The sequence below is a fragment of the Erythranthe guttata genome, chromosome 10, assembly GCF_056151865.1.
Source record: "Erythranthe guttata isolate IM_541 chromosome 10, IM_541, whole genome shotgun sequence".
NCBI lineage: Eukaryota > Viridiplantae > Streptophyta > Magnoliopsida > Lamiales > Phrymaceae > Erythranthe > Erythranthe guttata.
Genome location: NC_142542.1, coordinates 13,309,463 through 13,381,551, shown reverse-complemented (window position 1 = coordinate 13,381,551; position 72,089 = coordinate 13,309,463). Strand labels below are relative to the sequence as shown.

General features: G+C 34.8%; 2 long non-coding RNA genes and 4 other non-coding genes across 6 annotated transcripts; 5 read left to right on the top strand and 1 right to left on the bottom strand.

Moving 5' to 3' along the window:
* Nucleotides 1–28,595: 28,595 nt before the first annotated feature.
* Nucleotides 28,596–29,427, top strand: LOC148767580 (uncharacterized). Its single transcript, XR_016033837.1, has 2 exons — nucleotides 28,596–28,737; nucleotides 29,003–29,427. It is a non-coding gene; the product is annotated as an uncharacterized LOC148767580 (long non-coding RNA).
* Nucleotides 29,428–31,492: 2,065 nt separating this feature from the next.
* On the top strand, nucleotides 31,493–31,614 carry LOC148767579 (U5 spliceosomal RNA). Its single transcript, XR_016034146.1, has one exon. It is a non-coding gene; the product is annotated as a U5 spliceosomal RNA (small nuclear RNA).
* A 2,147-nt stretch (nucleotides 31,615–33,761) lies between these two features.
* On the top strand, nucleotides 33,762–33,920 carry LOC148767578 (U1 spliceosomal RNA). Its single transcript, XR_016034134.1, has one exon. It is a non-coding gene; the product is annotated as a U1 spliceosomal RNA (small nuclear RNA).
* A 5,781-nt stretch (nucleotides 33,921–39,701) lies between these two features.
* LOC148767577 (uncharacterized) lies at nucleotides 39,702–42,112 on the bottom strand. The gene is made up of 2 exons (XR_016034095.1): nucleotides 41,734–42,112; nucleotides 39,702–39,930 (listed from the first exon to the last, which is right to left on the bottom strand). It is a non-coding gene; the product is annotated as an uncharacterized LOC148767577 (long non-coding RNA).
* Nucleotides 42,113–62,243: 20,131 nt separating this feature from the next.
* On the top strand, nucleotides 62,244–62,364 carry LOC148767576 (U5 spliceosomal RNA). Its single transcript, XR_016034145.1, has one exon. It is a non-coding gene; the product is annotated as a U5 spliceosomal RNA (small nuclear RNA).
* A 1,514-nt stretch (nucleotides 62,365–63,878) lies between these two features.
* LOC148767575 (U1 spliceosomal RNA) lies at nucleotides 63,879–64,038 on the top strand. The gene has a single exon (XR_016034132.1). It is a non-coding gene; the product is annotated as a U1 spliceosomal RNA (small nuclear RNA).
* Nucleotides 64,039–72,089: the final 8,051 nt, after the last annotated feature.

Here is a 72,089-nt window from a genome sequence, read left to right as displayed (position 1 = left end):
ACATATTCTTACGGAATGCAATGGAGTAGACAAAGTGTGGAGAGAAACTCCGCTTTACATCCAGAACTCGGATTCAATTTCGTCTTTTTGGAGCTGGATTGCACACATTAAACGTTCGCTCAGCTCGGAAGTTTTTGCAAGCTAAGTGAAGTTGTGTTGATGTGGAAGTTATGGGACAACCGAAACCGTAAGATGCATGTAGAAGAGGTGATCCGACAATCTGATTTGGCTAATTGGTGCATGTCCTTCGGCATATCGTGCAGCCTAATCATTCACATTCTCAGAAAAAAAAATTGTAAAAAAATATGTAACTGTAAAGTCTCACATTAACTTTTGTACTGGAGGTGAAAGTAGGAACGAAATTTTCAAATTCCGTTCAATTTAATCCCATTTTTTTTGGGAACAATAGTTTTCCTTCCAAATCCGAAAATTTTGTTTCTTCGTTTTCTGATTTTTTTTTTAAATTAACTTGGAATTCGATCTGATTTTCATTTTGAAAAAAAAATGTGTCTTTTCTAAACTACACGTCTAATATCAATATCATTATGTATTCTATTACGTATAATAAGTTTTCAATCATTTTTGAAATTTGGTTTTTTATTTTTTCCATTTTTGTTTTTAAGAAATTGAAATTATTTTTTCACTTTGGAAAAGCTCTGAAATTTCACCGAAAGTTCTAATTCAAATCCGATGCATCTGATTCCAACCCTCAACCCCTACTTTGTAGTATGATTTCATCAACAAAAATATACGAGGAGGTCCAAAGAATTTTTCTATTACAGTCAAAAACCCAAATTTTGATCTTAATTTGGGAGACCCCTGAGACATAGTGATGTAACCCTTTTATCCTTAATGGGCAGTTTTTTTAGAAAAAGTCAAGATATGCTCATTTGTTTCTCTTTTCCCATCCAAACCCTAACCATTCTCTCCAACCATACCCCTTCCGCCACTCCCTTAAGAGCTTCCAACGGTACTTCCGTCAAATAGGAAGAACACATGGAAATTGCTATGGCGAACAGAGAGACAAAAACAGAGGAGGCAGAATTGAGCTAGGATGATTGCAAGAAAATGGACTTCACACAGTGTGTAAGCTTTTTAATTCCTACTAAATACATTCAAATAATTCAATAAAATATTTTTGTAAATGGCAAATTCCCAGGCCCCACTATTAATGTGACAATCGACAACCATCTTGTTGTCAATGTGGGAAACAAATTAGACGAAAACCTCCTACTCTACTGGCATATATGATTTTATTTTATTTTTATTTCAATTTTTTTTATATGGTTATAAAGATATTGGATTTGGTTTTGGAATGAATTGGGTCTGGAATAAAGCAGAGTTCGAGTTCATAGCAAGACGGGGTACGTGGAACAAATTGCCCCATCCATCCAAAATATAATATATAGTAACATATAATAACATGTAGTACCATATGCATGTGAATGTGTATTTTCGATCAAAGTTGGTTATCAGTTGATTTATAATGTAAATATTTAAACTAAACTTGATTTTTTGTTACAAGTCTTGATGTTTGAACAACTTCTATGCACTATGTTTTTGCCGAAAGGACATGGAGTTCATCAATTCAAAACAATTCTTTTGCCACCGATCAATCGGAATTGTCGTGTTGAAAAGTGGAATTTGAAGCTATAAATACAAACTACACTATATATGACTATACTCATATAGTCACATGTGGTCATACACATGTAGTCATATATAGTCACATGTGGTCATATACATATAGTCATATATAGTCACCTATAGACATATAGTCATATATAGTCACCTGTAGTAACATGTAGTAATATAGTCCAAAATCGGTTCTTGAATTTTATTTTATTTTATTTTATTTTTTATTTTTTTTAATTTTATTATTTTCACATATATCAAAAAAAAAGAAAAAATAAGAAGATAAATTTGAAGGACTTGAACTTAGGTTTAAATTCAAAATTATAAAATTTTAAATTTAAAACTAAGTTGCCTACGTATCCGGTATGGAATCAAAGTCCATGTAATTCTCTTACCTTCACTTACCTTTTTAGTCGTCGCTGCCACCAGGTGAAGTTGTATTCCCACCTTCTGTAGGAACATATTTATCATCATCATCCTCGTCTTTGTCGATGTGATCATCTTTGTGTTTGTAGTCGGTTTTCGTCCAATCTCCCAAAAGCATTTGATTTTAGAAATTGTCGGCACCGAGATCGCTTCTGGTTGGATCCAATACTCTATCGGCTACACTAAAAGCGGATTCGACCGCAACAGTGGAGACGGGGCAAGCGAGAACATTCTTGGCAGTACGTGCCAAAATTGGAAACGATGAACTTTTTGACTTCCACCACGCTAGTATGTCAAAATCTGTACTTTTTGTGGAATCAAATCTAACGGTTAAATAACTCTCATGTTCCAATCGTTGATTGGAACTTGAGGATGAGGACCTTGGGCGCTTGAAGCGCTCATGTAATAAACGTTGGGCCGCCAACATAGTAGATGTATCCGATGTTGAAGCATGATTGTTATTTTGAACATTAGATGTTCCAGATATACTAGCATATTCATCATAAAGTTCATTTAATAATGTAGTCGAAGTGCTAACAAGAGTAGGTATGTTAGGAAGTGGAGGGCAATCAATCAATGATATATTCTTAGACAAATTATCGTAATATATTTGTAGCATATCAGGTAATAGATCAAGCCTAAGTCTAGGATCTAAAATTGTAGCAACCAAATATATTCATGAATATTCATATAATATTTGCAGAATTTTTTCTTAATTTCATTCAGACAGGGAACTAAAATTTCAATATGGATAGCTTCGTTAATAACACCGGCAGTAGGATAATAAGTACCAGATAATAAATCAGAACTTTCGGAAAAAATGCTTAAAACATTACAAATTTTCAAGCATGTATCCCATTCAGATGGTAAAATATAAATTCCAGCCTCAGGACATTCCATTTGAAAAAATTGACATATTAAGTCTTTATATGCAAAAGTTTGTTTTTAAAGTCTATTTGTTGAGTTCCAACGAGTTAGAGTATCTCGGTTAAATCTAACTTGATGCATGTGGTGGGTTTGATAAAACTCCCACCATTGTCTGGTAACCGACTTGTGTCGCCATATGTATTGAATACATGCTCTAATTTTAGTAATATGCGTTGACAACATTCGTAAACAATCTTGGACACATAAATTCAAAATATGACATATGCACCTAATGTGAAATTTTTCCCCCCCACATGCTGGCTTACATGCAGCTACAAGATCAGGGATAGAAGCCGCATTGGCACTTGCATTATCGAATGAAATTGATTTTTTTTTTCAATTAATAAATATGAATCTAACACATAGCGAAGTGATTGTGCAATTTCAGATGCAATATGACCAGTATTCATAACAGGAAAACCAAATTTTTGTTTTCCAAGTTTCCATGCACGATTGATTCAATACACTCATATAGTCATTACGACCCCAATGATCACTCCAAATATCAGAACAAATAGAAACTTTGTTATTTAGCATAAGAAATTCTTGTACTAATTCAAGTTTAGTCGAAAAAACAATTTTTTTGTAGTTCGAGTAGTTGTAGTTTTTGGTTGACGAGAACAACTAGGTCCATACATGTTTTTAAAACGGTCTATAAGTCAATCATTATCAGCAAAACTAATTGAAAGTGATGCTAATGAAATAACTCTAGCCCATTCTTCTCTTTCTACAATTTTTGAAAATTTAAAAAATTGAGAATCGGTACCTTCATGTGAAGAGTTAAATCGTATTTGTGTTTGAGTTTTGTCGCGACCGAATTCCGTCGGATGCTTGCTAATCAAGTGCTTACGAAAGGTCCCATGCCCATCGCCCTTTTTCCACGCGTATGATTTAGGTGCACCCTATATATTAAATTAAAAATCTATTAATACACTTGCTAAATTAAATAGACAAATAATAAAAAAAAAAACTTGCAAAAATAAATACCTTGCAATAATTGCAAAACGCTTGAATGCTCCCGTCCGCCATAACCGCTCTAGTAAAATGGACACGAAATATTTCGGATTTTGTTCCCGTATCATTAACTTGGGATCCTCCACCGAGTGATGATTGAGACGACGTAGAAGATGGCGTTGGAGATGGCCTAGAAGCCGCCCATGATCGCCTTGGCCTAGGTGGCACTCCGGTCGGTTGGCTAGGAGGCGGTACCTCGGTCGGGTCATCATCACTACTTATACTATCATGTACATTTTGAAAATCGATAGTGTGAGATTCGAGTTTGGGAATTGATTGGTGTTGCCAATCATCGGAACAATCCCACTCCAATTCGGGAGGGATTACTCCTTTTCCCGTTCCACGATTACCACTTGAAGACATTTTTTTTAGTGTAACGAAAACAAAAACGAAAATTGAAAACCGGAAAGAGAGTAGAGAATGCTTGCAAACTTAACCGAAAATAGAAACCACTTGAGATTTGAGAATTGAGAGAGTAGAGAGAACTGTGAGTAAATTGGTGAGAAAATTGAGAGGGAGATGGGGGGTATTTATAGGTAAAAAAATGTGGAAAAGAAAAAAAAATATTTAATTCGACCGGTCGGGTTCGGTTCGGACCCGAGTTTATAGCCGTTGAAATTAAAAAAAAAAAATTGAATTTTCGGGTCGGGTCCGGTTCGGGTCCGGGTCGGGTCCGGGTGGACCCGAGTTTATAGCCGTTGAAATTAAAAAAAAAAAAAAGAAAATTTGAAATTTTCGGTTCGGGTCCGAGTGGACCCGAGTTTATAGCCGTTGTAATTAAAAAAAAAAAAACACATTTTTTAATTCTCGGACCGGGTCCGGTTCGGGCCCGGTTTATAGCCATTGAAATTTTCAAAATTTGAAAAAAAAATATTTTTTATTCGGGTGGACCCGACGGGTACTCAGGTCGGGACCTCGGGTCCTAAATATCGGGACCCGAAACCGACCCATTCATTTTCGGGTCCGGGTCCATGTGTTGGGAATCGGACACGTGTACGCAGCGGAAACAAAAATTTTATGCGATTTAAACAAATTTAAAACACATAAACACATGCCCGATAATTGAAAACAATTAATTGCGTACCTTTGCGCTCGAAATTAAAAACAACATACATGTTTAATTACTTAATCGGAATTAAATCAATTAGCATGCTTGCGTTTAAATCAAATAACATGCTCGCAGTAAATCATGAATTTCATATAAACATACAAATTCACGAAACGTACTATTAAAACGAACATGCGTAATTTTAATCTAATTAAATCATAATCAAACGAATACCGGATTCGAGAATACCTCTTGAAGCGTGAGGTAGGCGCACGAAACGAAGCAAGATTGCCACGGAAACCTATCCGTGCAATCCGAGGCAGCAACGGCGATGATCCGAGCTATGGTGGCGCGTGTGGTTCACGCGCTGTCTTCGAGCGGCGCGTGGAGGCGCGTGCGTCGTCGGCTCGGGGGCTGCTCCTCGATTCTTCGATTCTTCGATGTTTCTCCTCTCGAATTTCACCTCATATACTTCGATCTACATAAACGTGGCACTAGACACAAAGTAGTTAGAATAAAACGGAAGAAACGAAAAGAGAAAAGAACTACCAATATGAATCGGCCAAGAGATGGCCGATTCCGGCGAGATAGCGGCGGCGGTGGTGGCCGCGTGGGGAATGTGGCCGAGAGAGAGGGAGCGACTAGGGTTAGGGTTTTTGTGTGTGTTGTGTGTGTGCAAGACCTATAAATCAAGTATTTATAGTGTCTTGCATAAAAGCCCTAACGGGCTTAAGTTGGACCGGACCCAACAACTTAAGTTCGTTAGTCTTTTATTCGCTCGTTTCTCTCAATTTAATGATCGGAAAATTGTAACGATTACATTTTCTGGATCATTATAATGTCCTCATCATTACGAGTGCCAACTCTCGATTTCCAACTTTTCAAAAGTGGAAACCCTAATTCAGTGCACTTTCTAAATTTGGAAACTTCCCGATTTAGAAAGTCCACTAAGATGTTCGTCTATTCTTTTCCTTTTCTTATTCTCATTCATAATTCCAAATTACGAATGTTGGGCCCAATCATATTTACTTCCAATCATGCAAAGATAAACCATTTTTATCTCTGACCGTTTATTCAAAGATCTCATGTGCACGAGCAGTGTGACCCTCGATGGTTCAGGTGTAAGCTAGCCGTGGGCCCACAACCCTTTGTGGTCAAAACTCGTCCCTTAGAGTTACGATTAAGATGAAGCTCGTTTCACCTTAATCACCCAACGAATCAAGATTGGCGTCTAGCAACTACGCGTCATGATTCCCTAGATACAAATGAAGTGCCTGCAAGAACCTTCAGATATAGTTAACGTACAGTACGATCCCTTCGATTCATATGTCCCGATTGAACTAGAGGCATTGGTTCATCGAGACCTATTTATATGTTCAATGACGCGATCGTTCTAAGTGTTGTAATCGTTACGTGCATGACTTAGAGAATCGAATTCTCTAATCATCACTTAGTCAGCTTTGGCCAGAGACTTAGAATGATTACAAACTATCAGAACACACAGGACATCCAAGACTATTCTAGCGATCGAATCCCCGACTACAATGCACAGACCTCCCACTAGATTTCGGACTGCACGAACACTGGCCCTTGGGATGGTCCTCGGTGGAACTCAGGGACAGGTCACGATACAGCTGGTCCTCTAGTGAAGTCACGGTGATGTCTAGGTCATAAGGACTAATGGTGTACAACTATACCATAGATATCTCTACTCGATTATTGGGAACCACTAAGAGATTTCTAGGGTGAGGGAGTTCAGTGAACTCGTCAACTTACGAGCACCCACTTATGCATGCCGATATCACAATACCGTTTACTGATGAGATGCAGTACACATACACTAAGTGCTAGTCTCTTAATGGGAAAGGCCGATATCCTCATTGGTGGCGTAACCCTTTGACTAGGAACACGTTTAACAGTTATAATACTTAAGTAAATATCTCACGATCCTAGCGATCAATTACTAGTACTTGTAGTAACTGTAAGGACTATATCTATGCTTGTGACAGAGGGACAAAGATATAGAAAGCCAAGGTGTTTTATCATTAATACGAATAAAGGTTCATTTATTACAATAATAAATTCGAAAGACCACAACCACATGTTGGCTTGTTGGTCACCTACTCTAACAACAACTACGCGTCATGATTCCCTAGATACAAATGAAGTGCCTGCAAGAACCTTTTGATATAGTTAGCGTACAATACGATCCCTTCAATTCATATGTCCCGATTGAACTAGAGGCATTGGTTCATCGAGACCTCCTTAGTAGTTCATTGACCGTGCGATCGTTCTAAGTGTTGTAATTGTTACGTGCATGACTTAGAGAATCGGATTTTCTAATCGTCACTTAGTCAGCTCTGGCCAGAGACTTAGATAGATTACAAACTATAAGAGCACACATGACATCCAAGACTTTCTAGCGATCGAATCCCCGACTACAATGCACAGACCTCCTACTAGTTTTCGGACTGCACGAACACTGACCCTTGGGGTGGTCCTCGGTGGAACTCAGGGACAAGTCACGATACAGCTGGTCCTCTAGTGAAGTCACGGTGATGTCTAGGTCATAAGGACTAATGGTGTACAAGTACTATACCATAGATATCTCTACTCGATTATTGGGAACCACTTAGAGATTTCTAAGGTGAGGGAGTTCAGTGAACTCATCAACTTACGAGCACCGACTTATGCATGCCGATATCACAATACTGTTTACTAATGAGATGCAGTACACATACACTAAGTGCTAGTCTCTTAATGGGAAAGACCGATATCCTCATTGGTGGCGTAACCCTTCGACTAGGAACACGTTTAACAGTTATAATACTTAAGTAAATATCTCATGATCCTAATGATCAATTACTAGTACTTGTAATAACTGTAAGGACTATATCTATGCTTGTGACAAAAGGGACAAAGATATAGAATGCCAAGGTGTTTTATCATTAATACGAAAAAAGTTTGTTTATTACAATAATAAATGGAAAGACCACAGCCACAAGTTGACTTGTTGGTCACCTACTTTAACACCATGGTCAGCGGGGCGGGGCGGGGCGGGGCGGGTCCGGGCCGGGTCCGGGTCAAATCCGGCCCGTGGCCATGTCTAGTATACTATAGTCATACTACATTATATATACTATACTTTATATACTATAGTCATGTGTAGTCAATTTCAGTATAGTATATTTATCCAAAATTTGAAAAGAAAAAAAAAAGATAAAAATTAAAAAATAATAAAAACTTAAAAAAAATTAAAAAAATTAAAAAATTAAAAAAAATTAAAAAATTAAAAAATTAAAAAATAAAAAAATAAAAAAATAAAAAAATAAAAAAAGAAAAAAATAAAAAAATACAAAATACAAAAAGGGCATATATAAAAAATAATAATAAAATAAACATTTATAATTTTTTATTAAATAAAATCTGTAGAAATGATAAATGCATGAACAATAATGCTAAATGCAGTTGGCCATAATGCTAAATGTAGTTGGCAAAATACTGAATGCAGTTGGGTGAAAATTGCATACAAGAGGGCACGATAATTCTTTTGCCTCTTCAGGAGAGTATCTTAAAGGAAGAATTTTAGGGGTGAACTTATTCCTATATATTTTCCATATTAAAGGTGTATATCAAATGGACCCACATGTAAATTAGTTTCAACTGATAAATATACAATAGTCCATTCATTAGTAAATTCAGTTTACTCCCTGCATTATGATAAATATACAATAGTCCATTCATTAGTAAATTCAGTTTACTCCCTGCATTATTATTTATTGTGACTGATCTAAAAGTTTAAAACCATTGCCCTCTACAATTGAATTAACTTACCAAATTGACTAAGTTTAGTTAAAAAAAATAATAGTTTTCTTCTTAAAATACAATTAAAATTTATTAATAGGGAAGTAAGCTCTTCGGAGGATTTTTAATTTTGACTTTAGTTCTAAAAGTCAAGATCAAGTAAAATAAGGAATTGGTTGTATTTAAATTAGAGTGGTGCTATTTCCATCTCTAAATTATCTCAATTCAACACCAGTGATATATAAAATATCATAAATATCCCTCAAATTTATAATCCATCACCATTCCTTATATTCGCTTAATCCTCATGTGTTCTAAGTTATTTATTAATTTTTATTTTTTTTTTAAATTTTTTTGTTTTTGTTTTTTTTTTTGTTTTTCTTTGCAATGAAATATTTATTACAAAATATTTAAACTTCCATTATGTAACTTTTTTTTACAAAACGAAATTATATTAAGCCAAACTGGTCAATTCTGGAGGAAGTTGAGGATCTTGCATGCAAGCACTCTTAATTTATTTCTCCAAGAACGTGAATTTCTACTCTTATTTACCTTCGGAAATGTTTTTTCTCTGTGAAAGTATTATTCACTTAAGGCGGAGAGGGTGAGATTTTGCGGTAAAGATTCCAGTGAAAACGGTGGGTGTTTTTTTATAAATATTTTAATTAGTTTAGTGGACGGTTTATAAATTTGTAAAAAATATAGATGAAAGAAGAACAAAGGGGTAAAATGGAAAATATAGTTAATTTGGTGGTGAAATAAGATATTTTGAGGGTGGAAATAAGATGTCTCTTAAATTACGAGCTGTGATAATAAATGAAAAAAACATAGTGCATAGATAAGTATCCCACATAGAAAGAAGACTCAACTATGAACTTACAAATTAATCTTTCGCCTTTTACTAAAGAGCCTCTTTTTGGAGGGTTTTTTCCTCTTAAGGAATTAGCCCCATTAATTGTAGTTGAAATATTTTTATCAAAAACCAAATTGCTGCATATATAAAAAAAATGGATCCTCTATAGTAGAACACTATAACCGATTCACCGGAATTATCAATTGCTAAAAGTTGAGACGAAACCAAAATGCTAAAGAAAGTATGTTACAGTTGTCCCACATCGGTGAGAAGAAAGTGTTATATAAATTGAAGATATTTGAGTAAGAAACTCACTTACTTGGACGGGGTCAATAGGCGATTAATAAGTCTTATTGATATAAATTGAACAAATTTGAGTAAGAAATTCATTTACTTGGACGGGGTCAATAGGTAATTAATAAGAGATATTGCCTATGCTGGTGACCTCCATTGTATTGGAAGGGTGTCTGCGTTCGCGCATCCCTTACCCAATTATACTTTAAATTTACTTTATTGCAATATATGCATTTGCAAATACTTATTTAAATATTTTTATGATGATATTTTATTCATTATATTGCGATTCAATTTTATGGATAAAAAAGGAAAAACAAAAATGAGCTCAAGCTGGAGCAAAAAAAACAAAAAAATTCGTAGAGCTTGAGCTTGATGTCACGGACTTGAACCTCGATCAAGTATCAAGTGTTGGAAAATGCTAAGAAATGCTCTTTCAAGCTTTAGATTCTTTGATTAATGAACTGTAGGATGATTACAAAAGAATAAGGCCACCCATATTTATACAACTCCACCTCTTCAATAGATGGGGTTGATCATTTTGATCTAAAGGCTACGATTAAGTTCTACGATCTCCTACCAAATATATACAAGGGAAGATCATCTAAGGATCTCTACATTAATGGGAGCATTCTAGGATCTTTTAGAATCATCTACTCTTGGGCTTTACTGAGCCTCCTTCGTCTTGGGCTCACTTGATGGGTTAACTGTAACCCCTTGTTTCCTAGTTAAAATTGGTAGCCCCTAACATTCTTCCCCAACTAATCTGGCGACCTCCATTGTACTTTGGAGGGGTGCATGCATTCGCGCAACCCCTGCCCAATTATACTTTAAATTTAAATTATTGCAATATTTGCATTTGGAAATGCTTATTTAAAACCTTTGATGATGATATTTTATTAATTATATCGTGCTTCAATTTTATGGAAACAAAAAGAAAAATAAAAATGAGTTCAGGCTCGGGCTCGAGCTCAAGCCAAAAAAAGAAAAATATTCGAAGAACTTGAGCTCGATGTCACGGACTTGAACCTCGATCAAGTATTGGAGAATGCTAAGAAATGCTCTCTCAAACTTTAGACTCTTTGATTAATCTCTACATTAATGAGAGAATTCTAGGATCTTCTAGAATCCTCTACTCTTGGGCTTCATTGATGGGTCAACTGTAATCCCTTGGTTCCTAGGCAAAATGGGCAGCTCGTGACCTTCTCCCCACCTAATCAGACGACGTCCTTGTCATCTCAAACACCTTAATGATGTCCGCGAATTGCCACAAGTCTTCCTTGATGCACTCGGATAGGTCACCACAAATGGGGCCAATAGTCGCGAGTTTCGCCTTGCGACTAAGTGCACTGATGCGGTGGGATTTGGATGAGGGACCGAGGGAAGAGCGGTCGAAGTGCTGGAGGAGAGAGGAGGAGGCGGCGGCGGCGGTGCTGCAGGCTTCTCTGAGTTCTTCTTTGTCTTCGACTTTAATTGGATTTTAGTAAGTTTCCGTCTCAGCATCTCATCACTCTCCCTGTTTGGCAAAGTTTGCACAAAGGCAAATAAAATAAAAGGCTAAAAAAAAATGAATATTGTTGGGATTGACAATACAAGTACTGTTAACTACCGCAATATTAGTGATGTTCATATTAATATTATAATACTAGACAATAATATTATTATGTTCACCGGTCAATAAAACAAACAAAAAAAAAATCAAAAAAATAATAATAATAATATTGATGTGGTTGGTAGTTATTTTAATGTGTTTACAATAATTTTATTGCCAATCACAGTAATACTACTGTCAACAGTCAGCGACGGGTGGAAAAAATAAATTTTCTAAAAAAAAGTCAATGTTGGGAAATTAATTAGGGCTATTTTTGTTTTAAAGATGGGATTAGATGGATTATACAAACCCATTGGGATAATTCTGTTCAGATAAATGTAAATGTTGTTATTTCATATTTTGGTTTGACGGACAAATTTTCTGATCCCATAGTGATACTTTGTCGTTCTGTTGTTTGCATTCCAGGATTGAACGGACAGTTGTAGCAAAAAACCAATATTACCCTTCATTAGTTCTTTATATACTAGATTCCTCTGTACGCCTTTTCTCATATATGTCATTCTTTCATCTTCACACAATATTATTCCAACATCTTCCCCCAAATTAAACGACATTATTACTAGCAACAACTCGTCCAGTGCGAACAATCAAGGCAACCTCGGAACCATATGTATGTTTGTCATTGTGGGCATAATGTGATTGTCCAAACTTCGTGGAACGAGAAGAATCCAGGGCGTCATTTTGTGTCCTATCCTAACAGGGGCAAGCTTGCAAATTCGTTTGATGCTTCTTTGATGTTTTATGGTATTAGGAAGGTGCACGTGCACGACACGTGTATGATTAATTAACTTTTGTATGTATTTTTGCCTTTTGTATACTTGACAAAAATTCTTGACATATTATGGATAAAATTTCCCCTAGATTCTATCTTGGTCTCTATAATAGTTAATGCTCAATATTTCCCCTTCCTTCTTGCTAGGGTTAGTTGTTGTAATGCATCTAAAATAAAATAGGGGCCCAATAAAATAACATAATAAAATAGGGGCCCAATAAAATAAAATAAAATAGGGGCCCAATAGTTTTTTTTTTCTTAAGAGAACGACACCCGATGAGGGTGGGGGGTTAGGCTTGACCCCCTACCTGTTTATAAAACAAAATTTAAGAAGTACATAATGAGTTTCGCTCAAATTGCTACTATCCAACATATGGCTAATAATAGCAATTGACAAACAAAAGGCAATAGCTAACTAACAAAACGTTAAGAATACGTGCAAAACAGGTGGCCCAAATAATAAAAAGTACAGGGGTGGGAATGATCATAGAAGGTCGGGGAAGACCAAGGTAGACCGTTCGCCTCACCACAACAGCCGATGCCACTTACACCATTCGGCAAACAATTTAGTCTTGATAGACCGAGACAATCCATAATCACCCCAACCCTTCCTAACATGTAAAGTTCACGAAAATGCCTAAATTGCCAATAATATAAAAACGTGGAATGCATGGCACCTATGCGCGAGACTGTCGTCGAAAGGATGGATATCCAAGCTGGTCCATCCGAATCATCTGCTGAATAGGTTGGGGAAGCTCCGCTGTTGTGAAGGTACGAGCCAACTCAGTCTGACAGCCCAAGTTAGCTAATGCATCAGCGACTGTATTGCCCTCCCGGTAAATATGTGAAATCCTGTACTCCAAAGTAGAAAGAGAGTTCCGGATCGCCGTGAGAGAACTCTGAAGACTCCAATGACCTTTGTCCGTCATATGAAATTAAGATAACTCGTCATATGAAGCATATCTTGAACATAAACATTTAACAGTGAATAAATATGCGAGCAATTAATTAATCCAAAGTATAAGTTTATTAATTAATTACTATTTCAAAATTCCCTTGATGCAAAGTGAAATAATAAACACTTGTCAACTGGAGAGTAACATAACATAATTTATTTTACAAGGATAAAATAATACTACATATTATCGTTTTTTGAAAATTTTGATTCTTGCCATCGGAGATATATATATATATATATATATATATATATATATATATATATATATATATATATATATATATATATATATATATATATATATATATATGTGTGTGTGTGTGTGTGTGTGTGTGTGCTGGACGTTCTTGCATGCATTCAGTAATTTACGACTTCATTGGAACTTGTTAATTGTTAATTGTGTTTAGCAACATTCCCTACACTTGTGAAATTTCATCTTTCACTGTGTGTTTGTGCATTTGATATTGAAGCTATCCCTTCTAGTATATTACATATACTTCACTTATGTCCCTTCTAGTATCAACATAATTTTCAATTACCTCTTGAGTTGCATCTTTTTATTTATATAAAAAAAATTCTTCTTCAATAAAATATAAATATTCAATAAAATTCTATAGTAATTTTATTATGAAATAATAAATCTGTAATAAAAATAAGTCAATTTATAGAGCATATCATTACACGAATTGAGTACATATATCATATGATCACTTATAAAAAAACAGAGTACATATGATCAAATAATTCTCAATACATAGATTTCCATACATACAGATGGAACTTGTAGAAACCGTAATATTCAATGTGTATTAATGCTATGTTGCTACTTAAAAATACAATGTTTGAGTCAAATAACTTACTTGTTTGTCACTTCAATGTAATTCCTCCCTCACCCTAATTCTGATCAGCTTCGAAATGTTAAAAACTAAACATAATATTGTAGTTTCCTTAATGAGACCAGGATCTTGAATCCGAAGCTAAAGCTTATGCTCGTTATTATCTTGGTAAGGATGGATCTTCATTCTTAATGTAGGTAGCAATCTCCATGCATGTAATATGCTTAGACTCAAGGTAATTTTGAAGTAATGAAGATAAGCAAATTTTATGTCTAAAATAATTATGATCTATTTATCTTCTTCTTCATATGTATGTTAAAGCTGTCTTGCAGAATTAATGATATAACATATTGATTGACATATAAATGAAAATTCCTATTCTATTTTCTATAGAAATTTACTTATGATCACAAGGATTATAATACAAATACCTGTTAAGTATCACATGTGGAGCTCGAAAGTTATTGTCATATTCTACCGCAACCTCTTTCAGCAAACCTGCTTCGACCTATTTCTTTTCATAATGTTTTCCTTGTGCTTGTTAATTGTTGCACTTGAATAAACTTGGTTTTATTTTGCCTAGTATAAAAAGGAATAATTTAGAACATAATTAACTTTATGATCATAATTATTGACAAGGTGGAATGCCTTCCACCTTTTTTACCTCTCAACTGAATGATTATTTCTCTTCAATATTTCACTAAGAAATAAAAAAAAATATCATGGATTATGTTAATTATGTAATTTTTGCCAATGAAAAATCTCTTTAAAGTAAATAAACTTATGGGACTTATATATGCTTACATATAATTTGAAGAGAAACTTACATAATATGAGCTTGAAGAAGTATCTTTTCATTCAAATATATTTAGATGTACACCCAACACTTTTTTTACTCTGGGAACTCAATTTCCATCATTTTTCTTGCTGTCTCTTGTAATCTTCATCTTTCCTCCTTCCCATTTACCCTCGAATTTTTTTGAGAATGATTAGATTAATTTGTCTTATTTAGAATTATACCAAAAATCGACTTTTTGGTATACTAAAGCTAGACGACCTTAAGAGACTGTCAAATGTTAAGAGACCAGGGTATTTTAAGAGACCAACACTAAATAGATATACTCAATTATCTCAATATGGTTTAATACTTTTCAGTTTCTCTTACTTTTCTTTTATGTGTGGTCATTTCATTACGTTAGGAAAAAATACAATAATTTTTAGTGTCATTCAAAGCTTACATTAATTTTGCAGTTTCATATGCGAATTATAAAGATTATGTGATGTGTGCTTTATGAAGGGTATGGACAACAAAAAATGGAAGAAACCATCCAACCGTTCTCACTTTTATAAGAAGTATATATATATATATATATATGCGTGTTATTTGTTGTTTATTTGTCCAGCGTACGTCTTTGTTAGTTTTTCCAGTGGTGCGATGAAGAGATGTGCGTCAGAGCTAAACAAATAATTCCTAGGTTGCGTGACAAAACTGATGACCAACGCATAAAAATAAAGAATTGGAAAAATTGTTGCCGCCTGCTCATCGAGTATTCTTATCGCGGTATTATCGTTGTTATGTATGGTGTAGTCTATATAAACTATTGTTATGTTTATCGTTCATATGTAAAGTGTTCAATTTGGAAAACATTGTTATGTTTATCGTTGTTGAAGTTAACAACAATGAATGTAACTAGAGACAAATGCTTGGTACTCATATCGGTTACGCACGTCACACAGCTTGGTTAACAGATCGACTTGCATATGTTTTGCTGAAAACCAATTTTATAGATAGAAACAAACTGTACGGAAAAAAAATCATAATATACATAACTTACATCCAACCTTGAAGTAATGAAAAGCATAAACATGATTAAAATCATCTCCATTAACAAATACCTAGGTCACTCAAAAACAGTCGGAGCTGCATTCCTTATATCGATCACATTTACGCAATTGGTGTATATTTGAAATCCTTCCCTCCTTAACAATCTTTCCTTCAATGTTTCCTATTTCCAAAATATTTTAGTAGTTGTTAACCGTGCAAGAGTTAATTTTTTTTAACTACAATATTGAGATACCAATATAAAAAATCTAACCGTGTTTGCATGGGCAGTCCCACTCGCAATGTTGCTGAATTAAAAATAACCCCAGGTCGGCGAATATACTCCTTAAACGCCTGAAATATTTTCTGCAAGTCTTCCACACACCATTTCATGTGCAAAAGTGTCAAAATTTATAGGAAATATTAGCCTCATTTCAATCCAACTGTCATATAGAATGGTCTCGAAGACATTAGGATCATCCAAAGTTGTTACGAATCGAGTTCAAGTCCAATATACACATGAGATGTTCATCAAAATGGAAAAAAAGACCATTTCATCTAACTCGGGGCATCTTTTTGAACCTATTGTCAATGTGAGGAGCGTAGTAAGGTTCGTGTCTAAATTTATAAGGCCTTTCAATTCTACTATAGCTTTCAAATGTTAGGTGGAACAAGGAATTGTTGGCGTGTTACTACTGAAGAGGGAACATACTACAAGTGATTTCTTGATGCATGTATAATTATGCCAACTAGGTGCCACCTACATTGGTTAAAGTTGGAATATGGTTAGATATTGCAAGATCTTATTTGGTTTCTCTTGTACTTCAGCAAGATTTGCACTGCACATGTGATTTTCTTCACTTCAGCAAGCTTTGATTCACTTCATATGTGATTACCATTTTGTTTCGATATGTTTTTATTGGTATACGAAATATTCACCTAATATTTCCTTTCAAATGTTGTCGTGTTGGTGAGCAAGAGGTCCACATATAATAATGACAAAAAGTGTTAGTAATTTCCATTATGTATGTGGCTCAGTGAATTATCTGAACACACACCACACCACGCTATCGGAAATAAACTTTTCTTTTTCGAATGAGGATAAACAACTTTTTCAAATGGCCTAAAAACTGAAGCCAATTTTTCGTAAATAAGATTTTCTTTATGGGTTGAATTGGGATAAAAAAATGATGACACTTACATTGAGATCCTTAATCAACAAGCACATTTGGGCAACTTCATTATCAGAAAATACAATATAGATTCCCTTATGGTGGCCCATGATGTCATTTTACGATAATATGACCAATATTTCTCACACAAATATTTGTTGAAGAGATTGGGTATATTGGAAACAACGTATACAATATTTGACTGGATACTTAGTCTTTAAGGATTGGAATATAATCCAATGACCAACTTGATATTTTCCCCGAATTTAGTTTGGCAATATATATTGAAGGTACATGACGTACTTATTTTATTTGCATGCAAGTACATTTTTTATTTAGTTTATCTTGAAATGATTAAGCATTTAGTACTTATTCTATTGCAAAAATTTACAGGTAAGTACATATGCATTTGCATACAACAAACATGGCGAAAAGAAATGGGAATAATTGAAGGTCATTTTCGCTCCTCGCGTTGTTCTCCCTAGCAAAGTGCCAAACGAGAATGAGGTAATTGTTTTGTCATATGGTGAAGAAGTCGAAGGTCCATCCAAAATACATTAGAGATCAAAAGAGCAACGGGTAGTTCCCACACACACAGTTACACGAATCGCCAATGTACCCCCAACTGTTTAGATTTCACAGGATAGCCCGGACAATAGCCAATTCGACGTTTGGAATTACTTAACATATTACTGTGATTCGGAGTGCTCTTCGAGCACATAGTTGAGCACGACGAACTAAAAACATGGATATATGTTCAAATTTCGTACTTCCAATATGTTAAACTCGAACAAAAAGATGAATCATAAAGATGGCATAAGTTGTTCAGCTTCGAACTACCCATAAGCTGAGTAGTACCCACGCATGACAGTACCTTATGACGGTATAGTGGTTCTAAATTTTCTCTTCGGCTCACCGCATTGTCATTTCTAAGTGTGCTTGTTTTTTATTTGTAGTAGATAATTTCTTAAACTAAGACTATCCCGGCTGTCAGGACCGGCCCTGGTGCAGGGCGAGCTGGGCCTGCCCAAGGCCCATTATTATAGAGGGGCACCATTTTTTAATTTTTTATACTATGTAACTATGTTAGGCTTTTTTTTTTCTTCTTTTTCTTTGCAATTAATTCAACAGAATGCTGTTTTATCTTATCAATTGAACAGAACACCGTTCAATTTAACAGAACGACGATTACTTTTCATTCTCAGATTTGTAAGATTTAACGTTCCGAATTCTTCTTCAAATGCCAATAAATCAGTTGTTCTCCTCACTCTCTTTTCCTCATTCAATTTCAAAGGATAAAATATTATTGACGATATTTTTTTACCCAATTTTTCGCATTATCCCGCCGTCACTGTCTTATTTCTGGTCGAAGCTCGAAGGTTTCCATTTATTTATGCTGTCGCCGTCCTATTTCCGGTCGAAGGAGTACTCCAGCCGATAATCTACACTTCATGCTATTTTGTTGGGTACGGTTTAAGGTCTCCACTAATTTTTTGTAGCTTCTTTTTCCCTTGAGTTTTCTATTTTTCTTTGATTTGTTCGGAAAAAAAAAATATTTTCTATTTTTCTTTGTTTTTGTCTTTACTTTTAAACTTTATTCCTCCATAATCAAGCAAGATGGAGCATAACTTGCTCAGCCAAAAGTAATTAATTATTCGTCATGTAATTTGTTTCATTTTCTATATTTTTTTTCAAATCAATGATTTTAATTGCTTAGCCAAAGACAATTAATTGTAAAGAATCATTAATCATATTAATTAACTTAACATTCTTTTTTTTTTTTGAGTAATTCAAGTCCATTACAAGGGGAAGTAGGGGTGGGTGGGACTCGAACCCTAGACCGTTACCCTATTGGTAAAGGCTAGGTACCAACTCTCCTAATGAGGGTTGGTAATTAACTTAACATTCACTAATTATGAAAACCACACATGCACATACATTGAAAATTTGAAAGTGAGGGTGATACCTGGGAAGACTAATCTCCTTTGTGTGATTCCAAATACTTATTCGAATTGGATTTTGAATTTTAGAATGAAAACAATTGACATCACCAGGTGATATCGTTTCTTTTCCTTACTTGATTCTATTCTATATTTATTGAATTTTGATAGTGTTCTAGTATTGTGAAGTCTATTTTTTTCACGAAAAATTAAATATGGTTCTTAGAAAACAAGTATCTAGTTATCAAAAACACCAAATAATAAAAAAATAAAAAACAAGAAGAAGAGGATAAATGATTGAGAAAACCTATGGATAAATGGATTTTCTACGTGATAGTTTAGGTGACACAATAGTTGATCTATACTATATAATTAATATGTCATGTTTAAATATGACAATTTCATGTGTTGGGAAAAACATTTTTTTTTACCTACACGACTTTTTATATGTTTTGTGTATTGACCTTTTCTATGGTAATTTATATGAAAAGTTTCAAAACTGAAGATGGAGCATTCAAGTATTTCAATTTTTTTTTCTTTTTCTTTTGGACTTATTAGCGGATCTGATGTCAGGAATGAGGATGGATAATCCATCGGTTACAAATGGGATAATTACAGTTTTGATCCTTAAGTTTGCGTGTTATTTACTTTTGGTCCACTATTTATTATTGTCAACAAAATACACTAATGTTGTCAAATAATAACAAATTGGTGGTACCCTCAGCATGTGTGATCGTCAAGAAACAACAGTTTACGGTTGAATTAGGGCTGAATTTGTGAATGTTATTTGAGGAAATTGCAAAAGACCCCTGTATTATTTTAAAACTTTCTAAACCTAAAATTTCATCCAACCTCAATTGAAACAATTAACCGATTTTAACCAGGTCCCTATGTCTGTTTGACCGCCAAGAAGCAACGGCCAACGGTTCAATTTGAGCTGAATTTGGGATTTTGTGTGAGGAAATTGCAATAAGACCCCTAGATTGTTTTAAAACGTTCTAAAACCGCCTAAAATTTTATCCAACCATAATTTAACCTCAAATTCACCAATTAACCGATTTAACCAATGACCCAAATTTTTACAACCGTTGATTATTTTATTTTACTTTATTTTTTGTTGAACTTTTTTTCCAATGTTGACTTTTTTTTTTCAATTGATTCTCTTTATTGCCGCCATTGACCGATGTTAAATGTCATGTTAATTGCGTTGACTTTTTTTTTTTAATTTAAATTGCTAAGTAGCGAAAAAATATAATATAAAAAAAAGTCAAACCATTAACCGACGAGACAAATAATATCATAAAAAGTCAAAATAAAATAAAAAAGGAAAAAATCATCGCCACTCAATGATGGGAACAAATTTAAGAAGAAAAAAAATATATCAACGGCCCGTGTTGGACCAAAAAACAATTGTACTCTCCTTTCCAAATTATTTCACACATGCGTAATTCATCTTCTTCATATTTGTTTTGGGAAGAAATTTGGGATGCATAGGCGGTTCCACGTAGAAAAATTGGAGAGAAAGAAATTAGGGATTTGTAAGAATTTTTAAAATTGTATTTTGGTCCAAACATTTTAGATTAAAACTTTGTTAGAAGTTTGAAATTAATATTACGATGCTAGATATTAATATAGTAGTACTATTGTGTTATACAGTAATAATACTGTGTTGATCGAGAAAAAAATCAATGAAAAAAAGAAAAAAAAATCAAGAAAAATAAAATGTCAACGCTATTAATCGGCAATCCAATTTCGGTGAATGGCATTAAAAAACATATTAAAAAAATAAAAGTCAATGCCGAAAAAAAAGTTTAAAAAATAAATAAATCAAAGGCGGGCAACATTGACGGTGGTAAAAATCGGTATCGTTGGTCAAAATTGGTTAATTTATGAAATTAGGGTTAGATTATGGTTCGACAAAATTTTAGGGGTTTTCAGAATATTTTAAAATAATACATGGGCCCTATTGAAATTTTCTCAAAGAAAAATCCCAAAGTCAGCCATAATTCAACCATTGACCTTTACTTCTTGACCGTCAAACAGACAAATGGACTCGTACTACAATGTGACAACATTACAGTGCATTTTGTTGAACACGGTAAATGAGGGACCAAAAGTAAAAAATGTACAAACTTGGGGGAATTACAAACATTTTTAAAAGTTTGCTAGTCGTTTTTTCTTTATATGGTGTAATTTCAATGCAATCCTTTTTTTGGAAAAACAAAATTAATGAAGAGAACCGTAACTAATTAGTGGTATGTAGAAAAAAACATATTGTATTTTTGGTTTATTTATTTATATTCTTAAGTTGCAGTAAATTATTTTTAAATTAAAATTCATAACATATGAGATTGAATTGTTTGATTGATTATTAAAAATATACTACTTACTTTTGTGTATCGGTTATGAATAGAAATATTTGTAAAATGTTATGATTTTGATTACTTAAGTGAAAAGAGAAATTGTTGAACGGTTGAACCCATGTATAACACATTTAATACTCCACTTTGCCGATGCGAAAATTGCAGCAAAAATGTGCATAAACAATGGCATAAATGTACATTTAATTAATAAATACTAGCCCGAAAAACTCTTCCAAGAGTAAAATTTGGTATTAAACAATCGTCTAGAACAATATTAATTTCATCACTTTTCAATTATATAATTCATATTTTTCTTCTTTTAATCATTGTGTTGTTATACATTTTGGTTCGGTTCGCATTGGCTTCGGTTTCGGTTTCGGTTTAAGGGTTTAGGGTTTAGGATTTCGGTTTTGATATATATTTTTGGTTTCGATTTCAGTTCGATTTCGATTTTGTCAGGTTTTGGAGTCAAATGATTTATTCATTTTGAATTGGCCCAATTTCACAATCCACTTGAGGTGGCCCAATACTGGTGTTGGCCCACACATCCACTAAAGCTCAGTTTATGAAGAAGCTTCTGGATTTCCATTTTCACCGTTCATATTGGGTAGTCAATCTTGTCCGTCCATGAAGTCCGTTAAATAATTTACTCTATACGTAATTTAACTTCAACTCTATACTTCGTCTCCTTATACCATATGTCATTTTGCTTTTCCTCTTCTTGTCTTCTTCAGGCGATTTTAGAGTGAAACGCCACCAACTATGGCAGACTTTGACACTAAGACGGTGCATCCGCCAATGACCGTTGTATCTCAGAGTATAAATGTTTGTTGTATAGATGGAGAGAGAGGGTAACATACAAATTCATGCTTTTTCTTCATCTTTTGTCTTCACTCTTCTGTGAGTGAGAGATACAGTCTTAGCGATGGGTAAAACGGAGAGTTTTGAGTGTGTTTGGGAGATTTTTTTGAAGTTTTGGGCTGGTGAGTCAGATCTAGATCTCTGGGTTGATTCGAGGGTTTAACACTTTATGAGTTGAGTGTTGTGAATTGAGTTTCAAGTTGAGTGTTTGACACCTTGGAGTCACTGTCCCCTGAATTTATAGATGTGAATTGGATAATTGTGGACTGAGCTTTTGATGTACAAATACAACTTCATGTCAAGGAGTTATTATTTTTTCGAACGAGTACCCAACACGTTTGGGTTTCAGTTTTCGTTCGATTTCAGTTTCAAACTTTGGTTGTGGTCGAAAAATGAAGGCTAAAGAAATTCATTACTAACAAAACACAAATATAAATAACTGTTAGTTGATCAGAAAATAAAGTATGAATATGTTTAAGTATTTCATTATTAAATAAAACTAGATTATACGTACACCGTATTAACAAAAATTTACAATTTAACAAGATATTTATACATTTCATAAAGTAAATGATATTATTTTGGTAAAATAGAGTAAGCACGACACATAACTAAGAAATACATAGAAAAATTTACACAACACGTGCAACGCACGTGCACCTGCCTAGTAATTTAAAAAATACTACTGAAGTAAATGACGAGACTAAAATTGTGTGGATGAAGAAATCGGTGATATAATTAAAAATGAGATGGAAGTGAATGTGAATGAAAAAAATGATTATACATTTAATGAACCAAATTTAGATGTTGATATTTATGACCCAAGAGTATGTGATGGTTTAGATGCATAGTTTAGAGATTTGCTCGTAAAAAAAGTTCCTAAAAGACAATCAAATTTAGAATATCCTATTAATAAACTTGGTAGGCATTTCTCTTCAAATTTTTATATTCTGGTATTTTCGAATGGTGAAAAACATGACATAAATTGGCTTGTATACTGAAAGGATTTAGAAAAAAAGTATTTTGTTTTTGTTTCAAGTTATTTAAAACAATGCCCCTTATCAGCAACCGAAGGGATTTGTGATTGGAAACATCTTAGCGAAAAACTTACACAATACAAAAATAGTAAAGAACATCTCATGAACTTAAGAAGTTGTGTCGAGTTACAAATTCAATTGAAAAAAAAAATCAAACAATTGATAGATAAATACATGAGCTAATTAAGCAAGACACTCAACATTGGAAACAAATTATGCTTCGAATAATTGTTGTTGTGAAATGTCTCGCAATACATAATTTCGCCTTTTGTGGTACATATGAACGACTTAACGAAGTCACTAATGATATTGAAATGACTGCGGGGTTTGATCTAGTGATGCAACATCATTTTCGACTTATTCAAGATAAAAAAATTCATTATCATTATCTTAGCCATAAAATCAGTATGAGTTAATACCAATTCTAGCTTCAAGGGTCAAAGATGCAATTATTAAAATTATAAAATATGCAAAATATTATTCAGTAATCCTTGATTGCACTCATGATGCAAGTCATTAAGAACAAATGACAGTAATCATGAGATATGTGTATGTGACAAATACTCCAATAAAAATAGAAGAGTACTTTTTAGAATATAGAAATGTGGTTACTTCTTGATTTGGATATTTTAATGAATTAAAATATGTGTTAACATCAATTTCACTTGATATTCATAATGTTGGGGGCAAGGGTATGATAATGGTTCTAATATGAGAGGAAAAGATATAGGTGTTTAAAGAAGATAGATTGAAATTAACCCAATACCGTTTTATATGCCACGTGCTTCTCATTATCTTAACTTGATTTTTTTTATCAAAGCAAAGAGTTTTTTGGAGTTTGTCAATGCATATATATTGTGTTTGCTAATTCCACAAAATGTTGGAATATTTTACTTGATTATGTTGATGGGCTAACTTTAAAGCCGTTGTCAACTACAGGTTGGGATTGGGAAAGCTATATTGATAAAGTGTTAAATCAATTTTATCTTAAATTTCCCAAATTAGAGAAGCTTTGCTTAAGTTTGTATAAATTAGTGATGATGCCAAATTGAGTGGAGATGCAGAATCATTTGCATTAGGAGAATTTTCAAATTTTGAATTTTTATTAAGTTTACTCATTTAGTATAATGTTTTTCATCGAATTAATGTAGTTAGAAAAAAATACAATATGAAGATATGTGTTTTGATGTTGCTGTTAAACAATTAGAACTTATTTCATTTTTTAGAATTATAGAATAAATTGATCGAATTCAATAATTATAGATGTTGAAAAAATAGCAATTGGTATTAAAACCGAGCCTGCATTTGTAAAAAATAAGACTTTGTAGAAAGAGTCAGTTCGATGAAACTTCTAATAATGAAAGACAACATGCATGCATCACCAGAAGAATATTTTATAACAAATTATTTTCTTGTAATAGTGGATAATGCTCTTTCGCAACTGAGGAGTAGGTTTGAACAATTGCAATTATTTCAATCTATTTTTGGATTTTTATTCGATGCAATAAAATTAATTTTATTAGATAGTGCAGAATTAAAGTGTTGTTGTGAGAATCTTGAAGATGCTTTATAATTTGATGATGTTTCTAATGTTAATTGTAGAGGTTTACACCCAGATTAGAGATGTTACAAGTTATGTTACCAAGTGAATCGTATGATTAGAGATATTACAAGTTATGTCACCAAGTGAATCGTATGAAATAAATAAGGGGTAATATATATATATGAGCCCCTCAAACGAAACCTAATTGAACTAAGTGACAAGTCCCAAATTCTATTTTAATGGCAAACTCTAGTATAAAAGCAAAAATATTTTTTGGAACTTGTCAATGCATATATACTGTGTTTGCTAATTCCACAAAACGTTGAAATATTTTACTTGATTATATTGACGGGCTAACTTTAAGTCATTGTCAACTACACGTTAGGAAAACCATACTAAAAATGTTAAAGCAATTTTATCTCAAGTTTTCAATATTAGAGAAGCTCTGAGAATTGGAAGGGCTTATTTCATTGCTAAAAAGATAGCAATTATAGAATAAATGGATTAAATTCAACAATTATAGATGCTAAAAAGATAGAAATTGATATAGAAATTGAGCATATATTTGTCATAAAAAGAAAACTTTGTAGAAAGAGGCATTTCGATGGAACTTCTAATAATGAAAGAGAACATACATCACCAGAAGAATATTTTAGAATGGATTTTTTTTCTTCTAATAGTGGATAATGCTCTTTCTCAATTAAGGAGTAGGTTTGAACAGTTGCAATTGTTTCAATCTATTTTTGCATTTTTATTCAATGCAATAAAATTAATTTCATTAGATAGTGAAAAATTAAAGTGTTTTTGTGAGAATCCTGAAAATGCTTTAAAATTCGATGATCTTTCGGATGTTAATTCTAGATATTTACTATCAGAATTAGAGGTTTTGCAAGTTATGTTACCAAGTGAATCATATGAAATAAATAAACCATGTAATTTCATTAAGATATTAGAGTTCTTAAAATGTGTTTCCAAATGTTATGATTGCTTATAGAATATTATTGACTATCCATGTTACTGAGGCATCCGCCAAAGGAGTTTTTCCATATTAAAGTTGTTGAAATCTTATTTAAGTACCACAATGGCTCAAGAAAGGCTTAATGCGTTTGCTATATTATGTATTCAAAAAAATATATTGGAAAATATTTCATATGATAGTATAATTGATGATTTCGTTCTAAAAGTGCAACAATAAGACATTTCAAATGATATTATGTTGCTATTTGATTGGCCTTTCTTTTTTAGGTGACGCTAAACCAAGGTGTGAAGCTACAAATAAGTTGGTTGTAGGTATGCTTAACCACGGTGATGAAGCTACAAGAAATCAAATGATAATTTGATGTTTGTATCACATAATCTTAGTTGTATTCTCTTGCCTTTCTTTTTGGGTTAGGGTACTTTTTTTCCTTCTTTGGGGGTTTTGTCCATCGGGCTTTTTCCTAAGAAGGTTTTAACGAGGCCCAAAAAATCATCCATTTTTTGTAAACTCGTTTATTACGAAGTTAAGGATTTGATAGAAAATTCTTCAGATAACGACACATTTTTCAAGGTTCGTCCTAGGCCTTCATTTAGGCAGAACCGGCCCTTTCGGTTGTACGGGTCACAATTTTCCACCATTGTATCGCGTTGTTTTACTTGAATTTGTAACCGTATCAATACGATTTCAATTTCATATTTTGTTGTATTTCTAAGGGAGAGTTCGTCATTAACAATTTCAACATAAGGAAATACAAACGAAAAGTTTTACATAAATTGGACAAACAATTACAAACCACTAAACAACTCATCACGACGCGTTATATTGTTGAGCAAGACATAATATAGATCTCGTTGACACTTAAAACACAAAGACATACGACCGCCAATACCCAAAACACGATTTAACAGATTGAAAATTTATTTAATAAGATACTACCACACCGAGTAAACGTACAAGTGGCCCAATCCATTTCCAACGTGGGATCGTTAATGTGGTTACAAATCAGATTGTTAACATATCGTGTGTAGTCCAACTCCGCAATACTATCATAAAGGTCGGTTGCCTTAGCACCATCACTTTCTTCGTTGTCCAGTTTTATGCCAATTTGTGCATTTCAATTGTGGCCGAGTTCCCCACCGAAATCTATCTCAGTTGCTTCATTCTCCACGAACACCAATGCACAAGTCTCGTAGAAAGGAAAACCATTGTAGTGGAAATATCTCTGTGTAGATGTCTCCTGGATTGTGTGAACGAGCAAAAAAATGTTGAAAATTAATTTGTAATATTAATAGAAATCATCATAAACTATGTCAACTTACCCTATGCTTCGAGTTTGTACAGTACGCACGATTGATTTAACCAACTTGGTAACATGATTGAACGTCACCCCTTCAAGTTGAGTGTAGCGTGTGAAGTCTTCGGACTAGTTTCTTATGTGTTGCAGACGGAGTTTCATAGCATCCACATTGAATTGTCGCCCATACGATTGAACCATTTACTCGGATACTTTCACGATTACTGACTCGAAGGTCTCATGATACTCGAAGCTCGGTCCAATAGACCCATTAAGAACGTATCGTATTCCATCGCACATTCAACTCCGTCGACAATGCACTGATTTCTCATCTTAGGCTTTTTGTCTGAGAACGAATATATCTCAATTCGGCAACTTAGGTATTTTCATAAAATAACTACTAATACGCATAAAAAAAGAAACATTACATAACAAAACAAATAGGTACTTGATTACAAGTTGAATTAATTTTTTTACTAGTCAAATCACTTGTTTTTTTCGTATACAAGATTCAAGCAATTCATTTTTATAACCTTAGGGCATCTCCAACGTGGCCATCAAATGAGGCCCCAAATAAAATAACCGCTAGTTTGATGGCTGGAGTCTGAAAAAAAGGCTTCCAAGGGAATCATCAAACCAGCCCCTATTTTGGGACTCCCTTCCCTTTGCCATCAAATATGGGGTCTGAAAAATGGAGAGCTAAAATTTGGAGGGAACTTCCAAGGGGTTTTTTTATTAAATTAAAAAAGATGACCCAATTTGAGGTTTTTGCGCTGGAGTAAAACACTTTAATAGAGGCCCCAAAACATTGTACCAGACCCAAAAAGACTATTTGATGTCCCATTTTTAAGGCTTAGCGTTAGAGATGCCCTTATTTGAACAGTTATAGGAACAAGTGGTTGTTGCAAATATTAAATTTGACCATTAATTTATCACCCAACCATAGTATATAGGGATTATTTGACAAACACCCCTCATTAGACTCCTCTAATTACATTAAGTCCATATTTTTTTTTCCATTTTTCAGTTAAATCCAAAACAATTTTAATTAATAAAAGTTAATATAATTTCAAAATTATACCCTTCTTTCTATTTGACTTTTATTTAATATTGGTTTATAATTATTGAATTGTAATTCCATCTAATCTCCACAACCCTAATATTCAATACATCGGCTATTTATTTTTATTTTTATTTTATTTCTCCCAAACCTCTCCTCTATCATTCTTCACCCTTCATCGTCGCCTCTCTCTCTCTCTCTCTCTCTCTCTCTCTCTCTCTCTCTCTCTCCAGTGCTCATAGCGAGATTTCTGTGCGGTGGTAAGAAAATTAAGCGGCATATATGCTTTAATTCTTCCCCTTTTCTACTCACCGCCGCCGCCGCTTAAATGTAAGGGATTTTCGGATCTTCCGGATCCGATCCCTAACCCGGCTCAATTCTTGCCCACAAGAATTGATATCGAAGATACGTTTTGTTTCATTTCATATTTATTTTTGTTGTTCTTAAACATTGTCCCAACGAAGGTTACATGAAAATCTCTCATATGGTATGAGATTTTCTTTTCTCCTATTTTTCATTAAATTTATTTTAAATTCTTCAAATTGAAAAACGAAATTTATGGTGCCCGCCGTTTGGGGTTTAGAGAGGTGGTGTTGTACATAACATAGATACGTGCATTAGTTTGGTCTTTTGTTGGATTATTGTAATGATTTAGTTTCTTCTTCTTTTTTTTTTTTTTTTTTTTTTTTAACGGCTGATTTTCGTTCTTTTGATTTTGGTAATGTTTTTGTTCTTGATGATTTTTTTTGAAGAAATTGCTGGTGGGGGAAAAAGATGATGGTTTTTTCAAATAGTGGTTTACTTTTCAAATAACGAGAATAAGAAGATTACACGGACTATGCTCTAGGGGTCATTGGAGAGAAGACGGTGTATTTTATAGTGATTTTATAGCTTTTTTTTCGCAGATTTTTTTGATGTTTTCTTGTTAGAAATCATAGTGATTTTCGATGTTTTTATATAATTGTGTATATAAAGTAGTTTTTATGTTTATATAGCTGTTTTATACAGAGTGGTTTTTATGTTTATATAGTTGTTTATAGGGAGTGGTTTTCATAATGTTAGGCTTTGTGTTTGATAAATTTATAGTGGTTTTCAACAATTTTATAGTGGTTTTCAATAATTTTTGTACAGATTTTTATATTGACATAGTTGTTATACAGAGTGGTTTTCAAGTTTACATAGTTGTTATACGGAGTGGTTTTCATGTTATATAGTTGTTATACAAAGTGGTTTTCATGTTTATATAGGTGTTTATACAGAGTGGTTTGCATGTTTATATACAGCGGTTTTTATTTAAAAAAAAAATGGAAAGAAAAAAAAACAATTTAAAAAAAATTGAAATTAAGAAAAAAAGAAAAACCATTAAAAAACGAAAATAAAAATAAAACCACTTTTTTAAATTAAAATAAAAACATGAAAAATATTAATAAGAAAAAAAATTAAAATAAAAAAACCCAAAATAAATTAAATCAAAAAATAAAAATATTACAAAATTTTCATTTAAATCGAAATAAAGAAAACCATTAAACAAAATAAAAAAGAAAAGGAAAAAAAACTGAATTGGCGTGATGAGGGGAATAATTTTTGGAGATGATTTGGGTATAGATTATGGGTATAATTTATTTAAAATTAAATAATTATACTAATTAATAATTAGTGGGGGCATATATGATTTTTCAGGCAAATTGGATTTATCTCAAATATCCTTTATAAATAAAGAATTTATCAAGAATTAAAATCGCAATGAAACGTGTTTGTCATATAGCCCCTAGTATATATTTACTATTTTGTATTGAATGTGGTCAACACAAAATTCAATATATGCCCACACTAAACACCAACTTTATTTCAGAAAACTTATTTGCTTTGGAAATGAAATGTTTTCCATCTACTTTGTATTTTGGACGTATACAAACATTCAATTGCAAGCACTCTTTATAAATATGTGGTCCATTATGCATCACACACAATGAGAGTGTTTTTACGAGTGTGATTGGGATGAAAATGTTGATAATATTTTCATTGACAATTCCGCATTTCAAATTTGGCAGCTATAGTAACTGCGAAAAAATGCAATTTTGGTGGAGTTTTGATTGAATTTTACTTATGGCTTTTGCTTGCAACACTGCAAAAAATCGAGCTCCGGTTTTATATATTTCAATGGCTTTTGAAGGAGCCGGATATCGTTTTAATTCGGCACATATATTTTGTTGAAAAAATATGGAATTTGCATTGGTGTATCAAATAGGAAGAGCTGAAAGCCATGTTTAGATCATCAAATGGTGGAAAATTACTCGATAATTCGGCACATATATTTTGAAGAGTTTAGTTACTTTTCTTCTTAGGTTAAAACTTGAAATTCAGACACAATTAAAATTTGTTAATAGGAAAGAAAGTAACTATAGATAAGTATCCCACATAAAAAAAATACCCAACTATGAACTTAGAGCCGAAGAAATAAATAGAAGCGCACAGTAATTGTTTAAAGGGTTAAATACAAAAACACCCATGTACTATGGACTTTGTATCATTTACCCCCCTGTACTACACATAAATACAAAACCCCCCTCACAATATATATATATATATATATATATATATATATATATATATATATATATATATATATATATATATATATATTGAGCCATTTTCCACTATATATTTTACCATTTTCAGTCAATTTTACGTTGAAATTTTGGTATTTATACTTTTTTCTCCAAAACATCTAATAGCTTACATTTTTTTTTATTTTCTAAATAAAACCTTTTATTTTTGTCATTTTGAGTCTCTTCATTTTTTTTTCTTAAATGTCTTCCGGTAGTTCAAACATTCTAAGATTTCAAACATCTTTACAATCTTATTATTGTTGAGAATTTTGAACTACCGGAAGACATTTAAGAAAAAAATGAATAAATTCAAAATGACAAAAATAAAAGCTTTTTATTCAGAAATTTACAAAAAAAAAAAAAAAAAATCTAAGTAATTAAATGTTTTGAAGGAAAAAATAAAAAAAATAAAAATTTCACAAGTAAAATTGACCGAAAATGTTAAAAAATATAGTGAAAAATGGCTCAAACAAACCCTTATATTTATAGGTTTAGCAGGGGTATTTTCGTCATATTTTGGAAAAAATATAATAGCAGGGGGGTTTTTGTATTTATGTGTAGTACAGGGGGTAAATGATACAAAGTACATAGTACATGGGTGTTTTTGTATTTAACCCTTGTTTAAATTCACGCAGCTGCGCGGTAAGCACATAGCGAACTATTCTTTCGCCTTTTACTAAAGAATACCGTGTGCTTGCTGCTTTTCAAGCAGCATACGCCTCTTTTTGGAGGGGTTGTTTCCTCTTTAGGAACCCCATTAGTTCTAGTTTTAATATTTTTGTCAAACATCAAAATTCTGCATATAATAAAGAAATATCAGCCTTAAAAAAACCAAACTCTACCTTAGTAAATTTGTGTGATCAACCTCTAGATTTGAAATTCACTCTCTTATAAATAGAAGGTTTGGCCATAATTTACAAGAACATTATTTAGTCGTAGAAAGAGGGGGAAGGGTCACACTGTTCGGCGAACGGTAGATGTTGTTGGAGTAATGGATAGTCAACAAGGGCGTTGTAGATTTTTATCCAAGACTTTGTATCATTTGATCATGCCATGTGAATCGCTAGAAACATGTGGCTAACCGTATAACGGAAGTTTCATAATTTTTTATTTATTTACCAAACATCAAATTTCTGCATATATTAAAGAAAATGCAGCCTCTATATATAGTAGAACTGATTCACCCTGGTTATAACTGGTTTCTCAAGCTTAAAGCATATTTTCATTCCCGATATATTAATTTCTCAATGCCACATGATAGGAAAGTTTTGTTAGACTAACATTAAGAGAGGCTTTTCTTGATAGCAATAACATTGCTGTGATCATGGTAATATTGTGATATTTGTAAAATTCACGCAGTGCTTCTTTTTGGAGGGTTAATTTGGATTTCGGAAATCGCCAAATCGATTCAAGTTCAAATTTATGATTAAGTTAAATTGATGTCTATTGGAAATTTATTGGCCGAGGATAGATGGATTTGGCACCATTCTAAGGATGGTCGTTTTTCTGTGAAATCATGCTATCACAGTTTGTTGTCTAGGGAATTTGCATTCGAAGCCCGTAGCATGGATTATGGTGGGTTTGTTAGCGGAGTAGTGTAACGCAAGTGGAAAATGGTTTGGAATCTCTTGGTCCCGCCGAAAATCAAAATTTTTCTTTGGCACTTTTGCTCGAATATTCTACCAACCAAAGTCGAATTGTTTCGGAGAAAAAAATACCACTGATCCATATTGCCCGTGGTGTGGTGTTGAGGTGGAAACGAGCTTACGTACTTTTATTTTCTGTAGAGGAATGAGAGAGGTTCGGCAACAACCCTCTCTTGCCATTATGTATGATATTTCAGCTGTGTCGGCATGGGCTTGGTTTGAATTGTTACACCAGAAATTGGATACGGTTACTCTTCAGTTGGCGACGGTTGTCACGTGGAGGTCTGGCGAAATCGTAATAAGGATTTGTATGGTTTTAAGTTTTCTTAATATTTTATGGGAGAAGGATGAAAAATGCTAAAGAAAGTATGTCACACTTAGGGGTGGAAATCGGACGGATCGGATCGAATTTGGGTGTTTCAGAAAATTTCCGATTTTTTTCGGAAGTCCAAAACGCCTTCCGATTCTGATTTTTTCGGAACTCAAAAAGTGATTCCGATTCCGATTTTTTCGGAATTTTCGGAAAATCGGAATTTTTCGGAAATCTTCATTTTCGGAATTTTTCGGAAATTTTCGGAATTTTCCCAAAAAAAAAAAAGAAAAAGAAAAAATTGATCACCGACAAAGTAGCCAAATTGCAGAAAGAAACATCAAATAAGGGTTTCGAAGTAATTCTAATAAATTTTGAGTTTTGGCTTTTGTATGTTTTAGAAAATTAAAAAAAATAATATGTCCAAATATATATATATATATATATATATATATATATATATATATATATATATATATATATATATATATATATATATATTTATATATATATATATAATAATAATTGGAAAAAGTATATTAGTAATATACTAATATATATTACTAGTAATTAGTACATATTGCGGATAGATATAGACATATAGTATATATTATATATAGTAATAAATATTAATATTATTATAATTGGAAAATCGGAATAAATCGGAAATAATCGGAATAATTTCGGATCGGAAATCGGAAATTCCGAAATTCTGTTATGTATTTCCGGTTCCGATCCGATTTTTTTCGGAATTTTCGGAAATCGGAATTTCGGAATTCGGAATTGAAAAAGTCGTTCCAAAATCGGAATATTTTGGATCGGATTCGGCGGAAATCGGAATTTTCGTTCCAATTTCCACCCCGACTCACACTTGTCCCACATCGGAGAATAAACTATAGATGGTGAGAATTGAGTTTTATAAATTGGAAAAAATTGACTGAAAAACTTACTTACCTGGACGGGGTCAACAGGCGATCAATAAGACTTATGCCTATGCCGGTGACCTCCATTGCACTTTGGAGGGGTGCTAGTGTAAGGTCGGTCCAAGAGATCGAGCCTACGTCATAATTTGTGATAGAAGGGCATGCGTTCGCGCGGCCCCTGTCCAATTTAAGTTTAAAAATTAATTAATTAAAATATTTATATTTCAAAAGACTTATTTTATTTTTCTATGATGACCTTTTAATTATTATTACTCTACATAAATTGTCGATTGGTTTCATTTTAGGGTAAATTACATCCTTTTAGGTATGGTAAATTTACGAAAACCCCCCTCATGTTTGAGTAATTATAACAACCCCTCAACTATAAATTATCTTACACGTCCACTCTTGCGGTTTCAAATTTAGTGGAATCTTCTTGATTATATGAAATATTATCACTTTTTTACCCATTTTATCCCATTCGCTCTCCACATTTTGAAGCAAGATGATCATAATATGTGTTTTTTGGCTTGTACATGTCAGATTGTGGTGCATCAGAAACTGTATTTTTACACAAAACGAGTACAAACTAGAGCAAATTCCACGAAATCTAGATGATTATGTTGAATTTGACACCAAAAGGGTGGAGGTGTAAGAAGATTGATAGTTGAGGGGTAGATGTAATTATCCAAATAAGAGGGAGGTTTTTGTAATTTGACTATACCTCAGGGGTGGTTGTAATGTACCCTTCACTTTATTCGATTTATTGTGATTCTTATTTCCGAAGCTTGTAGAGCAGGTCTTGTAAGTGCATAAATAGGAAAAAATAGACGAGAATAAAACATACTTCATTCTTTGCTCACTGGGGCGTTACGGAATTTTGTGCTACCACAGGTGTAATCAATCGTTCTTGAACTCCACTAAAGTTTACAATAATTAGGAAGATGAAATTATTAAATATATATTTAACTCAATGGTATTAACATAGAATGTTTGAACATATTTGCAAACAAACTGTAAAACATAACATGGTATTATTCCGAGTGATACATACTCCCAGGCAGAAAAATAAGTTGAAAACAGTTTCCAAGTAGAAACAAAGCATTTGAGTGAGTAAAACTGCCGTTATAACTGAAAACACTAAACTGACCCTGTTTTAGTGTAGTAGTGAGAAATAATTCATAACTAATTAAATACTTACCCAATTCATGCAAAATACCTATAAAAATGATGATAACAGAAAGGTGAAAACACTCACAAAATTTCATGATTTTCTAAGTAGAGCATCTACATGAAAATATTTTTCAAACATCAAGACAAGACAAAAAGAAATTACGAGCCGAAAAGCGTGCGTGCATATAGTTGGTAAAATTCGCTTTCGTTTACAAAATACTACGGATTACCGATTAAATATCCACCCCTAGGCCCTACGGTACCGACTCGTCGTACCCCGGTTATTTACTGTAACCTCGAAAGATTTTCCAACATATTTTTACCTTTTAAAAATCATGACACTTATACACCCACACATGCACCCATCTACTTACCCTTTTCTCATCCTCACACCCAATGATCAACACATAAGCAAGCAAGATCACATAGCAAAACACAAATAAAGTTTCACATAGGCATTTAGGCATAAAAATGTAATCCATAATCGAATACAAGAAACAAGCGAAATCTTAACATGCAAAGACAATCTATAATCAAAAGTTCATTAAATCTAACATTTTAAAAGAAAAAAGTTGAAGACTTTCATCTTTACATTTTATTCAAATAATTCTACTAGATCTTCACATGCAAGAGTATTTTAAATCCAGTTAGCACAAATTCTTATTTCTTCTATCAATGTTCACATGCAAGACTTTAGATCAACCATCAATCTCTAGATCTTAACATTCAAGACTTTAGATCAACCATCAATCACTAGATTTTAACATGCAAGACCTTGGATCAAGGATCAACCACTAGATCTTAACACGCAAGGCCTTAAATCAACAATCAAACACTAGATTAACACATGCAAGATACCAAATAAATCGAAGAAGCATTTTATCCATTTTTACCCAAAATTCGAAAGTTTCATAGCTAGGCCACAAATTCATTTTCTTTTCACAAATTAACAATCAAACACTAGATTAGCACATGCAAGCTACTAGATAAGCCAAATAAGCAATTTAAGTATTTTTTCCCAAATTTTTGAAAAACATAAAACATCAAGAACAAACTTATCTTTTCAAAATACTAACCTGCAATCATCATCTAAGCAATATAATAACATAATATGCAAGAATCAACAAATAAATCAATGAAAACCGAAAGTACTAGTGGTGTTGCATGTTTGAGCAAGAATTCAAGAATTCTTACCTCTACTCTTTAGGGGAAGGATTTGTTAGCTCTTTTCTCTATTATACAAGAAGAGATAAAGAGTTAGATTATATCTTAAGGAAAGGAAGAAGAACAACAAGAAGAAATTGGAAGAAGAAGAGCTTAGCTTCTTTCGAAAAAAAAATGAAGAAAGAAGAAGAAGAAGGGCTTACTTAGCCTTGGCCGAAAATTCTCCTCTTATTGAAATAGAAGGAGACCTTAAACTTTTACATGGTAAGAGTGGAGTTTGAGAGTGTATTTTGATCTTGGTCATTGGATATATTTATAGAGTTTTTGGAGAGTTCAAAGCCAATGGAGAAGAAAGGAAAATACATATTTTTGTGGGGGTGATTTTGCAATATTTCGAAAGCGGTGTGGTGGTGGTTCTTGGGTGGCTTAAGCTTGAGAATGTGGTGGCTATGGTGGTGGTTTGGGGCTGCCGGAATGAAGGGGAGAGAGGAGGAATAAGAAGAGTGACCTTTGGTTTACTAAAGTGTAGTGTGGGAGTGGTGAAAGGCATTCCTAGCTAGTAAGTGGACTAGGCTTGGGTATTTATTTTAATGCTCAAAGTACAAGCATTCCAATGCATGTCTATTCCTAATTAACATGTAATTTTTAAATCATGTGTGTGTGTGTGTGTGTGTGTGTAATGGCCGAAAATTGAAGAAAAATGAGGGGAGAATTTTCTAATTTTCTCCACTAATTAATAATCCTAAAAATGCATGAGAAAATTTTATTTTCTAAAATTTTGTGCATGCATAAATATGATAAAATGCTCACTTAAATTCATATGCAAGAATAAAATCTTAGTTCATGACAATTATTTTATTTTACAAGTTCGAGAAATAATATCTCAAAATATTTCTTAATCGCATAATTCACGTAATCACATAATTCACATAATCACATAACTCACAAAATCACAAAATCATACATTTCACATAATCACCTAATTTTTCAGGTAATTACTAATCATGCAAGAATAATTCTAAATTCCAATTTAATGAATTGGCACGTAGAGGTGGTAAAATAAAATACTAAATATTTTACCGAAAATGCAGGGTTTTACATTCATTATTAATGATTGCAATTAAATATTTGGACATTTATCATTTAACTGTACTCCCACTAAATTTTATCGAATTCCACTACCCTCTAGTAGACAAACGAGAAAACTTATTTTTCTTTTAATGGGATTTATTAGGTCCAATAGGCAAATGTAACCCGTAGTTAATCTAGTTCGATTACATTTGTCCAAAGGTAGATCTCCATCAATCATATCGTTATATGACCCTAAAGATATATTTTACTCACACCTGATAATGACGTAAGTTAATCTCGCGAATTCAAAATCTTCGTGTATCATGTCTAACCTACCAATCAAAGATGCCCATAGAACTGGTTATATCAAACTAATGCAACCCCTAGTTAATCTAGCCGACGACGTTAATCTAGCATAACTCTTTCTATGGCTAGCTTCATCATTATGTCAATTAAAGTACAGCTTAACCCTACTATAGCCCTCCCCGCTAACACGGCTTACTGCACTATTGCAAGGGGCTACACATAATTTAACCGTTGGTAGAAGAAAAGAAAAATTCAACAGATTGATTTTTCTTTATAGCTTGAAATAATTCTTAATAAAGTAAGAATGAGGGATTTATTATTGTTTTGTTGTTATCTCATTAGAATTATTGGACAGGTCGATTGGATTCCTACAACTATGTTCTCTAATTAAAGGTATATGGAAACGCATATTGTCCTAGGAGTAACATTCGACCTAAATTAGAATTAATTACAATAATTAATTATGAGGATTTGTTTCAAAATAATTAAAGGACCTTAAGCAACATAAATCAATCAAATAAGATTAAGGTACAACTAATTAAGTTGAAGTATAATCACTATTATATAGTGTACCATTAATGAAATTAATTTAACGTTTAAATTAATTAATTAATTAAACACTCATTTATTGAACATTATTGATTAATGGATCAAATATTTGGATTGGGTTTTAATTGATAAATAATTTCAGAAAATTAAAAATCAATTTTGATTTAATTTTAATTTCTCGAAAAAGAAACCTTCTTTTAATATATTTAAAATCCGGCTGTCTAAACCGGTTAGACCCGATCGGACCGGTTGGACCGGTCTGACCGGCCCATATAGTTTTTAGAAAATTATTTTGAAATTTAAAACTCAAATCCAATTTTTATTTTAAATCCAATTTCCAATTCCTATTTTAAAATCGACCAAATCCAATTTTAAAACCAAAATCCAATTTTCTAATTCCAATTTCAAAATTGATCAAATCCAATTAAAAAATTAAATTCAATTTTCTAATTCCAATTTTAAAATCGATCAAATCCAATTTTAAAATCAAATTAAAATTAAACCAAACAAATTCCAATTTCACCAAGTCAATCAATTTAATAAACTATTCACATGCAATCGAAAGCAATAAACACGTAGGCAATTAATTGCGCAACCGTAGCTCTGATACCACCTTTGGGGATCAGGCACGTGTACGCTGCGGAAAACAGAAATTTGTATTTTATTTATATAAAATAATTTATATAAATAAACACGTGCACATTAATAACAATTAATTGCATACCTTTTCGCTTCCAATCACCGACAAACATACTCGCATATATAATTAATTTAAATAACATAAATAAAATCATCATAGCATGCTCGCAAAATGAAATCAAATAATAAACATGCTCAACGAACGATTCACATAACACATAATCGAACATATAGAGTCATGTGATTCAATAATCAATTAACATACATATATCTCAATTAATATAAATTAATTAATATATGTATATTAATTAGGAAAAACGAGATGTTACCCTTGAAGCGTGAATCGAATAATGACTCGAGAAGCTACTCTTCCCACCCCTACTGATCCAGCCTCTTTTCAGAATTTGAAATTACAGGCATGCTCCGACTTCAATATCTCCATGGTTATGGACTGGATTGACAATTCCTTTTGGAATATTGTAGATCCATGAGTTTTGAAGCTTCTGTCAAACTTTCACGTCCATCCGATCATCGAATGATTTACGGATAGTTTTCTCGCTGGACTGCGCAGAAAACTCCGAGAGCAGTTTTCAGAATTGCCTTCTCGCATCACCGTCTTGTGGCGGCGCGTGGAGACGACCCTGGTGGCGGCGTTGGCGGCAGAATAATCTTTCTCCTCTTAGGTTTCACCTTGTATATTCAATCTACTATCCACACAGCACTAGGTGTAGCACCCCCCTTCTAGTCGGGCGATAAATCGAACCGGTTTATCGGAATTCTATATACTTAGCGGAAGCAAAAAGGATCTCTTTGTAATTTTTGAAACTTCGAAATGGGACCAAAATGAAATTATTAAAACTTTGCATTTTTAGGAAACTTTCTTAGATTACTTTAGCTGAATAAAGGTTTCGTTTGGAAACAAGTTCCGAGGGGAGGTTTTTTTTTTCGTTCGAGTGCTACAGTATCACTATCGATTTTCGGTTCGAGAAGAAATCAGAGTTTTGAAAGGGTATTTTGGTGAATAATTCGAAAATTACTAATTGAGACGTGAGAGAACGAAATTACCAAACGGACTATTTTATAATAAGAGTTAAGTACGATCCATACCGGATTTTGAGTTCAAAAGATACGAAAGGGGAAATACGGAGGTTTTATATTACATCACCAAAAAAGGAAAACCCAAAATATCTAGCATCGTTCATAGGTCCTCGTACAACTTCCAACAAAACCCGGGCAAGACCTCGATCCGCTACTCGACCCATCCCGGTTGAGGATTACTAGCACTACTAGCTGTAATTAAAAGACATCTATATGAGCTATAAAGCTCAGTAAGAAATCCGATGAAATATCGAACTTTGAAAATACGTTATACATAATATATAATATTATATATCCATTCTTACCCACGTTTCTTACCACAACACAAGACAATCGATAAAATCACATAGCTCACGAAAACACATCATTCACACAAAAGCACGTACTTATGCAAAATGACTAAAATGCCCTTTTTATGAAAATCATGAAAAACACATTTTTCGTTTTTATCGGATCCGTGAAAGATTAATTTCTGTACATGGATAATAAACCTGTTACGAGCCCGTTTTCACTAAGTGGAATCAAACCACAACACATCATCCTAGTTGGATACCGGCCCTCTATATCCGAGTTGTTTATTACCCGGTATTCCATTAATCTTTCAATTTGAAAACCATTTAATGCAACTTTTCGAAATCATGCTTATGACCCACACATAAACATCACAAATATCAATCAAGTGCCACAAAATCACACAAATATCATATTTTACCACATATTTATAATTTGGGCAAAAATCCCAAATTCATACACATAAACACACCCAACCACACACGGCACACACCACATACACATTCAGCACACAAACTCACACATATTCAGCACACACACATGCAACCAACACATTAAACATCACCATTTAATATTAAACCATGCTTGTAAAGCAAACACCCATTTTTCACCTTTCACTTAATGAATTAATTACCACTTCTAGGTAATAATTCATTCCAATAAATTCTCACAGCAATTAATCCACATCCAGGCAGCAATTAAAAGTACAAAAATCTCAAATCTCATCACTCATAGTCATTAAATCAAAGACATGAAAATAAAAGCACAAAACATAATAAATGACATGCAAATTGTCCTAATTTCGAAATAATAGCAAACTAATTTCAAAAATTCCCAAATTAAATCCAAGAACTCCTTACTGACCCAAATTTCAGATTTTGAAATTATTTTAAATTTTCACAAAGTTTCGAGTTTTCTTGAAATAAAAAACTAGAAAATTCCCTTTTTCTTTTAAAAATCAAAAACTCTAATATAACCTTAATCACTTTGAAAACCTTTGTAAAGAAAACTTTTTCCTATATAATACTTGCTAGAAAACAGATTCAAACATAAGAAATGAGAGATTTTTCAGAAATTGCAGTTTTGACCCCAAAGTATCAAGATTTACACATGCAACCACACTAAAAGTTCAAAATCCACTTTTTCATGAAAAACCCCTAACAATCTGAAATTTTACTTTACTAGATGCAGAAAACGAAGTTGAAAAGTTACTTTATGCAGAAATTTCGAAATTTACATATTTTACCCCAAAATCTCTAGATCATCACATGCAATACCGCTAAAAGTTCAAAAACCACTTTTTCTTGCAAAACTTCTTTAAATCATAAATTTTTGTTCAATAAATGCTGGAAAACAGTTTTGAAAACATTTTTAGGATTGACTTCTCAAAAATTACAGATTTGACCCAAAAAACTTTCGATTTACACATGCAACCCCATAAAAGTTCAAAAATCTATTTTTTTCTTGAAACCCCTTTTGAAATCCGAAATTTTTAATGCTTTTGGCCAATAAAAGTTGTATCTACCCACTACCAACATAGATGATGCATGCAAGAACAAGAAATCAACAATAACCACTTCTTTTCCATTTTTCCCCAAAAAGCCCTAAATTTTCGAAATCACTCCCAATCTTTTAGAAACTTTTGAAAATCATTTTAATACTATTGATGCCATTTAATTGCAGCAAGAAATCGGAATTTCTTACCTTAAGAAACCGAAAGAAAAGATGAAGGAAAAATCGAACGGAAGTGCTTCAAAGGTTGATGCCAAGCTCTAGCCAAACTATTTTGATGGTGAAGGAGATGGAGTTGATTTCTTTAAGGGAGATGTGTATTTTTTTCTCGGTGAATGACGTTGTAGGCTAATCAAAGTCCATGGTTAAATAGGAGACTTGGAAATGATTTTTCATTTTCTTTGAAAAACAAGAGATGAGGTGGAAGAAGATGAAGAATGGACGTGGTGGTGAGGTCTCGGTGGAATGAAGGGAGGAAGACAAGTAGTAGGGTGAGGTGTTGCAAGAGGAAATTAGTAGAGTGTCTTTTGAGGTGTTGAGTGTAGAATTAAACTATGTGCCATGTGCAATTACTAATTAAATATCTATTTAAATTAACCACCTTGTTGACTAACACACACACTCACACGGCTATATACATATACATATATAATATAATATTATATAATAAAGCAATGCATGCAAAATTCATGTATGTATGCATGTATGCTATATAGGTATAGGATAGTCTAGGGTAGTGTATTATCACACTTAATTAATCAAATATAGCATATAGTATTCTAATCCACACAATTCACATAAATTTGTTAGAAAAATAAATATACCAATTAAATATAACACATAAATAATTCACATAATTAAATTCACGTAAGTCATATAAATATTATCACGTAATAATATTACCTAAGGATTCTCGAGTTAGGAATATTAATTTTGGGTTTTAGGGTTTTCGGGTTTTGGAAAGGTGGGGTGTTACACTAGGTACATGATAGCTAAGTACAATGAAGAAGAACGAGGGGAAAAAGAAGATGCCGATGCGGCGGCGACGCGGCGGCTGGTGGCGGAGGTAGGGTTTTGGCTGCAAGGTGGACGGCTGATGGAGAGAGAGAGGCTAGGGTTTCATTCTTACGTATACTTGTTTTTGTGTGTTTTTCACAAGACATATAAATCCTATTTATATCCTCCTTGTGACAACCCTAACAGGCCTTAAGTTAGGCTAGGCCAAACTGCTTAAGTCCACTCTCTTTCTCGGCTCGTTTCTAACAAACGAATGCTCGCAAATATATAACAATTATAACTTGACGACGAGCACAAATTCTCGTCGATACGAGTACCACTTTGCAATTTACCAATTTCCGAAATTGGAAACCCTAATTTAGGACTTGCCAAATCGGGAAACTTCCCAATACATAAAGTTCACTAAATTTCTGTTGGATTCTTTTCCCCTACTTATTCTCATCTGTAATAAAAAAATAAGAATGTTGGACTCAATCATATTGACTTCCAATTACACTAAGATTAAATAATTAAACTTAGGTCGTTGCATTAAGGATCTCAAGTACACGAGCAGTGTGACCCTCGATGGTTCAGGTGTAAGCTAGCCGTGGGCCCACAACTCATTGTGGTTTAAACTCGTCCCTAGAGTTATAATTTAGTTGAAGCTAGTTTCAACTGAACTACCCAACGATTCAAGATTGGCGTCTAGCAACTATGCGTCATGATTCCCTAGATACAAATCAAGTGCCTCGAAGAACCGTGTGATATAGTTAACGTACAGTACGATCCCTTCGATACATATATCCCGATTGAACTAGAGGCATTGGTTCTTCGAGACCTCTTTATGAGTTCAATAACTCTGTGGACGTTCTTTATTATATAATCCGTTCGTGTTTGACTTAGAGAAACACATTTCTCTAATCACGAAACTTTTAGCTGTGGCCACAGACTTGATGGATTATAAATCGCAAGAACACACAGGATATCCATGACTGATCAAGTGATCGAATCCCCTACTACAATGCACCGACCTCCCACTAGATTTCGGACTGCACGAACACTGGCCCTTGGGGCGGTCCTCGGTGGAACTCAGGGACAGGTCACGATACAGCTGGTCCCTCTAGTGAAGTCACGGTGATGTCTGGGTCTTAAGGATTAATGGTGTACAACTATATCATAGAAACCTGTACTCGATTATTGGAAACCACTTAGAGATCTCTAGATTGAGGGAGTTCAGTGAACTCATCAACTTATGAGCACCCACTTATGTATGCCGATGTCACAACACCGTTGAGTGATGGGACGCAGTACACATACACTAAGTTCTAGTCTCGAATGGGAAAGACCGATATCCTTATTAGTGGCGTAACCCGCTGACTAGGAACTATGTTTAACAGTTACTATACTTAAATAAATAATCTCACGATTCTACTAGATCTATTTACAGTAATTAAGTAACTGCAAGGACTATATCTATGCTTATGCAAGGGACAAAGATATAGAATGCCAAGGGGGTTTTTATCATTAATATGAAATAGATTATTTACGATTAGCGTGAGAAAACACAACAATTAGTTGGCTCTTGGGTCAACTACTCTAACAAGGACGTTTTTCGAGAAATATTTTTCGAATAATTGGACATTGAAATCGGTCCATGGCAAAGTTTCGAGGTTTGCTCCTTCCTTGATTCCTTCCCACCAGTGACGAGAAGATGAGAATGTCGTCGATGAAGATAATTACGAACTGGTCCAAGTATTGATGAAAGACTCAGTTAGATCGAAGGGCATGACGACGAATTCATTATGGCCATATCGGGTTCTGAAAGCTGTTTTGGGAATATCGGATTCTTTGATTTTGAGTTGGTGGTAACTGGATTGGAGATCGATTTTAGAGAAGACCGATGAGCCTTGGAGTTGGTCGAAAAGATCATCGATTCGAGGAAGGGGGTATTTATTCTTGATTGTGATTTTGTTGAGTTCACAGTAATCGATGCAAAGGAGAATGGATCCGTCTTTATTTTTGACAAAGAGAACCGGTGCGCCCCATGGGGAATAGCTGGGTCGAGCATAACCTTGGTCGAACAATTCTTGAACTTGATCTTTCAGCTCCTTCAATTCCGTCAGGGTCATACGGTACGGGGCTTTGGAAATTGGTGCAGCTTCGGGAATGAGGTTGATTTTGAACTAAATTTCTCGGTCGGTGGAAGTCCATGAATGTCATCGGGAAATACATCGGGGAACTCCTGTACACCTCGAATTTAAGATATTTGGGTTTTGGGATCGGACTCAAATTTCAGAATATCCACTTAGTAACCAAAATGACCCTTGTGAATAAGTTTGACTGCTTTGATCGCGGATGTGATTGGATTCGAGGTTTTGGGTTTACTCCGAAATTTTAGGGTTTTGCCGTTCGAAAGGGGAAAAATAACTGTTATTGAGGCACAATCGATTTGGGCTTTGAATTTGGTTAACCAATCCATGCCTAGTATAACTTTGATGTTTTGGATCGGTAGGAGGATTAAATCAAAATTTATGGGTTGAGTGTGAACTCGGATCAGACAATCGGTTATGACTAGGTTGGAGCACATTTCTTCGCCAGAGGGGATGGGAATTCGGTATTCGTAATTTAATCGATTCGGTTTGGGATTTAAGCGCGCAATTATGTCCTTTGATATAAATGAATAAGTAGAGCCGGAATCAATTGGAGCATATATGGGTCCTTCGAGGATAAATATTGTACCTGCTATCATAGACGGGTCTTGCTCGATTTGTTCTTGAGTCATGGCCAACACTCGACCGGGGACGTTCGGTGGAGGTTTGGGACAGTCTTTACCATGTGTCCGGGCTGATGGCATCAGAAGAAATTCCTCATTCATCGAATGCATTCACCGAAATGACTCTTCCCACACTTTGGGCAGGTTGGTCTTGGGGGCGCGGGTGGCAGTGGTCCGGTTGGTTGGCGGAGGGGCTGCGCTCGTTTTCCTCGGAATTAGCGGTTGCCAAAGTTACTCTTTTTCCATGGGCGTTCGAAATTTGGGGGTGGTCGGCGTTTGTTTTGAATTTCTCCCTCGTCTTGGGCAGCCATGACTTATTTGTCTACTAGTTGGCGGAAAGTAGAGGCGGCGGACATGCGGATGTCTCTGTTCTCGGATTAAGTTTGAGAGATTATCAATAGTTTGATTGTGTTCTTGTGGTTCATCGGATGGAGTGCTTGAGTTTCCTCGGGTTATACGCCTTGCCATTATTTCTGTATTAATTTACAACTAATAAGTAAAGCAAGTAAAGCACATAAAATATTAATTCACATAATTACCGAATGGTCGATCTTCATGTCTCGAGTAGTCTTTAAGGCCGTGAAGTTTGTACGAGTATCTATGAACCATGCTCTGATACCACCCTGTAGCACCCCTCTTTATAATGGGGCGATAAATCTAACCGGTTTATCGGAATATTCATTTATCTAGCGGAAGCAAAAGGATCTCTTTGTAATTTTTAAAACTTTGGAATGGGACTTAAACACAATTATTAAAAATCTGTTCTTTAGGACAATTAAAACCTTTGTGATTTTAGAAAACTTTCTTAGGAGTACCTTAGTCGACTAAATATTTCGTTTGAAAACAAGTTTCTAAAGAAGGATTGTCGTTCGAGTGCTACACTATCAAACTATCGATTTTATTTTTGGTTCGAAAAGAAATTAGAGTTTTGAAAAGTATTTTGGTGAATATTTCGAAAACTACTAGTGAGACATGAAAATAACAAATTTACTAAACGGACTATTTTATAATAAAAGTCGAGTACGATTCATACCGGATTTGAGTTTCAAAAGATACGAAAAGGGAAATACTAAGGTTTAATATTACATCACCAAAAGAAAACCAAAATACTTAGCATCGTTCATAGGCCCTCGTACAACTTTCAAAAATCCCGGGCAAGACCTCGATCCGCTACTCGATCCATTCCAGTGGAGGGTTACTAACACTACTACCTGCAATTAAAATGCATCTATATGAGCTATAAAGCTCAGTACGAAATCCGATTAAATATGGAACTTCAAAAATACGTTATATAATACATATAATATTATATAGCTGCTATCCTTACTCACAATCCGCACAACACAAGACAATCGGATAGCCACATATGTCAGGAAAACACATCACTCGCGCACAAACACTTACTTATGCAAAATGACTAAAATGCCTTTTTATGAAAATCGTGAAAATCACATTTTTTGTTTTATCGGATCCGTGAAAGATTAATTTTTGTACCTGAATAATAAATCTGTTACGAGACCGTTTTCACTAGTGGAATCAAACCACAAATTTCATCCTAGTTGGATATCAGCCCTCTATATCCTAGTTGTTTATTACCCGGCATTAAATTAATCTTTCAAATTTAAAAATCGTGAAATGCATCATTTTCAAAATCATGCTTACGACAATTATATAATCCACACATAACATCACAAATATCAATCAAGTGCCACATAACCACACAATTCTCACAACTTACCTCATATTTATAACTTGGGTAAAATCCCCAAATTCACACACATAAACACACAGCCACACACGGCACACACACACATATACATTCAACACATACACACATATGCAGCCACCACATTAATGCATCACATTTAATACCCAAATCATGCTTGAAATGCAAGGGTCATCTTTATGTTTCATTTAATGAACTAATTACCACTTCTAGGTAATAATTCATTCCAAATAAATTCCAGTAGCAATTAACACATGCATGCAGTAAATTAAGGTTCATTATCCCAAGTTTCATCACTAATAACCATTTATTCCAAGACATGGAAATTAAGCACAAAACATAATAAATGGCATGCATAATAGCAAACCAATTCCAAAAATTCCCAAATTAAATCCTAGAGCTCCTAATTGATCCAAGTTTTAGTTTCTAAAATTAGTTTAAATTTTCATAAAGTTTCGAATTTCCTTGGAACTAAAAACTAGAAAAATCCTTTTTTCTTTTAAAAATCCAAAACTCTAGTATAACCTTAATTAACTTTGAAAATTTTATAAAGAAAACTTTATTCCCATTAAATACTTGCTGAAAAACAGATTCGCAAATTTAGATATGATTGATTTTTTTGGAAATTTCAGTTTCAACCCCAAAGTTTCAAGATTAACAAATGCAACCACACTAAAAGTTCAAAATCCGATTTTTCATGAAAAACTCCTAACAATCTGAAATTTTACTTTAATATATGCAGAAAACAAAGTTAAAAAATTACTTGAGGCAGAAATTTCGAAAATTACATATTTTACCACAAAATCTCTAGATCTATACATGCAAGACCACCAGAAGTTCAAAAAATCAAATTTTCTTGCATAACCTTTCTAAATCCGAATTTTTTGTTCAAAAAATGCTGAAAAACAAATTTGAAAACACATTTAGGACTGACTTCTTGAAAATTACGGATTTGACCCAAAAATCTTTAGATATACACATGCAACCCCATAAAAGTTCAAAAATTCATTTTTCTTGCAACCCCTTTTTGAAATCTGAAATTCTTTATGCTTTTGGCCAATAAACTTGTATCTCTACCCACTACTAGGGGTGGGCATTCGGGTCGGGTCGGGTCATTCGGGTTATTCGGGTTTTTTGCAAAAAAAACATTACCCGAACCCGACCCGAGATAACCGGGTACCCGGCAACCGGGTACCCGGTTATTTCGGGTCGGGTTCGGGTCGGGTTCGGGTTTTGCTATTTTCCTCTTTTTTTTTTTTTTTTATTATTAATTTTTTTTCCTAATAATTATTTATTACTTCCAATTCGAAATGTGACATCAAACTTCATAAAATATCAAAAATATATTAGATGTTTCTTTACTTGGATTACAAATACGGGAAGTAAAACATATTGTTATATACATAGATTCATAAAAACAAAAGAATTACTAAATTTATTACACAAAAACAATTAATCACAAAAAAAATAAAAATAATATCAAACAAACAGTAACTAAATTTACATAAAATATACATATATAATCAGACATATATATATATATATATATATATATATATATATATATATATATATATATATATATATATATATATATATATATATATATATATATATATATATATAAATTTATATATACTAGTAAGTGACACGTGCGTTGCACGTGGTTTTTGATTTTTGTTAATTATTTATATATTTATTAATAATTTATTTCATTAAAATTAAGCTATATTATAAATAAATATTTAATAAATTAGTTATATGAATTAGTATTATGTTAATGTAGATTTCCGACCAGATTAATTTTGCTTGATCTTGATGTAGCACAGTGTTGTGCATAACAAAATCTTCATATTCATTACTTAAAAACTTTTAAAGATAAGTGTAACAATTTTAATTTTTCTTCTTCTTTCATCTAATCCATTTTCGGTGATGTTTTTCTCCCTCGAAATTCTAACATCATTATTTATTTAATCATGTTGAAATATTTACTGAAAAATATTTTCTTATGCTATTATTTTTTTATTACGATATTTGTTTCTTCAACACCTCTCTAAAGACTGTATTAGTAGAATCACTTAATGAGAAAATACAATTATAATTAACTTATTGAGAAAATTAGAAACCTTCATAAAAGAATAATATAGATCGACACGACAAAATGCTAATATATAACCATTTATAAACAGTGATATCTTATTAGGGAAAAAAAATAGAATTTTATTTTATATAAGATATTATAATAAACTTTTGTAGCAATATAAGAACTTTGATATAAAGAAAATATAAAGAATAGTTCATAATTTAAGTTTTACCTCATATATTTTGTACATTTATCTAGGGCCAGGGATCGAGGGAGTGGGGATGGGAATGGATTTACAGGGGTTCGAGGCAGCGCCCCTAATTTTTTTTTTTTTTGAATTCTTTAGAAAACAAAAATAATTCTAAAGTCTACTTAATGTAATATAAAAATATACATCCATTGAAACTCCTTAAATTAAAAAAAAAAAAAAAAAAAAAAGCAGTATAAGTGCCTTTTTTAGTTAGGGGGCAAATAGTCTAAAATATATAATAAAAATAAAAAACTAATAAAAAAAATCATTTTTTTTCTAGATGGGCGGCTCCCCCTTGTGGTGCTCAGTTACGCTCCTGCTTTCATCTACTATAAACAATAAACGACTTACTTTTAAATTTCATCTTTTAATTTATTATATAAATTTATTGAGTGCAAATTTCACTTTTTCACTCTGTCTTCTGACCTCGAATCACTTTATCCCATCGTACACTCAATTGCATCGATTTACCCCGTGCACTTGTACAATTAATGCAATTAAGGCTATGAGGGAGTAGAGTGATTCGAGGTTATAGTACAAGGGTGAAATATAATTTGCCCATTTATATATGTTTTTCCCTCAAGTTACTGTAGATATAATGATATTAATAAAATAAAAAATATTTCATAAACTAATTATTTTGATCTAAAAACATGCATCCCATTCTCCAAAGTTTAATCAAAATTAAATTAGAAAGATAAACATATATATACTAATTTTTAATAATATATTATTTAAATATTGAAAGTATTTTGATAGCTACGTATGATAGTGATAGTGAGCATTAATAAGAAATTATAATATGAAAAGTTGCTCTAATACACCAAAAATAAATATTCATTAAATTATCCGGTGACAATTTTATAAATGTGAAAATATAGGTTATTCCTCTAAAAAAAATACGTTACTTACATACAGAAAAATCAAATCTCTAAAAGTTTGTTTTAATAAGAAAAATTATTATTTAAAGTTTAAAGTAGCTTAAAAATTATGTAAGATACTACAAAAACATATCAAAAATTATTTGTAATATCAAATATTGCATACCATTTAATTTAACCTTATATGGTTGTCTGTACTTTATTAGCAACTCAAATTTTAGGACTATTTATTTAATCTAACATAATAAGTTGTAGAATTATTTTTTCAATGTTATCTATTTATTTATTTTTATGTGAATTATTTTTTTCTTTATTCTCTTCAAATTACTATAAATGATTGAATACTGACAAATTAAAACATATCATAAATAAATTATTTGAGCTAAATGATGACTGAAATATAGTCAAATAATATATTATTAGAAAACTCTATTAATGTACTTTAATATGAATAAAATATGTTTTCACACTTCAAATTATTTTAGAAGTTAAAATAGAAATAAAATATTAAAAAAACACTTTGAATATGATTTGAAGACCCGATTTGCTTACTCTGTTAGAGATGCCCTAAGGTTTTTAAGTTTTTGTCTTTTTAGATCCTTAAATTCCAGTTGCAGCATATTTAAAAGAAGCTGGAAACAAAATAATGAATTGCACTGATCTCGAAAAAATAAGAATGATATATAGTCATGTTTGGTATCATTAACTAATGTTTAAATTTTACATGCAAAAGGGAAAAAAATAGCACACTACATAGCTCGATTTTTTGTGAGTATACTTTACTGAAGAATGCATATATAGTAGATCATTTTTTTTTCTTATCAAATCTATTTATGTAGCACTGATGCTGCATGGAACGTCTTTATGTAGCAATAGAGCATATATATATATATATATATATATATATATATATATATATATATATATATATATATTATACAATCTGATTGTAGAAACACGAATGTTAACATACAACACATACAACTGAGTGTCTGTAGCCCGTACAAAAGAATGGAGAGCCTTCTTTTTTTGCCCTGGCCAGAATATATATGAAAGGTTTATATTGATGCATAATATATTTGATAAAAGATGGTATTGAAACGTTGCTTTGAAATGAATAGGGAAGAATTGGACCAATTACACATAAACGTTAGTGTTTAGAAATTATTATCGTTATTTTTTTAAATTATTATTTCTATATTATATAATAGTTATTATTATTATTATATTATTATAATAATAATTATTATTAGTAGTAGTACTATATTATTATTATTATTAATACTATTATTTTATTGTTATTAATATTATATATTTATTACTTTATTATTAATGAATGAATATTAATTATACTACCCAATAATTGGGGTTATATGAGATAACCCCCTAACTCAATTTCCTACGAGGGATAACTCCAATTAGTAATTCCATTTTTGGGATAACCCCCTCCCATAGCAAAATACTTATATTACCCTTGTACTATATTTTTTAATTTTAATGTTTAATTTATTTTCCCAAAATAACTCCCCTAAAAATCCGCCTAATCCCCAAAATCTCTCAAAAAATCTTACCATTTCAATTAAAAAAAATTACGTTTTTTTTTATTCTGTTTTTAATTGACTTTTTTCTTTTTTGCAGAAATTATTTTTTAAAGTTTTGATTAAATTGTGTGTGTGTTTTTTTTAATTTTTTTTTTCTGAAGCATTTTTTATAAGAAAATTATAAAATTTTGATTTTCTTCAAAAAAAAAATATATTTTCGTTTTTAAAAATTGATTTTAATTTTGGATTTTTTTTAAAAAATTCTCTTTTGACATTTTGATTTAAAAAACAAAGTTTTTAACAAATTGAAATCCACTATAAACTTATCGAAAACCACTATGTAATTAACGAAAACCACTATGTAATTAATGTATTTATTCCATTACAAAAAAGTCATTATAAACTTATCGAAAACCACTATGTAATTAACGAAAACCGCTATGTAATTAATGTATTTCATTACAAAAATTCGAAAACCACTATGTATTAACGTAGTCATTACGAAAATCCATTATAAGCTTCTCGAAAACCACTAACTAATTAACATTATCTATTACGAAAATTCACTATAAACTTATTGAAAATTTCAGTTTTTTAAAAAATCATTTTATTTCCAGCAGGTTTACCAAAAAATAAAATCCACTACATATTTGTAAAAAATTATCAACATTCATTATAAAAAAAAAATATAAAAAAATAACGTAAAATTCACTGTTAAATTGTCGTAAACCACTGTAATATTAACGTAATTCATTATTCACTGTCTGAGTTTAAAATCCACTATTCACTCTCTGAATTTGAAATCCACTATTTACTGTAGGTATAATCCACTATTTACATTTGAAATCCACTATTTACTGTAAGTATAATCCACTATTTACTGACTCGTGAGAATTATAAATCCACTCTTCGGCGATCTAAAATATACATGGAGATGAGTACAACATCAAATCGAGCCCCATCCGATTCGTTTTCCTCAAATTTTCGACCCATCAATAGCTTATACATAACCACTCCAAATTAAAGTTGTACGTGCCGTTTTGTTCGATCTCCTTCTTTTATGTCCATATTCTGTTACATAGAAACAAAAACAAAAACCACTAACACGTAAGGATTGAGTAAACTTACACCATTAAATATAACAGTAACATGTATATTAGTGTTTTTAACACCAGAACACATGAATTACTAAAACGTAAGATATATTGAGTAACACCAACGTAAACCACTATTTATTGTCCCGTGAGATTTCGAAAACCACTATTTACCGTAAGCGCATTGACGTCCTGAAGAATACATTCGTCAAACATATCCATCTTATACATAAGCATTAGGTTGCGAATCAAGTTTTTTAAGACTGTAAATTCTTATTCATGTGAATCAAGTTTTTTTCATGGAGTTCTCTTTTTTTCATAAATAAAGATTAGTATATATATATATATATATATATATATATATATATATATATATATATATATATATATATATATATATATATATATATATATATATATATATATATATATATATATATGAATGAAATCCACAAATATGAATACGTACCTGATCGGTGGCGGTGCCTATATTGCCTTGGCGCCGTTACGTGGATCGCCAGGTATGAAGGCGGTGGTTGGTGGCTCTGACCACAAGCAGGTTATTGCTCTTCTCTGTGAGGAGGACGAAGAAGATCCAGAAACGACGATGGCGTGTTGGCGTCGAACAACACCTCCGCCAAAGTGTGGACAATGACGGACGACATCAAATTTATCCCCTACTCACAAAAACATGGTTCCATATTTAAAATCAAGAGAAGTACTAATTATTAATCATAGAGCTTGACAATAAATAATGATAGATAGTAAAATATTGAAAATTAAATTTGTAACCATCACTTAACTATTCTCTATCCTACTGAACTTCATCTTTTATATTAGTATTAATTTTTCAAATCATATGAATCATCTACTTATCATAATTAGTTATCAGCCTACTATATGTACATATATTGTCACGAAATCAACTAATATGAACAAAATCAAAAGAATAAATTTGAAATCAAAATACATCAAATATAATAAGCATCATCTAGGGCAAAAAATATAATTTGACATACCAATATTTGGCGGAATTATTTCTCAGGAACCCTTTTTTCAATCGTCCCCCACCTTCTTCTTCTCTTCCTTGACAGCCTTCCTCTCCTTGTTCGCGGCACTCATTCCGCATTTTGCTTCACCTTGCTGTCGTATACGGAGAAAAACCAGACTGTATACATGAAAAAAATCCAAAAAATCGTCGATGGAGAGAAAATAGAGGGGCAGAGGAAACCCTAATACACCTTTGAGCGAACCATCCGCCGACAACACTGGAACCGGATCTTCCATCGGTGGTCGTCGGCGGCTTTAAGCGAGGAGAAGGTCACGATTTAGTCGGCGGAGAAAGGGTGGCCGGATTATTAGGGGGAGGGAGTATTGTGTGTTATAGAATGAGAGAGAGCAGAAATGGAGATAGACGAAGAACGATAGATTAACGGCGGTTCAATTTAGACGAGTAGACGACTAGGTTAAGAAGGGTATAATAGGATTATAATGATTTAATAATATAATATTTAAATAAATGGATTTATCTCAAAATGTGGAAAAATAAATGGACCCCCTCTAATTGTAAATGTCATATGAGGGGGTTTTCTCAAATAATCCCCCAATAATTTCAAGAACGGTATAAGTTACAAATAGGTGTTGATGTTTGATATTTCTATTATTAGGGACTAGAGTAAAAAGCAGTTTGCCCCCTAAATTATGGCCCGTTTTGCACTTTGCCCCCCAAACAAAAAAAATTTGCACGTTTTTACCTGAACTCGTTAATTCATTGCACGGTGCCTCCTAAAAGGAATATTCCGGCAATTTTGACCGGAATATTAGAACACGTGTATTGCACATGAGATTTGCAGGGGCAAATTGGTCCATTCCCTTACATTATATATTTTAATATTTAAAACAAAATAATAATAATAAATAAATAAAAAAAAAAAAAAAAAAAGAGTTGTCATCCACTCTCCCGTCGACCACCATGGCACCACCGTCCCAAATCTAACCCACCCCATACCATTCCCCTGTAAAATAATTCATCAATTTTTCATCTTGCTGCTCTTGGTGGTAGTGGTTATTTTGCTCCTCTTCTTCCAGTTATCATTCATCTTCTCTTCCATTCCCCCCCCCTCGTTTTTTCTTTTTATATTGGTTCTCTGGCAAACAAAATCATTGAACACAAATGGGACAGCGGTGGTTCTTGTGGTGGTGATTTTTCTTGCTCCTCTTCTTGTTCTACATGATTTTGATTTCGAATTCAATGGTGATTTTTGTGAGAATTAACACTCAAACCCCTATTTTTATTTTCTTGTTCTAACTATTAATTTGGGCAAGCTGACCCACCATTCGAGAAAACATAAATGAATCTCTTCAACAAATTGACCGCCACTGCGCCGCCGCAGAAGATGAACCTGCCGGAGCTTCCATCGGTGGAGGAATGCGAGCTGCCGATTATCGATCTGGGGCAGCTCGAGCTCGGAGAATCCGCGGTCAGAGCCTGCAAGAAGCATATTACTGAGGCCTCGTCGGAGTGGGGTTTCTTCTAGGTGGTCAACCATGGAGGACTTTTTTTCGACGGCAATAGAGAACATCTTATACAGCGGTGATTGAGGACTTATTTTTTGGCGGTGGAGGCGGCGAGGCAAGTTTTGTCGGTGTGTAGGCGAGTTCTCGGCGGCAGGCGAGATTCCGGTGAGACTTTGAAGCTTGAAGTCATATCCTCGAATATGTCGTCTCATTGTGGTTTTGGTAATTTTGTTTTCTTTTTATTTATTTTTTTTGTTTTTTAAAGATTAATTTATATATAATATATAGCATGTAAGTGAATGGACAAATGTGCCCCTGCACATGTCACGTGTAAGGCACATGTTTTAACTTTCCGGTCAAAATTGCCGGAAAATTGAGTTCAGGGAGCATCGTGCAATGAATTAACGAGTTCAGGTAAAAACGTGCAAATTTTTTTTGTTTGGGGGGCAAAGTGCAAAACGGACATTAATTTAGGGGGCAAACTGCTTTTTACTCTAGGGACTATTAGTGAAAACCCCCTCTAACAGATTTTTAATAATGATTAATCTAGTCACTTTTATTTTATTAGTGATAAACCCAAGTATTAATTATCAAATTTACCCTTCCCCATTATTTGCTGCACATACTTTTTTTCATTTCTTTTCTATTTTTCATTTTAATTTTCGTTTTGTTTATTTAAAAAAATAGTTTTTTTAAATATTTTTTATAAATATTTTTTAATAACTAAAAATTAATATTATATTCAACATTTTTTTAGTTTCGTTTCTCCAAAATCAACTATAATATTTTCGAAATCGACTAAATTTTTTCTGAAAATCAACTAAAAGATTCATTTTTTTTTTTTTTTCATATCATTTATTTTGAATCCAAAACGAATTCTTTCCCAACTAATTTACCAAATTGACAAATTACTACATATTATTGAAATAATTATAAAAAATCAAAATCAACTAAAAATGTTGAAAACAACTAAGAATACATCAACTAATTTTTTAATTCATATTTTATGATTTTTATTTTTCCAGCAGGTCATATAATTGGATAAAAAAATAAAAAATCAAAATCAACTACCAAAAACTTGAAAATCAACCAAAAAAGTCGAAAACAACTAAAACTATCAAAAACAACTAAAAGAAATAGCAGGATAACGAAAACAAATATAAAAAAATAGCCGAATAACAAAACAACTATTTTGCTGTAAAAATATCTAACATCAAAAGCATCACAAAAAAAAATCAAAAAAATCAGAACGATGGCGACGATAGGGCAGATGCGAGGGTGGCAAAATCTCTATATCCGGCGGTGGAGTTGAAGGGTGGAGGAAGGGAGGGATTTTTGAGTTTTTTATGTCGTCTTTTACAACTAAATCGAAATCGGAGCGATGGTGTCGGCGGCGGGACGAGAACTTCAGATCTGGCGGCTTGGACATCAATGTTGAGGGAGTGGAGACCAATACGAGCGCGTCCTTGAGGTTGTTCCTAAAGTCATCGACTCATGTTATGCTTTTCAATGGTGGATGGTGGAGGCTACGATGGAGTGGTTCTTGCCTGCACCATGGATTTATTCAGGAGAGAGAAAAGAGACGGAATGGGGGTATGGAGAGAACGAATGACATAAATTAGAGAAAAGAAGATGGAGGTGGTTGAATGGCGTAATAAATTAGGGCAGATGTGAAATAATATAGCATTTAGGGGAAATTAGATATTATTTATAGCAGTTTTAAAAAGAATAATTAAATTTAATAATTAAGGGGGGTTTGACTAATATTGAAAAATGAGTTATATCCACCCTAATATATGTAAATGATGTGGGGGGTTTTCACTAATTATCCCCTATTATTATTATAAATATGATATTACATATTTAGCCCCTTATGCCCTTACCAATTGCCTAGTGAGAAGGGTTTTTCTGTCCTCACAAAAAAGGGAAGAAACTCACCCATCATTCCTCCTTTTATAGATAATATAGATAAATATATATATATATACAACATATACATATCTATATACATAGTCTGTATTACAGTTACAGACATACATAGTTAGGTTTAGGGTGGTGGATTTCGTGCCTATATAAGGCCCTCAACCTCATATGAGTCCTATGGAGCTTTAATAAGAAAAATCCCAGCATAAAGGCTTTGAAGGGTGCAGCCCGTGCTGCAGCCCTGTCTGCATGACAGGTGTGGCAACAAAACAGGTTTCTTCTACCAGGCCATAAAGAAGATCGGCGTTTCGAGAGAAGTGCTTAAAAGATATCGGGAGAGGTCGATCCGCCGTTTGAAGGAAGTTCAACATTGGAGGAAGTCCAAGAGTGCGGAGGAGGAATTGCTTTGATTATCAACAAGTTCGAGTCGTGTGCAAGAACGGCATATTACATAAAGAGGGAGTCTTTAGTGTTTTATTAAGTCCTATTAATGTACACTTAAATCTGAACTAGTTTTGCAAGTCCTCGTGGATGTAGTGTACGTTTGTATCCGAACCACATTAAATTCTTGTGTTTTTTATTCTGCTTTTAGTAGGTTAATTACTGTGATAACACAAGAATACTGTTGCCATTCCTAATATCGTAACACGTAGTCTGTCTCAACAGAAGAGTCGATTTCTATAGGCATTCAAAATCAACAATTGGTATCAGAGCGGATCCCTAGATATACTTAGTGTCTGATTTTGGGTTTTGATTTGTTTGCTTTGCTTATTGGATGACGTGTGTTCACAAGGAAGGTTGAGACGGAAGTCTGTCACGGCATTCACCCGATTCCGCTGCGTTGTAACGTGCCCCGTGATGGGACACTCTGATAGAAGACCAAGACGGGTGAAGAAAAGTGGCATCTTTGTTGCAGGGGGAGTAAATCTCATCTGCAGGGGGAGTTCTTGTTAAACATGGATTCTAACCAATCTATGCCAAAGGGGGAGATTGTTGGCACCAGATTTCTGTTTGTGAAGATTGAAGAAATCCGCCATACGTGGAAACTAAAGATTGGCAAAGATTTGTTTTCCATGTTTATTTTGGAATTAATTAGAGTCCTATTCTTGTAATATTTTTATTAGGACTTACATTTATTTCAATACGTGGTCTGGACTGCGAATGTATTTCCGAAGCATTGAAACGTGAAAGACATTGTGAAAGTTGGATAAATTCGGTAGGCTCGAGTACCAACTTTGTCGAGAATTTCGAATGGACCAATAAATCGCGGTGCTAATTTTCCCTTTTTCCCAAATCGCATAACTCCTTTGAGTGGTGCTACTTTTAGGAATACAGAGTCTCCGACTTCGAACTCTAAGTCTCTCCTTCAAGTGTTCGCATAGCTTTTGCTATCTTGGGCGATACACATTTTCTGTCGAATATTTTTGATTATCTCGACGGTTTGTTGGACTCGGTCGGGACCAAGGAATATACCTTCCTTTTATCATGTTACTCTTGGTCTCATTTTCTCCTTCGAGCGTTGGCATATACTCTTGGTCATGTTAGGTGGTGAGGGAGATTACCTTCCTTTCGTTTCTGGCTAATTAGCCTAATAACATTCAGTTTCTCAAAAAAAAAAAAGGATATTTGCAAAACAAATATGTTATTATAAGTCCCACATTAGCTTTTGTACCGGAGGTGAAAGTTGGAATGAAATTTTCAAATTCCGTTCAATTTGATCCCATTTTTTTGGGAACAATAGTTTTCCTTCGGAATCCGAAAATTTTGTTTCTTAGTTTTGTGATTTTTTTTTATTAACCTAGAATTCGATCTGATTTTAATTTTGAAAAACAATATGTCTTTTCTAAACTACACGTCTAATATCAAAATTATTATGTGATCTATTACGTATAATAAGTTTTCAATCATTTCTGAAATTTGGTTTTCTATTTTTTCGATTTTTGTTTTTGAGATATTGGAATTATTTTTTCCCTTTGGAAAAACATTAAAATTTCTCCGAAAGTTCTAATTCAAACCGATGCGTCTGACTCCAACCCTCAACCCCTACTTTGTAGGGATGATTTTCTCAACAACCAAATTCTTCAAATATATTATGATACCGGTAAATTAGTTTCAACTGATAAATATACAATGGTCCATTCATTAGGAAATTCACTTTACTCCCTACATTATTTTGATTGATCTAAAACCATTGCCCTCTACAGTTGAATTAATTTACCAAATCGACTAAGTTTAATTAAAAAACTACGTAGTTTTCTTCTTAAAAATTTAAATTCAAATATAACTAAAATTTATTAATAGGAAAGTAAGCTCTCTGTAAGATTTAAAATTTTGACTGTAGTTCCAAAAGTCAAGATCAAGTAAAATAAGGGATTGGTTGTATTTAAATTATGAGGTGTGATAATAAATGAAAAAAAGACATAGTGCATAAATAAGTATCACACATAGAAAGAAGACTCAACTACGAACTTAGAACTGAAGAGAATTATTATTTCACCTTTTACTAAAGAATACCGTGTGAAGAAAACGAAGGACATTGTTGTATAGACTGAATCATCAACATTAACAATGGAAGTTTAGTTTATTATAAATGGCAAAAACATGCTAAAGAAAGTATGTTACAGTTGTCCCACATCGGTATCATAAACTGAACGATGAGAAGAGAGTTATATAAATTGAAGAAATTTGAGTAAGAAACTCACTTACTTGGACGGGGTTAATAGGCGATTAATAAGACCTATGGGAATAAATTGAGAAATTTTAGTAAGAAATTCACTTACTAATAAGACCTATGGACTATGCTGGTGACCTCCTTTGTAATTTGGAGGGGCGCAACCCCTACCTAATTATAATTTAAATTTAATTTATTGCAGCATTTGCATCTGGACATACTTATTTAAATACTTCAATGATGATATTTTATTCGTTATATTGTGATTCAATTTTCTGGGAACAACAAAAGAAAAACAAAAACGAGCTCAGGCTCGAGCTCGAGCCTAAAGAAAAAAAATACTCGAAGAGCTTGAGCTCGATATCACAGACTTGAACCTCGATCAGGTATCAACTGTTGGAGAATGCTAAGAAATGCTCTTTCAAGCTATAGACTCTTTGATTAATGAACTGTTGGATGATTACAAAAGAATGAGCCTACCCATATTTATACAACTCTACCTCTTCAATAGATGGTGTTGATCATCTTGATCTAAAGGCTATGATTATGTGGTGTTGATCATCTTGATCTAAAGGCTATGATTATGTCCTACGATCTCCTACCAAATATATATAAAGGAAGATCATCTAAGGATCTCCTAGACTACTCAAATCTTGGGCTTCAATGGGCCCCCTTCGTCTTGGGTTCACTTGATGGGTTAACTGTAACCCCTTGTTTCCTAGGCAAAATGGCAGCCCGTGACATTCTCCCCTACCTAATCGGCGACCTCCATTATACTTTAAATTTAATTTGTTGCAATATTTGCATTTGGAAACACTTACTTAAATATTTTTATGATGATATTTTATTCATTATATTGTGATTCAATTTTCTGGAAAAGAATAGACAAATAAAAATGAGCTCGGGCTCGAGCTCGAGCAAAAAAAAAAAAACTCGAATAGCTTGAGCTTGATGTCACGGACATGAACCTCCATCAAGTATTGGGAATGCTAAGAAATGTTCTCTCAAGATTTAGACTCTTTGATTAACCTCTACATTAATAAGAGGATTCTAGGATCTTTAAAATATCTTTTACTCATGGGCTTCAGGCCCCTTTGTCTTGCGCTTGCTTGATGGGTCAACTGTAACCTCTTCGTTCCTGGGCAAAATGGGCAGCCCGTGAGATTCTCCCCCACCTAATCCGACGATTTTATCGTCATCTCAAACACCTTAATGATGTCTTCGAATTGCCACAAGTCTTCCTTGATGCGCTGGGATAGGTTACCACATATGGTGCTAATTGTCGTGAGCTTCGCCTGGCGACTAAGTGCACCGATGCGATGGGATTGGGAAGAGGGATCGAGGGAAGAGCGGTCAAAGTGTTGTAGGAGAGAGGATGTGGCGGTGGAGGAGTAGAAGGAGGCGGCAACGACGGCCGTGCATTTGCGTGATTCTTCGAGTTCTTCTTTGTCTTCGACTTTAACTTGGATTTTAGTAGGTTTCCGTCTCAGCATCTCGTCACTCCCCCTCGTTTTGCAAAGTTTGCACAAAGTCATTTGTTTATTTTTCGTTTCACAAATAAATTGTAAGATTAGGGTTGAATTGCGTTTTGCACCCCATAATTAATAGTGATTGTCGATTTCCACCCTAATATTTAAAATTAGCAAAATCCACCCTTACGGTATATATGTCATGGAAAAATGCGATGCTAATCTAAGTCCATCTCCAAATATATTTTACAAAAAAAGTCTAGACAAAATACTCAAATGTGCAAATGATGAAAATATCCTTTTGCATTTTAACATATTCTAATCTAATTTATTTAACCACAATAATTCAACTTTGACTTTTATTCAGTGTGTTGTCATGTTAAAATTTAGGGTTAGGAGTAGGGGTATAATTGAAAGATTACCTTTATTAATTATCCAAGCTAATAACAAAAGGAGTTTTTTCTTATTATTTTTTAGAGGGGGTTTTTCTTAACTACATTTACTAGATGATGGGGTTATTGCTAATTTTTCCTATTATGATTGATCTAAAGCCAGTGCGCTCTACAATCGAATTACCAAATTGATTAAGTTTAATTAAGAGAATAAGAGTTTAGTTACTTTGTTTCTTGGGTTAAAACTTGAAATTCAGACACAATTAAAATTTGTTAATAGGAAAGAAAGTAAGCATAGATAAGTATCCCACATAGAAAAAAGACCCAACTATGGACTTAGAGCCGAAGAATTAAATAGAACCGCACAATAATTTTAAAATTAACGCAGCTGCGCGGTAAGCACATAGCGAACTATTCTTTCGCCTTTTACTAAAGAATACCGTGTGCTTGCCGCTTTTCAAGTAGCATACGCCTCTTTTTGGAGGGTTTTTTTCCGCTTTAGGAATTAGCCCCATTAATTCTAGTTTAAATATTTTTGTCAAACATCAATTTTCTGCAATTACTAAAGGGAAAATGCAGCCTAAAAACCAGCTCTGACTTATGTATAGTTGTGAAATCCCTCTCCTTTGCCCACCAGTTGGACTACAACAACGCAAAATGTGGGTGTCCTTTGATTGAACTCAATTTGATGTGCATAGTGGTGAGAATTCATAATCTCCCGGTCGGAAACAAGATAGGGTCATTTATCGAACTTTTGAATCCCAAGCAGGCTGACTTAGCCCAATTTGCGCTAGTTAATAAGTGAGGATTGATGCGACCAAAGGACTAACGCTCGCTTTTACGTATGAGAGATTGCTGAACTTTTGTTTCTTATGAGGTTGATCAACCTCTAGATTTGAAATTCACTCTCTTATAAATAGAAGGCTTGGCCATAATTTACAAGAACATTGTTTAGTCGTAGAAAGAGGGGGGAGGGTCACATTGTTCAACTGACCGTAGATGTTGTTGGAGTAAAGGATCGTCAACAAGGGCGTTGTAGATTTTTATCCAAGACTTTGTATCATTTGATCATGCCATGTGAATCGCTAGAAACATGTGGCTAACCGTATAACGAAAGTTTCGTAATTTTTTTTTATTTATCAGACATCAAATTCTGCATATATTAAGAAAAATGCAGCCTCTATATATAGTAAAACCGATTCACCCCCGTTATATATGGTTTCTCAAGCTTAAAGCATATTTTCATTTATGATATATTAATTTCTCAATGCCACATGATAGGAAAGTTTTGTTAGACTAACATTAAGAGGCTTTTCTTGATAGCAATAACATTGTTGTGATCATGATAATATTGTCATATTTGTAAAATTCACGCAGTGCTTCTTTTTGGAGGGTTAATTTCCATTTCGGAAATTTGCCAATCGTTCAAGTTCAAATTTATGATCAAGTTAAATTGATGTCTATTGGAACTTTATTGGCCAAGGATAGATGGATTTGGCACCATTTTAAGGATGGTCGTTTTTCTGTGAAATCATGTTATCACAGTTTGTTATCTAGGGAATTTGCATTCGAAGTGCGTAGAACGGATAATGATGGGTCTGTTAGCGGAGTAGCAAAATGCAAGTGGAAAATGGTTTGGAATCTCTTGGTCCCGCCGAAAATCAAAATTTTTCGTTGGCGCTTTTGCTCAAATATTGTACCAACCAAAGTCGAATTGTTTCGGAGAAAAAATTACCACTGGTCATATTGCCCGTGGTGTGGTGCTGAGGTGGAAGCGGGCTTACATACTTTTATTTTCTGTAGAGGAATGAGAGAGATTTGGCAACGACCCTCGTTTGCCATTATGGATGATATTGCACCTGTGTCGGCATGGGCTTGGTTTGAATTGTTACACCAGAAACCAAAAATAGGAAAGATGCAAAATGCTAAAGAAAGTATGTCACACTTGTCCCACATCGGTAGAGTAAACTATAGATGATGAGAATTGAGTTTTATAAATTGAAGAAATTTCATTAAAAATCTTACTTACCTGGACGGGGTCGATAGGCGATCAATAAGACCTATGGCCTATGCTGGTGACCTCCATTGCACTTTAGAGGGGTGCTAGTGTAAGGTCGGCCCAAGAGGTCGAGCCTGCGTCATAATTTGTGATAGAGGGGCCTGCGTTCGCGCGGCCCCTATCTAATTTTAGTTTCAAAATTAAATTAATTAAAATATTTGTATTTCAAAAAACTTATTAAACCCTGTCCAAGTTTAGTTTAAAATTTAAATTAATTAAAATATTTGTATTTCAAAAGACTTATTAAATATTTCTATGATGACCTTTTAATTATTATTACTCTACAGAAATTGTCTATTGCTTTCATTTTAGGGTAAATTACACTCCTTAGGTATGGTAAAATTACGAAACCCCCTCTTGTTTGAGTAATTACAATAACCCCCTCAACTATAAATTTTCTTACACGTCCACTTTTGCGGTTTCAAATTTAGTGGAATCTTCTTGATTATATAAAATATTATCACTTTTGTACCCGTTTTATCCCATTCGAGCTCCACATTTTGAAGCAAGATGATCATACATGATTATGTTGAATTTAACACCATAAGGGTGGAGGTGTAAGAAGATTCATAGTTGATCGATAAATGTAATTATCCAAACAAGAGGGAGGTTTTTGTAATTTGACTATACCTCAGGGGTGGTTGTAATTTAACCTTCATTTTATTCGATTTATTGTGATTCATATTTCCGAAGCTTTGTAGAGCAGGTCTTGTAAGTGCATAAATATGAAAAAATAGACGAAAATAAAACATACTTTACTCTTTGCTCACTGGGGCGTTTACGGACTTTTGTGTTACCACGGGTAATCAATCGTTCTTGAACTCCACTAAAGTTTACAACAGTTAGGAAGATGAATTTTTTAAATATTTAACTCAATGGTATTAACATAGAATGTTTGAACATATTTGCAAACAAACTCTAAAACATAACATGGTATTATTCCAAGTGATACATACTAAAGCATATACTTAGTCCTAGAGTTGAAGCAAACGAAATCTCATTTATGGAATATATATGTTGGATATTTGATTTTATAAGTCAGATATAATTTATTGTATTTTTACTTTCTTTATACCAATTTTATTTATTTATTTAATCGGCTTTATTATTTGTAGTTAGTGCGTGGTTATCTATAGCTTAGTGGGCAGTGGCAGATCTAATAGACACTTCTACAAAATCAGTGGAATTTGGAGACCATACACGAGTGTTTTTGGCCGGTGGATGTTGGTCGGAATTTAGAGATACCGGTGGGAAGTAGCTCGGCCAGAGACACGTGGACTTGAATAATGCCAAATTTACGGCGTGCTCTTGTTATCACCTGGTCCTTGCGCCTTCTGAATCCGCATATCAACAAAGTAGAGGGGTAATGGCTCGAACAACGGAGTGGACTCTCGTGTGTGGAACTCTATTTGGAATCCTAAGGTACCACCGAAGGTTAAAGTCGTCTTGTGGAGATTGTGCAGTAATATACTTCCTACAAACAAGGAAGTTTTTGGTAGAAAAGTAATTTCTCACCAATATGTGAAAGGTCTCAGCGCTAAGATGAAACGGTTTTGCACACAATTCTGAGTTGTTGTGGTGTGGATGACTGCTGTAAGTCTCTTTAACTTGAATACTTTCACCAATTTGACCGTACCTCTGCATGGAATTGGCCGAATGGCTTGAAGGGAATTGCGGATATCGATATGTATCATGTGGCGATAATTCTAGCATAGGAGACTTGGGATAAACGAGACAAGGAAAATAAAGAAGAAGCGGGTTTGCATTCTTATGATTTGGTGGTTGGTGTAAAAACTATCTGGCAACTTTTCGTTCGGCTCAAATTCACAAGGTCTCTTAACAACATTTTGTTCGCCCGAGCGCATGGCTTCCACTGTTAGTTGGTGCTATAATGATCAATGTGGACGCAGTAGAGAGTGATAAAGTTACCTGCAAAGTACAACCTGTGGAATGTGAGGCGATGTGCCACGGACTTGTTCCCTTAACAACGAACCGTGCGGCCTTAGCTCCTTCTCGCCCCTCACGATAGCTAAGTCAGCCTCTGCCGAATGTGTTGCGAATGCTAAGTGATGGAAACGAAGAGAGAAGTTAAGAAGATAAGAGAGTTTGTAGGAAAGTACTTTTATTACATAAAAGCTTGTTGGATTTCTTGGATGGTTACAAATGAGGACCCTACCTCTATTTATACTATACCACCTCTTCAATGGACGGTGGAGATCTATTTGATCTAATGGTTGGGAGTGGTTCTCTAGAACACTCCAAAGAATTCCAAAAATATCTACAAGGGAGGGTTCTAGAATATTTTCTAGAATCCTCTAAGAATCTCTACCTACCTCTGTACATTTGGGCCAAGTTGGGCCTAACCCTATTTGGGCTAAATCTTGGGCTTCTTAACCTCCCCAACCCAAGGGAAACTAGCAAGGGGTTGGGCCAAAACTAGCGGGCCGTGACATCCTCCCCCGCCTAATCCGGCGACGTCCTCGTTGCCTCGAACAAGTGGAGGCGATCTTGAAATTGCCACCAGTCTTCCTTCGTCTCCTACGTTGCCTCGGACTCGGGTAATCCCTTACATTTGATGAGGTATTGAATACTCGGTGAAACTCCCCTACGTCGCTTCAATTGTCGGCCGAACACTTCCTCGATCTCTTTATCGTATGACTTAGTCATGATGGGTGGTGCTCGGTGCGACTCTCCTCGGCTCGGGTCTTCCTTGTCTTCGTGATAAGGCTTCAACATACTCACATGGAAGACCGGGTGAATTTTCAAAGAACTTGGAAGTTCTAAGCGATACGAAACTTTACCGACCTTGGCGATCACCGGGAATGGTCCTTTGTACCTTCGCACAAGTCCCTTGTGCATTCTCCGCAATGCCTTGAATTGTTGGGGCAATAGTTTCACCATCACTTGGGCCCCAACGTCGAACTCCCGTGGTCGCCGTTTGTCGTCCGCCCATTTCTTCATTCGTCGCCTAGCCTTCTCAAGGCACGCCCGGGCTAAGTCGGCTTGTTCGTCCCACGACTTAGCCATCTTCAATGCTCCGGGACTTATTCCATCGGTTGTCATAGCCAAAGTGTGCGGCGTATGTGGTTGTTGTCCCGCTGCAAGCTCGAATGGACTCCTCCCCGTGGCTTCACTCCGTTGCAAGTTGTAAGAGAACCCTCCCGGCTGTTTATTCTTCTCCACCTTGTCTTGTTGGCACACAAGACAAGTCTTCACGTACGCATCAATACTGTCCCGCATGTGAGGCCAAAAGTAGGCCGTCTCGAGCAACGCCATTGTCCTCCTTTGGCCCGGATGCCCCGCCCACTTGGTGTCGTGGCATTTCTTTATGAGGTCCTTCCTCAAGCTGCACCACTTCGGAGCGAAGAGTCGCTGTCCCTTCGTGTAGAGTAGGCCGTCCTCTACCCAAAATTGTCTCGTCTTCCCCTCCTTGACGAGTCTAATTAGCTCCTTGGCCATGGGATCATGTTCGAGCCCTTCTCGAATCATGTCGGCCAAGTTCCCCCTTGTCGAGCTAATAGCTGCGAGTTCGGCCTTTCTACTTAATGCGTCGGCCACAACATTTGCCTTCCCCGGTTTATACTCCAAAACGTAGTCGAACTCCGCTAGAAAGTCTTGCCACCGTGCATGCTTTGGCGAGAGTTTCTTCTGCGTTTGGAAGTAACTCGTGGCAACGTTGTCGGTCTGGACCACGAACGGTGCTCCTAATAGGTAGTGTCGCCACACTCGAAGGCAATGGATGATGGCGGTCATCTCGTTCTCTTGGACCGTGTAGCGCCGTTTCGTCTCGTTGAGCTTTCGGCTCTTGAAGGCGATCGGATGCCCCTCTTGCATCAAGACCCCTCCAATTGCAAAGTCGGAAGCGTCCGTGTGCAACTCGAACGACTTCCCAAAGTCCGGTAAGGCGAGGACCGGCTCTTGGCTCACAGCTGCCTTTAAGTCCTCGAACGCCCGTTGGCATGAGTCGGATCACTCCCACGTCTTGTTCTTCTTGAGTAAGTCGGCTAGTGGCGCCGCTCGTGCCGAGTACCCCTTTATGAACCGCCGATAGTAATAGATTAAACCAAGGAAAGAGCGTAGTTCGGTTACCTTTGTCGGCGGTTCCCATAGCCTTGATCTTCGCTCCATCCATTTGGAGTCGCCCGTGCCCGATAATGTGCCCCAAGAATTGAACCTCTTCCTTGGCAAACTCGCACTTCTCTTTTTTCACAAAGAGTTCGTTCTCCCGAAGTACTTGGAAGACAGTGCGAAGGTGGTCAGCATGCTCCTCCATGGTATCGCTATAAACGACGATGTCGTCCAAGTAAACCACCACGAACCGATCTAAGTATGGATGTAAGATCTTGTTCATGAGAGTGCAAATGTTGTCGGGGCGTTGGTTAACCCGAACGGCATGACAAGCCACTCGTAAGTGCCGTATCGAGTGATGCACGTTGTCTTGGGCTCGTCCCCTTCGGCAATGCGGACTTGGTAATAGCCCTTTTGCAAGTCCATCTTCATATATATCTTGGCTTTACCAAGTCTATCGAACAAATCGGCTATCAAGGGAATGGGGTACTTATTCTTAACGGTTACCTTGTTTAGCGCCCGGTAGTCCACGCACATCCTCAAGGAGCCATCGTGCTTCTTTTGGAATAACACCGGCGCGCCATAAGGTGCCTTAGATGGTCGGATCTTCCCCGTCTCGACCAACTCGTTAAGTTGTCTTCGGAGCTCCTCAAGCTCCGGCGGTGACATGCGATAGAGAGCCATGGCGGGTGGCTTGGCTCCTGGCTCCAACTCGATGGCATGATCCACCTCCCTCCTAGGTGGGAGCTTGTTGGGTAAATTCGGTGGCATCACGTCTTGGTTGGCCTCCAAGACGGCTTGGATGGTCGGTGGCACGTCCTCCTCTTTGTTGACGGGCGGGCTGTCCTCCTTTAAAGCGGCTAAGAATGTCGGCTCGCCCCGTCGAACTCCCTTTGCAACTTGCATGGCCGACAGTTGCCTTGGTTGCGTACTTTCTTCCTTTCTGGTGTCATTGGTGGCCGGCACCATGCAAGGTGTCCCCTTCTCTAAGATGCAAACCGAATTGAAACAACGCATCGGGATAGCCATTACATTGCGGAAGAAGTCCATGCCTAGCACCACCTTGAAATCATCCATCGGTGCTACCGAGAAATCCACTTGGCCCTTCCAACTGCCTCAGTGTAGCTCCGCATCTCGTGCTACACCGTTGAGTGGTTGTGCCTTAGCGTTGACGGCCTTGAGCCAACCGTCTCGTCTGGTCCACCGTAGGCCAACCCTCTTGGCCTCGTCCTCGGTGATAAAGTTGTGTGTCGCTCCCGTGTCCACCATCATCTTTGCTGGGGTACCATTGATGTGGGCCTCCACGTACATCAGCCTCTTGCTTGATGTTGCCGGCATCGGATTAGCCTTTAAGGCGTTCAGAAGTTGGAGCGATCCCATGTTGCCTAGCCCCTCGTTTGTGCCTTGCTCGGCCTCTTGTTGTAAGAGTGCCGACAATGACCCCATCTTGGGACATTGACTCATCGCGTCCGGCCCCTTGCACACAAAGCATCCTCCCTTAGGCACGAACGACTTCTTCTTCTCTTCAAGTTGTTGGCGTGAGGATGGCTTGTCTCCTCCCCTCGAGGTTGACGCTCGCCGTGGGTCTCGGTTATCTCGATGGTCCCGACCATTATTGTCCCGTCTCTCTCCCCCGCCTTTAGTCGGGTTCCACTTTTCTTTTCGTAACGAATCTCTCGGTTGATACTCGGTTAAAGACTCGGCGGCGGCAATAGCTTTATCGACGGATTTGATGTCTCGTCGGTGGAGTTCTTGCTTGGCCCAGCCTTGTAACCCATCGGTGAAGTGGAAAAGGAGATCCTCCTCGGAAAGGTTGGAAATTTGAAGGGTGAGGGTGGTGAACTCCTTCACGTACTCGCGGATTGAACTTCGTTGCTTGAGTTCCCTCAACTTCCTTCGAGCCTCATAAACGACGTTCTCCGGGTAGAAGTGTCGTTTAAGTTCCCTCTTGAACTCTTCCCAAGTATCGATTCGGCAAATGCCTTTCTCGATATCAGCGTGCTTTCTACGCCACCATAACATAGCCATATCGGAAAGATAAATGGAAGCAGTTGTTACCTTAGTCGTCTCGTCGACTAGACCGATACCCTCGAAATATTGCTCCATCCTCCATAGGAAGTTCTCAAATTCCTTGGCGTCCCTTACGCCGTTGAATCCCGTTGGCTTCGGGCAGTCCACCCTTGGACTCGAAGTAACACTAGCGCTCCCATTAGCGGCGGCCTTTTTGCACAAGGCCAATGTTGGGGATCGTGCATGTATACGCAGCGGAATTTAAAATTTTTAGATCGAACTAGTTTCGATTACATGCAAAACTAATCACATAGTCAACGTACCTTAACGCTTCCGCCATACATATGGTAATTATCGATTTAATTGAAAAACACGTAAAACCGAAAATTACGAAACATGCTTGTTCATCATTCAATAAAATCGAAACACGTAATCACATATTACTCATGTTCGTAAATTAAAAATCATACAAACATTTTAGAATCGAATTACGAAAGTTCCGATTTAATTACCTCTTGTAGCGTGAGATTTCGACGAATTGAAATCCAAACTTGAACACGTACAAGCTGCTTTATACCACTCCTAGGGGCTGCAGGAACACCACCAAAACGGCAGCTGGTCCGAAGGTGAGGCGACGGCGGCGCGTGTGTGTCAGCGGCGGCGGCGCATGGGCGGTGCAGCGGCGCGTGCGGCGGTGCAGCGGCGGCGTGGCAATTCCGTCGGGGCAGCAGCTCTTGTCCAATTAGGTTTCACCTGGAATAAACGGATCTCCCCCTACTGTAGCACTAGATACAAAGGGGTTAGATAACAAAGGGAATACGACAGAGAAATGAGAGGAAAAACCGGCGGATTCCGGCGGTGATCGGCGCCGGAGCGGCGGGGCAGCAGCGGCCGAGAGGCTGGACGGCTAGGGTTTTTGTGAGTAAAAATCTGATCTCAAACTCTTGTTTGAGGTCTATTTATACTTAGGGTTTTCAACCCTAGCGGGCTTAAGTCATTGGGCTTGACCCACTGATGCATTAAGCCCATTCCCTCGTCGGCCTCGTTTCTAATAAACGATCGTCCTGAAAATTATAACAAAATTATATTTGTGACGAGCTCAAAGTCCTCGTCGATACGAGTGCCTCTTCGAAATTTCCAATTTCCAAAATTGGAAACTTCCACTTCAGTGGACCTGCTAAATTGGGAAACTTCTCAATTTAGAAAGTTCACTAATTTCCGCATGTCTCTTTCTCTACGTTTATTCCGACTAGTAATCCACAATCACAAATCTTGGACTCAATCATATTGACCTCCAACTTTGCAAAGATTAACATATTAACCTATGCTCATTGTTATCAAGGATCCATGTTACACGAGAAGTGTGACCCTCAATGGTTTAGGTGTATGCTAGCCGTGGGCTCACAAATCTTTGTGATTCGAACAACACATTGTTCTTATACGAACTCCTCCCAAGAGTCCTGACTAGAGTAAAACTCATTTTACCTAATCCCCGATCAAATCGGTGCCCAACGAATCAAGATTGGCGTCTAGCAACTACGCATCATGATTCCCTAGATACAAGTGAAGTGCCTGCAAGAACCTTATGATATAGTTAGCGTACAGTACGATCCTTTCGTAGCACATGTCCCGATTGAACTAGAGGCATTGGTTCACCGAGACCTCTTATAAAGTTCAATAACCGTGCGAACGTTCTAGGTATTATAAATCCGTTCGTGTGCGACTTAGGGAAACACATTTCCCTAATCACCCCACTATCAACTCTGGCCAGAGATTCCATGGATTATAAACCGTCAGAACACACAGGACATCCATGACTACTCAAGCGCTCGAATCCCCTACTACAATACACAGACTTCACACTAGATTTCGGATTGCACGAACGTTGGCCCTTGGAGCGGTCCGCGGTGGGACTCAGGGACAGGTCACGATACAATCGGTCCTCTAGTGAAGTCACGGTGATGTCTGGGTCTTAAGGACTAATGGTGTACAACTATATCTTAGAAACCTATTACTCGATGAAAGAGAACCACTTATAGATTTCTAGGGCGAGGGAGTTCAGTGAACTCATCCAGTATGAGCACCCACTCAAGTA